Source organism: Hirundo rustica, chromosome 4 (assembly GCF_015227805.2).
Source record: "Hirundo rustica isolate bHirRus1 chromosome 4, bHirRus1.pri.v3, whole genome shotgun sequence".
Lineage (NCBI taxonomy): Eukaryota > Metazoa > Chordata > Aves > Passeriformes > Hirundinidae > Hirundo > Hirundo rustica.
This window is the reverse complement of record NC_053453.1, coordinates 65,621,693-65,693,781: the sequence shown is the minus strand read 5'-3', so window position 1 is coordinate 65,693,781 and position 72,089 is coordinate 65,621,693. Positions and strand designations below refer to the sequence as shown.

Sequence of the window (72,089 nt, the reverse complement as noted above, 5' to 3'; positions counted from 1 at the left end):
CCCCCTGGACTCTTTTCATGCTTGCTGGAGAGAATTCGACATTTTTAGTGGGCAGATTGTCTTGATCTCCTTAAATGTCCCCTTGAGTTTAAATGAGTTAGTCAGTGTCCTTTTCTCTCCCTTGACTTCTCAGGGTGGTTAGATAAAGAGCCCAGACATAAGTGTCTATGCTGTAAACAGCTTAAATGAGATCCCACAGAAGATGTCTGGACCTGACAGAACCATGATGCATCCATAAGCATCGCTCCTGCGGTCAGTGGTAGCCTTGTCTCCCCTGGTGAAATGGTTGCAAGAAGTATTTTTCAGGAAGACTTGGATCATGACAATAATACCTACCAAAAAAAGTGGGAGTTTAATGGGCAATCCTTTCTGATTACTAGATTAATGCTAATAATACTAATGCTAATAATAATGTGCCTTGGCTTGCTATCTTCTCAGTTTGGTGTTTTCCCTGCAACAAGCCTTTATTTAGATCTTCTGTCACTATAAAGTCAGAATGTGAACAATTTGTTTACAGAACTGAAGACACATGTTAAGGAGAAAAACAAACCAACTAACATTCAGAATACAGTTAAATCTCCTGGTTCAGCTTGGTTTTATATCTTATGTGGAAGGCAAATATGGAGAGAGCATCTGTGCTGGACTCACATACAACTTCACGCAAAAAATATTATTTCTCCAAGTTACCAACTAAAAGAGACATTCCAGTGTCTTCATTTCCATCTTTAAAGGGACATTTTGTTCCCTTTTGAGGGCAAATGTATTTCAGAGATGTTTCAGCTCTCTTTTCTGCCCTTGTTATTTCAATAATCACAAAGTTTCGTGGTCTTTTCGGCAGCTGGCAGACACACAGGGCAGGAGTAATGAGATATCTTCTTGCTTACTTCAGAACCAACCTCTTATGAATAACAGAGGATGTCAGAATTCCAGGGTTTATATTTTGTTCTAAATATCTTTTTCAGAAAGCAAGACTAATTGAAACTCTGTATCACAAGAGTTTTGTTCCATCACCAGCAGTTCCTTGTTGCAGATCAGAAAGGCTTTATGTGGCCAGTGTGTGACACGTTACTGTACGCTGCACTTCTGGATTCATCACATCACATCACACACAACAGGGCCAAGACCTGTATTAGTTAATTTGCAAAAAAGCACATATTCCATTTAGGCTGGAAAAAATACCTGACAAAATGAAGTCCCATAATGTTCAGAATGTAATTCCATTTTGTTTCCATCCACAAAGTTTTTCCCCTTTCCCCGAGGTGAAGGGAAAGATCTGCACAACTCTAACAATCACTTTATTTCTACTTCAGCATTTTGATTGCTGCGTTTTGTCCACCTCTCAAACGACGTCAATGGGGTCACCTGTGTTTGATCATTAGAGGGAATGCATGTCCTTATCTGCATCCCACACTTGACGAAGTGTAGGCCTCTTCATCAGGCTGGACGTGATTAATTCAGTAGGAGCATCCTCTTCTTGATGTCAAGGAAAGAAAGGTCAGTGCCAGCAATTGCTGATTAAGTTTAGCAAAGTGGGGAAAGAAGATTAGCAGGATTGAGCTTTGTCACCTCTTGCTTTTTTGGTTCAAGTCTTCAGTGAATGAAAAATCATCTGTGCCTGATTAGAATTCATGTCTGTTAGAACATATTTCAAAGAGACAGTAACTTCTTCATGGCCCAGGCTGAAGTAAGCCTGAAAAATTCACCTCTCTTTACAGGCAGTTCAACAAAGACAAATGAACATTGATGAGTCTGGAAGATTATTAGTTCAGGGGAAGTCAGTGAGAAACTTTTCCTGGAGTTTAACTGCAGTCAAGGATTCTTAAGGATGCTGTGGATTTTGACTGCCACTTCTCTACTACCTCCCATGAATAGCATATGAAAGTGGTGCAGGGAAAGCCTTCTTTAATGACAGCTAGAAGTCCAGGCTTCTTTTTGTTTAATTTGGTTTTTCCATTACCAGGGAGATAAGACCTGGTTATTTCATATTTCACATATTTTTTGAGGAGTGTGAAAAGTCAGCTAGATCCCTTCAAGAAATAAAGCTTATAAAGTAGGAAGAGAGAGAAACATCAACAATATTAAGCCTGCAAAAGTCAAGCTCATTTCTCACGATCAGTTGTATAAGTAAACTTCGGCACAATATTTTTAGGGAAAATATGATATACAGGAAGAGTGCTCATGGAAGCCGGCCTATCTAAGATAATCTGCCTGATACTCAAGAGATTTATTAGCAAATTGCACAGCACGAGAGATTGTTGCTGTAGTGTTACTGTACTTTACTTTTGTTAGATATTGACTGATTGCAGTGTTGGTTCATTGCCCCCAAAGAACAGAGAAATCGGAAAAGAGAGGCAGCATTCTGCTTTTCTTGAAAGAGACCTCATTTTCTCTCTGTAGGCTCTAGAAATGTGAACAACAAAAGAAAAAGAGAAAATTGAAAATAGGAAGACATCATAGTTCAAGTTCCATGTGTAAATTGTTAGTTATTTGTACAGTTTTACTTACAGCAACAGTAAAATGCTGAGAAAAAATCCCAGAGGACAAACTCCAAAGTTTTCCCTATGGAATTCTTAACCTGACATAGAAAGCCTGCAATATCTCACAAGCTGCACATGTGAGAGCGAATACCATGTATAAAATGTTAAATGGGAAATAGATATTTCAGTGACCTGTGGCAGTCACTTCTTCCAAGCAAGCCTACAGCTCCAGTGACACCATGGTGGCTACTCTAATGTAGCTACCCCATCTCTCATCTTAGGGGAACTGCTGATGTGATTCCCTTCCATCAGACAGGAAAACGTAGTCACGTGTCCTAAGGCAGAAGCAGCAGTGGTGAAGGAAGGAAAGATACTGAGCGCTACTCACATTCATGAAGTGCTGGTTCCCATAGAATCATCTGGAAGGCATGTGCTTGGACTACTGTTAGTGTTGTCATCATTTTAGAATGGAGCATTTCCCTGTGCTCCTTGGAACCTGCAAAAAGAGCAGAGGTGGGAGCATCTGGCTACTTCTGCTGACAGTCAAATCCTGTTTGACCAGCTCTAGACACAAGTGATGTGACCTAAGCAGGAATAACAGAACTACCTATGAGAAATTTGGAAATTGGACTCAGATAAAAGCTTCTGGGAGCTAAAACTCTGCAAAAATAATTCCTTTTGTTTTAGCAATTTCTTTACTCTTTTCCCCTATCTGGGACTGTAGTGTCACATTTTACATCAGTTTGTCTTCCTTGTGTGTATTATAATTCACAAACACATAACTCAAATAACCAGGTAGAATGAGTCACTTTTCACCATTGGCCATGTCCAAATGCCTGATTCCATCTCTCATTAAAGAACAGTTGTGAACAGGAGAGCTTATGAATATTACCATAAGGACTTAAAGGAATTTCTTTCTCTTGGCATCACAAAAAAAGAACTTCATACTGTATTGAAGAAATCTCTACATTTGGAAGCTCACAAAGTCAAGGATATGTGCAGATTACAGAAACAATGTGACAAATTCACAGAAAAATTCTCCCTTCAGTCTTTCCCCATTCCCTGTCTCTGCTCTCTACCATTGGGCTTCACTCTGAGAATTCAAAAAGACTTCCTTTCAGAGAACAGAAAAAGAGCAAGCAGTTCTTGTCCTGAATGGCTCTCTACACTCAGCTGTCTGTGAAAGGATGTGCAACCCTTCACAAGATTGGAATTACATTTCCTTAGAGTCCCTGCTTTGAAATAGGCACAGCACATTTAAGGCTAAACCCAAACTTTGGAGCAGTATCTTTTAAAGTAATCAGTAAATTAGCAGTGTAACACTGTGTTTCCTATACTGAAGTTTTGTAATTCTTCGAGTCCATTTTTCACAAATGGCTTGTTTATCTGCTTTGAGCTGAGAATGTGTACAAGACGTAGCAGGGTGGTGGCCTGATGGGAATGCTGATCTCTCAGAGAGCTACCAAGACTATTTGTACCTGCCTGTCTCCATGACTCATGCACTGCTATGACGTTATTCCCCTCCGAGGACCAGAGGCTGCCAGCTCCTGTGTTTTACTGCACATGGAATCTCACTTGCACCTTCTGGAAAGCTTTCTTACCTGGAGAGCTCTGTTGCCAAAGGTCCCGTTTTGGGATTCCACATTGTTTTCAAGGAGAAATTTCATATTTAAATTCAGTGTTTGCTAAAGCAGCTAGTAAAATGAGGTTTAAAGAGAGAAAGCCTATCCACTCCATCATGATTTTTTGTTGATTCCACTCCTCTACTTGTGCTCCTAGAGATGCTTTCTCAGCACTGCTATCAAGATAATGCCCTGCTTTCTTTGGCAGGACATACGGTCTCTCCAATGTGTGCAGTTACCAGCATGGCAAAGTGAAAGGGAAGCGGAGCAGAGAGAGACTTCAAACATAATTTCCTTGTTTTTCTAGTCTAGAAATGTCTGGTTTCAGAGACTGTTTCTGTAAGGCAGAAAAAGAAGCCAGCACAGAAGGTTGTGGTTGGTTCACCCACAGCAGCAGGAAATACACATCAGTCAACATACCATAATATCCTTTCTCTGACAGTCTGATAGCATTCTTTTACAGCAAATGCAAAACCAATGCTGAGGAATGTTTTGTCTCTGAGGTCTTCCCGTTCTTAAAAATAGGCCCACTGGGACTGGAAACTGTACCTGCAGTTGTCATAACCCTTAGGTGATCACTCCTGGAATTTGATCCCAGGACATACTTCCATAGATTCCTCACACTCATGATTTACCCCACCAAGACAAAGCCTGCCCAGCTCTGAATAAAAGTATAGAAATAGATAAATTTTATTTACCTGGGAGCTGGTCAGGATAGAGGTAATTTTTAGTAACTTTCAACTCTCAAAAATCTACGTGGTCTGGTCTCAGTTGTCCTAAGCAAACATTTCCATTGATAATTCCATATACCTATGAAGTTTTTCCTTTGCATTTCTAATCCTTTTCTGCAGTGGTAAAAAGCATCTTACCTGCTACTTATTTTAAGAGTTTAGTATATATGCAAAGAGAATAGGATTTAAATCAGCACAGGATGCTGTTTTCCCAGATGAATAGCCCTGTGTAAATGTAAGGAATCAATAAAATATTTGCTAATATTTATGTGGTAAATCATCTTGGACCCTAAAATGTTTTTTCAAAGACTAAGGAAAGCCACCACTTTTAAGCTGAATTTTCATTTGATTCCAATTCTTTCACAAATAAGTTCCATTTAAAAGAATCTCATGAAGAAGTTTCTACTTTGAGCCCATCCAGCTGTAGACTCCTTGTCATGCAAAGTTTTAGATAACAGTAAAACATAATTTTCCATTACTGCTACACTTTATACCTCGTTTGACTTCCAGTACAAGCTTTAAAGCAAGTGCCAAGCAATTCATTGGGATGACACAAACAATATAGATGAACCTTAAGTGAGATGTTCTTTATCAGCAGCTAACAGCATCTATCAATTTTTCATCTCAGAAATTATGTAGGTAAAACATTTCACATGTTTAAGAAGCTTTTAGTAGCCCTATCCAGCCTGTATAAAGAATTAAAAAAAAAAAAAAAAAAAACAAAAAACAGTAAATTTAAAATAGAAGAAAAAATAACATCCTATGAAAACATCCTATGAAAAAAAGGATTTTTTTTTTTTCCTTTCCAGTGGTTTTGCATTTCACAAACTATGGGGATTTAAACAGGAAAGGAACAGATTTTCTTGGACTTTCTGGCAACCCCCTTAAAGTGAATTCAGAACATAACTTAAATCTCTGAACACTTCAGTGTTGCCAGTCAGATAAATAAGCATTGCAGCAGGATGCAACACCTGCAGATGTATTCTGCCAAGTTTGTGGCTGCCTTCCACAGAACAAACACTGTGAAATTGCTTCTACAGGTATCCCACAGAATTCCTGCCATCCCAACTCCCTTGCCTGTGGAAAACACTCCACAGCCCAGGCTCAGACCACTGCTGTGGGCAGGATTGCAAAGGCTTTTTCAGGGTAAAACCGTGTCAGCCAGTACAACCAGCAAGGCAGAAGGAAAATTCACCTCTCCACTGTCCCACTCATTATCTGGGCACATAACAAAGCTCCAGACATCCAGGACAGCACCAAGGACCTTGACCATTCATAGCCTGGGGGAAAAGAGCAGCAACCTTTCCTTGGGATGGTGAGCAATCACCGAAAATTAGGGCTGTGAGGGATCTCAGTCTAATAACAGTTTATTCGTCTACCCTAAGGCAAGATCTAGTGGACTGCCTCAAAAATGACAGATATTTGTCTAACTAAAATTATTAAAAGCTATCAGTAGCAGGCACATCACAGCAATCAAAGTTAAATTTAAACAGTGTTGTTAAGAAATCCCACTCAGGGTCAGGAAACATAATTTCATTTCCCTTTTATCACTTCTGGAAAATCTTAACTCTATTTTAGCAGAGCATGGAGATACCAGGAGGTTCTGATGGGTTCCTCAGTGGTTCTTTTTTCATTTGTTTGGAACAATATTTTCCTTAAAAAGTACCAGAAGAATTAAGCTGCCACTCTAAGTTAATAGTCTCAGTTATGTGCTGATAAATGTAGGAACAATACTGGAGAATTAAGTCCTTGTTTTTTCCTGTTTTTTGTATCTCTTCCACCTGGAGTGCAAAGGGTAGCCACCCTTACTGGGGAGGATGTGTTTGTTCAATAGTACTTTTTTTTGTTTTACCTAAATAGTAGAACTGTATATAAAATTAAGGTGGTGTTTGGGTTAACCATGCAATGAAGGTGTATTTAGTGCAATCTCTGACATTACTGTACTTTATGAGAACCACTCGAAATGAACGCCTTAGAGTAATAGTCTTGGTTTATATCTCCTTTTATATCATACATATCTTCTATAATTCACTGATTTCTCCCCATAACAAACCTATAATATTTGGCTTTATAACTGTAAAACCCTATAAAATGTGGCTTTATAATAGGAGACAGAAGACAATAATCAAAACAAAACAGACAATTCCAGGGAGCAGAGTGATTCCCCCATGGCTGTGGTGCTTTGCAGAGGCAATGGATGAAGCAATGCCTCCCTGCAGGCTGTAATTCAAAAAGAAGTTCCAAAGCATGTCTGAGAACAGTGCACTTCATTTCCCTTCAAACACTCCTTTGCAATTAAATACATTATTATTTTAAGCATCTACCTCTTGCATTGTTGATTCCCAGTGCAGAGATAAGGAGGAACGTAAAGAAGAGATGGGAAATCAATCAAAAATGTTACCTCTTGGAATCTTCTATAGCCAATAATGTAATTAACAGCACAGCTGTTTGCAACCAGTTGGAACAAGTTTCCAGGGACGCCTGCAATCAGAAGTAGGGACAAGGAAGTCAAGAAAGGGAGAGAAACTAGAGGTTTTCAGCTGTCAGAGGAAAATAAATTGGCTGGCTCTACCCCTTTCCACTAAGATGTCGAGTAGGCACATCTTATATTTCCCAGCCAGCCATGCAGGCTGTAGGAAAAGAATGGTTTGGGGACTTTCCATTTTCCCCCATCAAAATCTTAATCTTCCGAATAACATGTTTTCTGCAGAAGCCATGAGAAGGGAACAGAGAAAACAGCTGGCTTGAGACCGGGGCTGTTGGAAACCACCGGCTTGTAAACGCGCATGCACACGCTTCCTCATTTTTTATTCATGTGAGAAAAACATTCATTGCCACTGGAACCTAGAGCTGACACAACGTGTGATTAGTCTCCCAGGCTAAAATGCTGAGGGAGTCAACATGTTGTTAAACACTGAACATGGTAATTAAATCTTGTATTCTGACCAGGGAAACTTGGTTGAAACAGTAAAGTTTTAGGGATACAATCTTAATTAAAGCAAGCAAGTGATGGCAACCAGTGAAAACCACAATTCTTTGCAGAAACCTGGTAAGAGCTTTGTTTGAGCTACAATCAAGCCAATACACCAAGCTAGTGTTTGCCATACTATGGGCTGCCTTCCAGGAGCTGCCTTACTCTGGAAGGCAATGAACTGATCTCTGGAATCATAGAATTAATGGAAAAGGACTTATTTAGTGGTATGAGAAACACAGAGCAAGTACAAAAGCAGCATCTTGTTCATTTAAGTAAACACTTACGAAGATCACTTTTCAGTATGAAAGCAAAACTTTCCACAGAACAGCAAGCGTTGAGTGGGTTGGGAGAGATCAAAGGTAAGGGTGACAACAGGTAATGTGAGGCAGTGTGTACATTTTCCTAGGAATTGAACTGGGACTAGCATTTCCTTCAGTACATCACAGAATGAGCAATAGATTAATTTGTAAAATTGTCTGAGCAGTTAAATTTGAGCATCTTTGGCTTCAACTGAAACAGACTTGAATAGGAAGAAAACTCCAACCGCAAAGATACTCAATCTGCTGGATGAGTTATTTCCAATTTGAAATTTATGCTAATTTTGTTTGCTTTGCTACCTTTTTCACCAATCCTGCTAGATATTAAAAATACCCAACACAGTAAAAATCCTGTCTTTTCCACTGTGGAATTTGGCATATGACAATTCCCTCTAGAGACATCTGTGAGATGTGGAATTTCTGAGCTCAGCACATGCCTAGGGAGAGGCAGAGGAATATGTCTGTCCCCAGTGGTGACCAAAAGGAGATGAAGAAAGGGATGCTGACTGTGACTTGAAGTGGATTTTTTCTGCCTTCAGAAATAAAAGCCCAAAACTTTTGTTTATTTATTTTATTACTATTCTAATGAAGATGTGAAGAAAGATGATAAAAATATAAACTGGTAAATAATTCAGAATTCTAGTCTAAGAGATAGAATTTATATTGTGTTAAGAAGAAGAAAAAAAACAAAATAAAACAAACAAACAAAAAACCTAGAGAAAAAACTGTCATTATATTATCTGATTCCTACCATCTCTCTCCTATAACAGTTCTTGTTGAGGCTGAAACTTTGATTTTAGTATTTCTGGTATACAGGGTATCCACTCCCATCAACAGATAAATCATTCCAGTGGCCAGTCATTCCCATGGTTAGAATGTTTTTCTCAACAAATTCTGGTTTCCACAATGAATTCTAATCTATGGTGTGGCAGTTTAGAGTTATCTGCAATACTGTCACTGTGACGTTGGCTGATATTCATTATGCTCCTGACTGGAAGAAATCTAAGAGAGAAACGAGTGAGTAAGCAGTTTCTATAAGTCAGCATGAGCCAAACCTCAAGGAAGTTCCAGGAAAAAAAAAAATTTAAAAAAAGTGAAATGCTGATGATTAACTAACAAATCAAAGTGACATTCCATTTTAGCTTTATCAGAACAAAGTAACTGATGCTGAGAGGCTGCCTGTGACTCTGGGTACCCGCCATCTGTCCAAGAAGAAAAGTGCCTACCAGCCTCAAGAACAGCAGCTCAAAGCCAAAGGGCACAAGTCTCCTTGCCCTGATGTTGGCTGTCCGGGGAACACACCCTACCTTCCTTAATATGCTGAGTATCCGGATAGCAGAGCACTCACAGAACCTGACCTAGGCTAGAGGAAGTAATGAAATAGTTCCTGTTGTGCTTTCAGAACTGGGTAATACAAAAGAGCATCTGTCTGTTAAAGTACAAGAAAAGGGCTTTGAGTTACAGCAAAAAGGCTGAAAGGCAACAGAAGTTGGTATATGTTCATCACTTTTCATGTCATGTAGCCTTGTTGTAAATCTACATAAGAATTTAGGGTCTGAATTTCAGAAGAATTTTAAAAAATGAATAAATTATTAAGTAGGTAATCTAATGGTCCTATTGTGAATTGTCTCATAACTATTCCATAAAGGGAAATATTAATAAAAAACCCAGGCCATTATATTAAACTTCTGTCTATATTGTGTTAGATTTTGCAGTTCAGGGAAAACAACCAACCAACCACCACCAACAACAAAAAAACCAACAAGCAACATGGTGAGAGGCTGGAACTAGATGATATTTAAGATTCCTTCCAACCTACTCCATTCTGTGATGATTCTATGAAAAACAACAGTTGAAAACACAATAAAAGTGTATATCAAGACTCAGAACATTAGAGGACAAAATAAAGCCTTTACTTATTGTTATAGAATATGTAAAAAAAAAAAGAAAAAAGCCACTGTGACCTGGCTCGTGCCCGTCGGGGGTGGGACAGAGCAAACAGCACCCCAGAGTGACTATGTATTTATTTAATGTGACAGGACATATTGCTAAGCTACAAAAGAACTTCAGAGATTTTCAGAAGCATCTAATGGCCCTAAAAGTATCCATGAATTTTCTACAATGGAGACATTCTTCACCAGGAAGAACTGCCTCAGCTTAATAAATCAACGCTGGATGACTTGGAGCAAATTGAGAAAGTGTACCAGTGAAAAACAACCCAGATCAGATGATATTTATTCAGGAGCTTAAAGCACTTCAACTGTGGAGCTGCCATGATGTGTGATCTATAGTTTAGCACCGACAAAGTGCCAGAGGAATGAAAGGTGGCAGTATGGCACCAACCTTAAACCAGGGCTCCCTGCCACCGCTGGAAATCACAGAAAAAAATCCCCACCAAAGAAGAGAATGAATAGTAAATATTATCATATCCCCATTCATTTTGTGCAGGGAAGAAAGACATCCATGTCATCCATCAGATGGGCAATCAATGCTCAAGTGATGAGTTTGCCATCTTCCAAAAAAAGTGGCAGCAGTGCTCCTTATTGGAAGCTCTCCAGCCCTCTCAGAGTGAAACAAAGGAGTCCCTCAAGGACTCATAATGGTTTAAGAAGTAGGAAAGAGAACACTAAACTAAACACAGTGGAAAGGCAGCTATGATGATGCTCCCAGGTTCAGTGCTGGGATCTTTATTCTTTAACGTATCAATTAGTTACATGAAACAGGCTAAAAAGTCACATAATGGAGTTTTTGGTTAAAAGAAGTATTTCTGGATACTGAGACCATGTGTGGTCTTCGGCTCTGGCTACTGTGAACTGCTGCAGAAAGATTGCGTAATGTCGAGTGACCAAGCAATAAAATGGGCAATGAAACTCAAGAACAATGACTGTAAAGTAAAGCACATGTGCAAAAACTAAAACAACCCCCCACAACCCTCATACAGATTTTTCATAAATTGTAAATGAGCTATTTTCATTCAGGACAGAGCTCTTCCACCCACAGTACATGCTGCTCCGGGAAGACCAGCTGGATTTTCCAGTAGGTGTCAAATAGGCAAAAATAGAAGGTTTAGCCAAATAAATGTCTCGTTGCTGACACGACTTGGAAGCCTTTCTCCCCCTTAGTCCCTCCTTCTTAGCTATTTCCTTCATTCCTATCCAGCCTTCCCTGCTCTTTCCTCCCACATCCACTGATCCCAAGTGCGTGACCCCTCCGTCTGGCGCTGCGACCTGATGGATCAGGAGGCAAGCCAGCTCCACTCACCACACACAAAAGCGCTTCTTTTTGTTATTATTTAAGTGACCTTTCTGCCACTGCAGTAAATTGCCTTACTGTGTGTCTGGAGGAGCACCAGCAGTGCACAGGCAGTCTGGGGTTTATGAAGCCAGGAGCTGGGGGTGCAGAAGCTGAAAAGAAGGGCAGGACCTTTCCCTCTTGGCAGCAGTGAGCTTTTATCTTGGCTTAAGCTGTATTATGAAATCATAAGCTGGTGCTCATTTCTAAGCATCTGCTCCAGGCCGTGGACAGCAAATTACCTAAATTAATCTTTATTCTAATCCTGCACTGAAATAATTACACTCAGTGAATCAGTCTTGGAAAGCAATATGGATAGTTACCTTCGAACAGTGTAGATAATTCTGTGAACAATGTCCCAGAAATTCGACAGCCTTCTCCCATTAAGTCACCATTAAGTTCTCCCAGCACTTCTACCTGTTTAACAAATCATGAGGAAATTTAACTACAGAAGACTATCATAAACTTTATATATGTGCACAGGTATTTTTGACTCTCGCAATTTGTTCCTTGCTTTAAGGTGGTGCTTTAAATCCATCTTTATTGGCTTTTTCTTTTTCTGAGCACAGAAATAAACATGTTGCTATATTCCCAGCAGAAATGTTATAGCTGAACTCAGACAGACATTTTGGAAATGATTTCACCATTATTGTGAAGTCCCATGTGTTGCAAAACTTGCCAAAGAATGAAATGCTTTAGGGATTAATTACAGGCTCTGAGTCACACTTTCATACAGCTACCACAAAATGGCAGCCAAGGAGCACTCAGAGACGAAACACTTTTAAGTTTTGAAATCTTACAGTCTGAGATGACTCTACCTGGAGACAGCCTTTATGCCTCTGCCGTCCAAATTTGGAAATATGGGGGCCAATCGGTCAAAAAGATCCTCAACTTGGGATGAAGACAAGGTCAGCAAAAGAACGTGTCGTTCACAGATGTTACCTGCTCTGTTTTCAGGATAGGCAAATGCAGCAAAAAACTGCATGAACTTGAATGTTTAAACTGAAGAAAGCCCAAGAAACAGAGTCTCTGTTTATTTTTCTAAGAATAAGGCATCTTGCGCTACTGTGACAGACAGTGAAACTCAGGGGGTCCATGCACAGGGCTACAGAAGCACAAGAAATGTGAATATATCCAGCACCAAGACTTTTGAGTGCTTGTTCTCTAAATAAAAATGAAACATTTAGCAGGTGTGCTAGCTCATCTGTTGCTAATCAACACATTTTAAAGACAATCAAGTTTGGCTCCCAATACAAATATGGGCTTTGGTATGTTTGTGCCTGTGTGGGATTTTTTGGTTTTGTACCCATTTTCTTTGCTCTGGAATTGCTATAACCATACTGATCAAAACACCTAGAAGCCTTATGTGTATTCTTGCTGGTATAGCCTGGCATAGAACGGGCCCAAACCATTTTAAGTTGTGCCACACCTCTTTTCCAGCAGCAGGTCTGTATCCAGGTCAAGTGCAAATATAGCCAGGCTTGTATACAGTGCTTGATTTTTGTGTGAAGGAGGAGGCCAGTGAAGCCAGGGTACCAGTTCATCCTGGATGGGGAGATGCTGGAATTTAAATGAGCATTACAATCCACTGTGGTAACCCTCAGGAAAATAGCCATAGGCAGCTAACAGATTGGTTAGAAATGCTTCACCTTCCTGGCCTAAGTGGAACTATGGGAGTGCATTAATATAAACACTTGCATTCAATGTATTACCTCATCCTGGAAAAATGGTCATGAATAAATACAAACCCAGGCACAAATTTTATCCATCTAGTTTATAGTGAGAAAAACCGCATGATCCTATCCTGTATTCTGCTTTTCAAAAATCCTCAGCCTGCAGGAGCCCAGGCAGCCAGCTTATGAAGCCATGACAAATTGCTGCTACAGAACATGAGGGAGGGAGGGAGGGAGCTCAGGAACAGCCCCTGGTGCACATCCTAGACCTGAGATGGTGCAGCTCTGCTCTGGCTCCCACCTTTCCTTTGACCTCGGACAAGATGCAGCCTCTCTCCAGCTTCTGTTTTCTCTCCTCATTTCTGTTTCCTTTCAGTATGTCAGGCATATGATCCAAGGTGCAGAAGTTTGGCTGAAAGATTCCCCTGAAAGTTCATTTGGGAATTGAACTAAATTCAATTTAACTAAATTGAATTTAGCAGTAACTAAAACCTAAATTTTAGGTCTGGGATTCACAACCAGGCACTACCTAGGGTAAATCCAGCTTTTAAAAGGTCTTGTCAAAGAAAAGAGTTTTCCTAGCCATATAGCACTGCTTAAGAGAGGCAACAGTTTGAAATCTCACTTTGCAGTTAATCCTCAATTTAATGAAACTTCACAAATTCAGACTTTAAAAAAGGGCATCTTTGTAATCTGGCAGTTCAGCATATGGGTGCTGGGTGAAGGAAGGCTATTTTGCATTTCTATAAAAGCCAGTACCAGAAGCTGGCAGTTATGAAATGTGTTTCTAAACAGAGTAGAAGCTGTTGGTCTGCTGGTAGCTTGTGTGGGGAGCAGGGGGAATATCCAGGAGTGAGTGGGAGGATTCAGCCTGGCTTCAACGGTGAGATAATCACAGCTGATGTGAAGCAGGAGTGACCAAAGGCCAACACCAGACAAGAGCTGGAGACAAAGTGTTGCCCATTGGTATAAAAAACATTTCTTCTTCACTCCCAACATCTGAAGGGCCATACAATAATAACTTTTTTCAATGGCCTACAGAAGGCTTGGGTGAAAGAATGATCCTCAGTGTGGTTTTTGACAGTAGCACTGTTGTAGCTTTGGTGGCCAGAGAAAGTGAAGCTTGGAGCAGAACTGCCATCATTCATCACAGCAGATATAAAACATTTTCAAAACACTGAATCACCTGCAGAGTCTCAGAACCTGACAGCACATCCGATTTTTCCAAATATATCAGCAAGGCTAGTATAAAATGTTGTTTCTCCTTAGAGATCTTGCTTTGCCAAAAATATTGGTCTATACTTTTCTACTATAACAAGTTACAACACAATTAAATTGTGCAAAAAATGAGGTCTAGGGAAGTCCTTTTACCAAGGCTGAAGAGAACAAGGGAAAAACTGTGGATGGACACATCAACTTTTCTCTTCTTAGCAATATTTAAAGGATTCATCTTTTAAAGTTTTGGTCCCTCATCTAATACTGGATTCAGTGGATGTGACCCAAATTAAACAAAAAGAATATTTAGGCTTAGTATGAAGCAGACATGAATTTCAGAGGGAAATGCACTCTGAAATTAAATGAGGGGCCCCTGTCAGTGCTAAGCGAAGTAACTGCTCTTTTTGGGTGTCAATGGAGTTATGGCAGTTTGTCATAGAGATGTGATTCTTCTCATTTCTCCAGACACTACCTTACAAAACTGATTCAGGAGTACAGTGATTAATACCAGCAGCAGTCATTTAAATTCCTCTATGACAGCAGCCACACAACATTTACCATGCTGGCTGAATGATTTCCCACTGGGGCAGGGAGCCTAATGACTGAGATCAGGAAATAAACCCAGGAGACTAGAAAGCCAACAAGGGAAACAAAAAATCTGAAGGAAAATAAAAAGTAAAAAAGTAAGTAATTAGTAAAAACAATCAAAATAATTTGCCTGTTTTATTACCTGCTGATCCCACCTCTTTCCAACGAGGCCACATGCCAAGCCAGTGTAGATGTATTGTACTCAGAGTATGTTTATTCCCTTGGTCACAGCCCTTTCTCACTGATGGAATGCATGCTATGAAGCTGGAGCTGACAAACCTCTGAAAAACACTTCCCTAGACAAGCACAATGTGACAAGAAACCAAAGTCAGTTCTCCTTTCTGACTGATTTTCCTTTAACCTTTGTCATCTTTGAAGGAAATATCAGAGTAGCAAAAGTCACTTGCAATGTCAAGCACCTTCTGAAAGCAGACTCTAAAACCTGGCTTTCCAAAACAGTCCTAATCTCTGAAAACTGCTTTCAGAAACTGCAGTACAACAGCCAGCCGTGCATTCTTAGCTCTTTTCACAGAAACTCAGAGAGATACACAGCCCTGCTGACGTGTTGAAAGCCAGTCAGATTCCAGAGAAGGCCATCAGCATGCAAAACTTGCTCTGTTTTTGCTGTCTCAAGTAAAGCCTCCTATTTTCCCAAGTGATTTTTGTGTGTGTGCCCACGTGTAGCTTGCAATAGCGCTTGCTTGAAACAGGCACAGAAGAAAAGAAGTCTCCAGCACAAGGCTGGAAAAATGCCCCTGAGTACACCCACCCTTCTTGCTCCAAAAGGCAAACTTCTTAACAGTGTGGTCATTGCCAGGAAAAGATCATATTTTAAGACTTTTTTTTTTTTTTTTTTTTTTTTTTTTTTTTTACCTTAAAATAGAGAGATTTATAAGCTTTTATATCCTGCTTTCATACAGTTTCTGTTCCCTCTCGCCTGGTTGTGCCTTTTCTCCTGTTCTTATGCCTACACCTCCTCCTTCTTTCCATTTTGTGACTATTTTCTCTGGATTTATTGAACTATATATATTCTTCTAAAATATTCTAAGAATAATTTATTCTGAGAATAATTTATCTAAAATGTTGCACTCTTTGCTTTAAATTAGTTCTTCTTGGTGGCACAGAAGATATCCAAATCCCTGGTTTAAAGGTATGGGGATAGGTGGAAGAGTTGTCAAAAATAATGGCAAAACTATTCCAGTGTTCTGTGTCAGGGAGGAGGCTGCTCCAGAGAAGCAGGACTTGCCATCATTTTAAGGGACAACTCCCATTGTATTTTTGGTTAGAGAAGGTTCCACAACTGCCATAGCACGACTGCTCTGATTTCAAAGCAAGCCAAAAGCTGAATCATTTTAATTTAGTAACACAAAAAATGCGTTTCAGGATCACCCTCACTGTGCACAACCCACACATACTATGCTCCTTCCCTGATAAAAAATACAAGTGCTCTGTTATTAGCAAAGGGCAGCAGCAGAGCTGGGAGAGGAGCACTGGCAGGACTGGAGAAGGCAGTGCCTGTAGCTGAACACATTTGCTTGCTCTTCAGCGAGCGCGGCACACAGCTTTTGGGACTAGCAGCCTGAAGGGACAGGCTCCACAAAGTTGCAACAGCAAAGCTGTTCTGCGCTTATTTAAGCAAAACTCCTCCTCTGGGACAGAGTGTGAGAGCTCCCCATGGGAAACTTATTTACATATTTGAGTGATACTTCACTCGGCTATGCAAACACTTCTCAGGACTGTGAATCCTGTAGCTAGTCTAAATCTGTGATCTTGCCGTGGTTTTTTAGCTTCTTCCCAGTTACAGGCAGATAAAAATTCCAACCGATAAACCCTTTTAAAAGCATCTTTTTTTTTTTTCTTTTTTTTTTTTTTACTGCTGAAGGAGAAAGAGGAGCAAGATGAGCCTTAAGTTTTCATCCATCTGGTGGTGAAGTTTCTGACTGTTTTTAGCTCTTGGACCACAGACCACAGGCTTTGAAGGCTTGCTGGCCCACACAACTCTCTCTTTGAAAATTGAAGGGGGGTAAAAAAGTTCTTTCTTCTAGCTAACAAGGCTGTTTTGGGTCATTGAAGCAGAGCAAATCTATAAGAGTAAAAATATAGTTGAGTTAAGGTTTGGGGAATCAAATGAGACACTTTTAATATCGAGTGGTATGGAATGGAAAGACAAAGCATCCTTTAAAGCACAGGACTCAGATGTTACAGGAAAGGGCACTGGACATCTGTGCCACACATACCTTATGGTGCATTGGGCTGGGGGACTGACACAGAAGTGTGGGATTTATAGGAGAGGAGAGGCATGGGGAAAGAGAACAGTCGTGGGAGTTTATCAGCAGCAGTATCCTGCAGAAATGCGCCTCTAGAAAAAGCACAGGACCAAGCTCTTCCCCCCACACCCTTTGCAGGAGCAAAGCTTTAACAAAATTCTGTTTGTCTTTTGTGACTAAAACTGAAACCTGGGCAGCTGTGATTGAGATGCTGGCTTGGAGATGTGGTTTACAGCCATGAGTGCTGTGGTGCCCAGTGCTGCAGCAGCACGGAGCTCTGGCCCCAGCAAGAGCAGACAATAGCCCTGCACCACACCAGGGGACCACAGCAGCTGCTGCTCTGCACACACACAACGTGTCCAGGGCGGAGTCCTGGTGCAAACCTTCAGTAGCTCTAAGCTGCTGCAGGAGATACAGACACCCCGTGGGGCTGTGCAAACACCTCTGTGGACCTTGCTGGAAGTGTTTTCCCGTGGAAGCAGATTTCCTCTTGTACTTCAGAGCACAGATGGAGGACAAGGAGCCCCAGAGGAAGCCATTAGCATGCAGAGCTGGCCCTACACCACTCTGGAGTTCAGAGGGGAAGGTCACACACCTCTCAGGTTGCTGATGACTTGTTTTCCACAGGGATGCTGTGGTTGATGAATTACTCAATTCCACTGCCCAAACTCCTAGGCTGTATCTCCCTAGTCTGGGGCTGTTTCTCTCTCCATAATTGTGCAGCCCCTGGGACCCAGGGCTGGGAAGCTGAGGGAATGATCAGATTATTGCCAGGCAAGGCAGGGGAGAGCAGGTGGAATTGTAAACAGGCACAGAGAGGAGGCAGAAAGACCTGAGCAAGTAGCTGTTGTTTCCAGCTACTAGCATGGCCAAGTTATCCCACTCAAGGCCAAAATTACAGCCAAAGCAGAGTGTGTCCCAGGGAATCCATTATTGCTGGAGAAAAGAGGAATTAGCACCACAACCTGCAAGCACTTCTGTGAGGGAAGTGAGGGCTGGCTGATGACAGACTTTACCTGATGACCTGGCTGGAGAGAGGGAGAGAGAATGCCAGGGACAGTGTGGAGAAGGGCTAGGGAAAAAAAAAAAAAAAAAACAAAAACCTAGAGAGAGAGAGAGAAAAGAATGAAGGAGTCAAAGAGACAAAAGGGAGGGGTGGGAGAATGAGTAAACCCACTTCAAAATCCAAAGTGCCTGCTCATCCAGAACAAGGGTACATTGCCTTCTGTCTGCACATACCCAGCTCTCACCCTGGAGGTACAGAAGATAAGGCCCAGCCCTGTCCTTGGGAATTCACTTTGTTTTGCTGTGTGTCCTCTGCTTGCTGGAGATGTCTTCTGGCTGTTCTTTTGTCATGGGTCTTGTTTGCCTGATTAAGCTGTAAATTTTGAAGTGCTCATGCACCATGTATTGGCAACAGCCATGGTCCCTCTGCCTCCAGATTTGCCCCCAGGAGCTGCTGTGACACATCAGTGCATGTGTTGCATTGGGTGTTCTGGTGCCCTTTAGCCAGTCCAGCAACATCCAGTGGGATGTGGCTGAGGCTGAGGTTTCCTCTGAAGCTGTTAATACCAAAGCAGAAGAGAAAACATGTTTAGGAAGAAGTGAACTTCATGAGTTCTTAGCAGGGAAGAAGGGAAGAAGAATGAACAAGCAGATAAACAGCAACTGAAGTGAACGAGGTACTGTGATCTACTGAGGACCTGCAGATCTAGGCCCAGAAAATGAGTAAAAACTCAACTTTCTGACCCTCCCAGAGCAGAGCTCTGGAGCAGGTGCCCACACTTCTTGCACAGGCTTTGGTGAGCTCAGTAGCTCTCTGTAATTTTTTTTTTTAGGGCACTGCAATGAGGTCAGCATGGTTACTCCCAGTTTACAGATGAAGAAACAGAGGCAGAACGAGGAGAGGTGAGTAAGCCAAATATGCAGCCTGATCCAGATAGGAGCTTGCTCAAGCTCCTTTTATCATCTCTTGCAAAGAAAGGAGAGCATCATGCCATCCAGGAGCACACACAACCCAAACTTATTAACTTGTTTCATCACCAACAAACACCACAATGTCATCATTTACTGCTAATCTTCTCTGAAAATTATGGTTTGAAGGGATGGGTAAAATGTTTTGCAAAACCAAGAGTGCACTAAGAAAAGAAGAAAGAAGATCTGCTACATACAAATTTCACATCAGAGACAGAGCTAATGTTTCCATATGAGCTGAGATGGGGCGTAGCACAGTCCTGCTAAGAAGAGGGTGGAGTACAACCCTGCTAAGAGAAAGCCTTGTTATGATATTTGGTTTAACGATTTCAAAGAGAAATGGGAGGTGAGGTGTTTTCATTAAATCTGTGGTTGTATTCTGAAGCAATGCTATGGATGTGGCAATTCCCAAGATTGTTCTGATCCCCCTGCAGAGCTGTGGTTTAGTGATGGAGGTCTGAGGGGTGAAGCACTGCTTTGTGCAAACTGCTCTTTCACCAGATTCTGGGTGTTGCTGTTCTCTGTCGTACTGGCTGTTTGGTTTCACCTGCCTCTTATCAGACGACCACAATCTACTCTGGCAGATTGCATAAACAGGATTAGAGCCCTCAAAATAGTCTTTTTGCTGTTTTTTTTTTTTTTTTTTTCTGGTATGCAAGCTGAAAAATACAGGCACATTTCTGACTTCTAGTGCAGGTCAGATGATTCAGAACTGGAGACAGACTTTAACTGGAACATATAACCTTCAAAACACCATCATATCATTGTCATATCTTTGTCCTAGGACATTTTTCAGAATGGCCTGTGGTTTTGAAGATGATATAGATAGATATAGATATAGATATAGATATAGATATAGATATAGATATAGATATAGATATAGATATAGATGATATAGATATAGATGTCTATAGATATAGATATAGATGTTTTAATGCCCATGACAGAGCCCGCAGCCAGGACAGGAATGAACAACTTACTCACTGTTCACATGCCCTGAAGGTGCCGGTGCAAACAGCTCATTTCGAAGCGGTTTGCACCTAAAATCATATAACCTTGAATCAGAGTGCTACAAACCCAACATGACTCCGCAGAGAGGTGTTGTGATATTGACATGCTAATTCTGGTGTCCCACCGGAGAGCTGCTGAATCCATTTTGTAGGAAAACAAAGGGAGAGGTAATTGCACAATATGCAAAGGCTTTTGTAATTTTCATTAAAGGCTGAAGAATCCCCAGGGTCTTATTTAAGCAGAGAAGCAGTGGTCAAAGCCATTTCAAATGCACAGAGGTACCAGTGCAGAATGGGAAATGAACTAACACTAGCTATAGGTCAGTGAAGGTTGCAACATTAAAAAACAAACAAACAAACAAACAAAACCCCACAAAACAAGGAAAACCAGATAATTATCCTTTCTTTCTTAATTAACCCTTGTTTTCAGTTTCTGCCTAGCTTTCTAGCCCTGAGGGAGAATGTGTTTGCAAGACAGATGCCAGGTGATCCAGTTCAAGGTGTCCCCATCACTTCTGAAGCAGAAGCAAATTACCTGAACTTGAGAATAAACTGGCAACTACAACGAAATCTGCTGTCACTTGTTATTTTTAGACCAAGAAAAGGAGATATGTGGCCACAAAGGAAACCCCACCTGCATGCTTCGATTCTAAGGCTGAGGACACACGGTTTTTTTCCTCTTAAAGGGCACCACTCCCCTACGTAAGGCAATTTTGACAGGCTTTCAGAAAGTCAAACTGCCCTCTGCAAGCCTCTGCAAACTCTAGTAATACTGAAACAAGTTTAGAAGCGGCTCTCTGTGGTCTTTATAAAAGAACCTGTAGAACTGTGCTTTTCTATGCTTTTTAACTGATCTGTATTTTTCCTCTTTCCTATAAATGATCATATCTAGTAAGATCATGGGGGGTTTTTTTTGTTGGTTTTTGTTTGTTTGTTGGTTGGTGTTTTTGTGTTTGTGGTTTTTTTTTTGGTGTGTGATTTTTTTGTTCGTTTGTTTGTTTGTTTTTTGATTTATATGGAAAAGAAATTCTTGCTAGGCATTACCTTAAAAAAAAAAAAAAAATCAAAAATTTCTGGAGAAAAAGTAACAAGTGAATGGTGAATGTGACACATAATCTTCCAAATCTGTATTAGGGAGAAACCACCTATCCTGCAAGAAAAGGGGTAGTCATAAATTGATCTAATCCCCACTAATTGCAGACAATGCATAAAATCTTCCAGCACCACCAGAGGTAGATTCTGAATCAGGAGAAAGAGGGGTTTACATGTTACATGCAGCCCCTGACTTCATAGCATGGAAATAATTCTTACATGTCACAGAAGATCATAAAGAATAAAGCAAGCTTGAACAGCACATGAAGCAATAACTGCTACGAGCGCGTTACAGCTCTCTACATCTCAATCACTCCTCCCAGCCACAGCCTCCTGGAAAAATTTACATTTCTTTCCCATAGCTCAGATATATGTTCTACAGAGCAGGAAGAAGGATGGGAAAATTAAATCCACACATTAGACTAAAGTGCTTCCCTGCTGGAGGAAGATGTGCTACATGCACAGGAGAAGAAGAACGAGCAATTGATCACCGTGTCACAGGATGGGATGGAGCTGCTGAATTAGTATTGAGCTGGAGTGTTCCTTCTCTTAGGAAGTCAAGCTGCATTTCACAAATGTCATTTATAATGAAAGATAAGGTTGGTATTCATCTGCAGGTTAGGTCTATAATGAGATTCACTTCCCTGGCCTCTGAGTCACAGTGAAGTGACTGGAGCTCTCCAGCCGGCAGTGTATTAGCCCCAGCCATGGACCTCCCAAACATCAAATACAAAATGCACAGCAAAGCACCCTCTTGCTGTCCCTTATCATCACATATTCACCTGGGGTGTCGCTCCTCCTGTCACCCACAGAGCCATGGAAAGTGTGACACTGGAGCGTGACCAAAAGGAGCTGCTGCCTGAGGCTCTGCGTCTTTGAATCCTTCACCTGAAACCTCCCCATGGGAAATAAATGGTGCTACTCAAAAGTACTGCCCAAGGAAAGGCCTTTACCCACACAAGGCCTTTCTTCTTTGCAAATAAGAGTTGGTTGCAAGATAAAAAGAGGGGCAAAAAACCCCAACCCTGAACTAGATCGTGTGTCTGTGGTTGTATGACCTAATATAGGACTTTGTGTTAGAGAGATGTTTGTGCATCTTCTAGTGCTCCAGATGCAGAATTTTAGGCAACACTTCAAATCAATGCAATAGGAAGCTTAATCTAAGTTGCACTTCTTTTTTCCTAATTTTTGAGCCATTTGACAATGTTCCTAAACACTGTGTTTAGGGCCTCTCATTGAGTATCTAAATGCCAAGCCTGTTTGATGAATCCACGTACTGTTTCTAACCCATACTTACCTTGGCACCGCTTTAATAACAGCACTTGAATAATTCATCGTGCACCTGCACAGAGGCTTCACATGATCTGCTTTGGAGGTGTCACCCAGAGTCACATAGCACAGCCCACTCCTTCGCAACAGCTCTGGTGCTGGCCATCAGGAGCCAGCAGAGCTTCTTGGCATCATCCTCAAAAAGTCAGCAGTTTTCACAGGCTGAGATGCTCAGCAGCTTTACAGACTTCTCCCCTGCCTGTCATACAAGCACCAAAGAAGGGAGTAGGACCGGACAGCCTGGGGCAGCTGGAGCCCTAAAGAAGATGATTTTGAGGTTTCATAGTCAAAATCTCTACCTCTTTTCATTTTGGTCTTTCGTGAGGTATCCCAAAGCTCCTAGGTGTGACTCACAGATAAGGACAGCCAGGTTACTCAGAATGGTTTGAAACTGACTTTTAAGTCATTCTCAAATATTTAATATTGCAGCTGATTACAATGGCTGGCCTCCAAGGGCATTTGATCCACTAATCCGAAATTCAAAGCATAGAGACAGCAAAATGAAACCAGTTACTTTTTAATTTTTTTTTTTTTTCTTGCCATAGCTGTTTGCTCCACTGCTGCTTATTGCTAGAATTGGCTGAAATAAGGAGTGCTGAAATACATACAAAATAAGATACACTATTTCTAGCCACGCCAAAAATACTTGGAAACCAAAGCTTAGCATGCAACGCTGTTCTCACTAAATTCAGATGAAGATTAAAGTCAGATTCAGCTTTTGAGAACACTTACTGGTTCACAAATGAAATTTCTAAACTTAATAAGGTTTGCTCATTGTCAGATACTCTACTCCAACCATGGCAGTGGTGAAACTTCATGAAAAGGAACCCAGGATTCACCTTGCACAGAGAACATGGCACCACAAATAATACAAAATCCTCTCCAGGTCAAAACATGAGTTGCTTTAAATGTGACATCACACGGTGTGATTCTTGTGGCTGTCCCAAGCAGGGCCAGAGTTGGACTTGGATGATCCTTGTGTGTCCCTTCCAACTCAGAGTACTCTGTGATTCTGTAATTCTGGAAGTTATTAACAGAGCCCACATGTTTTTTTTCATAAGTCTGTCATGTAACAGATTTATAAAGTAAGATCTCGAAGCCAGCTTTTGTTTTCCTTACTTTGCTAATGTTGGGTATAAGAACACTCAGACGTTTTGGGAAGTAACTAAGAATTTTTTCATCTACAGAACTTTTTAAAAAATAAACTAATAATTATTTCCCTAATAGTTAGGGAAATAAATAACAAAACCAACCTATTTTTTTCAATATTGCACCTTTCTAGAAAAGCAAGAAATCCTAAAGCTGCAAGGTTTTCTAAGATCTCCTCTAGTCTTCTCCTCCCTACTTATTTCTTTTTATCTTAGTTATATCAAAAATGTCCACTTTAGCAGGCAGGAAAGTTTTCCTTTCCCTAAAACCTATTAATCAAGTGAACTTTTTATTCTTGAGGTGTAGAAGGTCTCTTCTTCAGGTTCAGTGTATCTGACGTCCTCCCCTTAGATGCCTTCTGCAAAGGCAAACTAAAAGTGTCCAAGTCAACAGGAAGCAAAAAACCTGGGATAAAAAAAGTTCCTGCAGTACCTTTGAACTTTTCTCTGTGTATTTTTAAGAGAGCTCTCTAAAAATGAAAAGGGCGAATCTCATAATAGCTGAAACAGAGCTTCAGAGCCTGAAGACATTTAATATCTCAGCATTAACTATTCATTATGAGGCCATATGGATCAGTTCAATAAATGATGAAATAAGTTATTGAGAAGCCAAGCCAAGAATACTGGAAAGAAACACTCTCTTACCCAGATCAGCCACAGACTTACACATCTGTTGTTGAAAATGCTCTTAGCCCACTGAAGGCTCTATGTGTATATCTAGAGTCTCATAATCATTTTTCCCAGGTTGCGGGAAATGGCTTTCCCATTTTTCTCTTTTTCATTCCTATTTTTGGCCCTTTCTCTGGTGATTGAGCCTCATCTCCTTTGTCAGCCACAGAATGACAAAATCTGTACTAAAAATGACACTGAGAGCTAGATGATTGAGATTGTTCACTGATGATTCAGATCAAACCATGTGTGGCATGGAACGTGAACACAAAAAACCTGCATTTTATCACACCAAGAGATTACAGTTTTCACAGGTGAGTACAGCACAGCAGATCATTTTTCTAGAAGGAATATGTTATAGCAGTGATGCTGTTAGGTGTTGAAACAAGTGTTTTATGCATTATCAGCTGACAAGCAAGGTGAGAAGATCCTTAAAATTAGGTACAGTTAAAAGTCCTGCAGAGTAAAAGCTTTATCCCACTTCCAGACATTCTTAGAGATGTAATTATTTGTATTTATCTCTTGTAACTTAATAAAAGCCTCGTAAGTAGAGAAGAAAAAGCATGGAAATGTTTGCAGCAACATAAAATTTAGAATTAACTGATATTTCGTTGCAAGTACGGTTGAAATCACCTTTCTGATTATTTACAGCTCATTGTTTTCTCCCTAATAATGTAGGACTGGCTCAAGGAAGTCACATTTATGGTTGATATGCTTTTATGTCTTGGAGTCCTTTGAGTTTGTTATATTTATTTGTAAGCAAGGTTATGATATTTATTTGTAAGCAACTTGGATTAAGCTTCCTATTGCATTAATTTGAAGTGTTGCCTAAAATTCTGCGTCTGGAGCACTAGAAGAGCTAACATCTCTCTAACACAAAGTCCTAATTTAGGTCATACAACCACAGACACATGATCTAGTCCAGGGTTGGGGTTTTTTGCCCGTTTTTATTTTGCAACAAACTCTTATTTGCAAAGAAGAAAGGTCTTGTGTGAGGAAAGGCCTTTCCTTGGGCAGTACTTTTGAGCAGAACCATTTATTTCCCATGGGGAAAATGCTTCCCTTCAGGTGAAGGAAGCACTTTTCAAAGACACGGGTTTTTATATTGCCTCAAATGTGTTTCCTGTAGACCCTGGTGTTGTTGAAGCCTGCAGTGAGGACCAGGATTTCCATCACGAGGATTCCCCCAGTGACCTGAAGGAGGTCTCACCCACTCTGCCTGGGCAGAGAGGCTGCACAGACCCCACCACGACACTGCCCATGCTGGTCCCCAGTGCTGACCTGGAACAAGACCTTTGGGAAGAAGTGGTACAACCCCTGAGACAAATCTCTGCAGCTGCACCATGGCAGTTCTTATAACATGCAGCCTGTTTTTATAGCTCCAGCCTGACTGGCAGCAGCCCCCTGCCTCATCCTGCAGAGTGAGCAAAGTGCCGCTTCAAGCCATTGTTAGGGTTGCTTCACCTGTAAAATGGACAACCTAGATCAAAACTGGAACCATAGGTTTGACTGACTCACTGAGACTTGCAAGATGCCAGCCCATTTACAAGAGATTGCTTGTCAGCTCTAGCAAGACTGTTCTTTAAATATCTGATTTTAGCCTGCACTTGACTTGAAAACCTGAAAGCACACCATCCTACAGTTTCAGAAGAAAACAAGGATAATGAGGAACAACCTCAGGAAAAACTTCTGTTCCGAATTCAAACTATACCTGAATAAAATATTAACACTCATGCAAAATGCAACACAAACTCAGGAGATCTAGTCCAACCTCCAAGAGAAAGTTTAAACTACAGCCCATGTAGATACAGCTTTGCATCCAGGAGGGATATCAGTGGGCATATTTGGCCACTGAAGTTGATGAAGCAGATCTTGCCGTACCAGACCTTTTGCTGCTTTCCTGTGGCTTTTTTTTTTTGCTCAGGGTGATGTCTGGACTGATGGAAAGCATGATTTTCCTGCTGCAGCTGTGTTCACTCCAGAAGCATTTTTCTAGCACACTAGTGGTCCTGGAAGTGCAGACATGGCCTCCAGCTAAAACTATCATCTGGTCACACACTTGAGCTCAAAGTTTGCATGCAGACAATGGTGTTTTCCTTTTCTTTGCACATCATTTGCTACTAATAAAAAGACAATAACAACATCAGATTTGTACCTTAAGCACAAATGAATAATAGAAGATAAATTATCCTGAAATATTTTTCAAAACTCAGGGAATAGCAGCCTCATAGCAGAAAATAAAAAGGCTTTTACAACCCCAAATGTGTTTATTAAGGGGTAAAACCATACCCCAGGCCATGTTATTTCAAATTAATGGAGCTTTTTAACACACATTTCTTGATATATCTTACTTGTATCTGCTGAAGTAATATGGAGCTGTGAAGCATGGCCAGAAGTGGTACTCTGCAGAGAAATCTCTGCTGGAGAAGCTGCAGAATTTTTTATAATTTCAATTAACTAAAGTGAGTGGGGCAAATCTCCAAAGCTAGTTGGCAAATAGTTTGTTTTTTATAAATCCCATTTTCCTGGAAATAAAGATCCATTCATTAGGAATGCTACATCATGAAGGAAAACTAAAACCTGTTAAAAAAACAAAACAAACCAATAAAATCCTGTCTAGGCTTGTAGACCTGTATGACGAGAGAAGCACAACCTTAGCACTGTGGATGCAGCCAAGTACGGCATGAGTGAAGAGAGGCCAGTGATGGCAGACATCATATCCCAGTGGGAGAGGAAATAAACTTTACTGCTAGAAGCTGTTTTCACACTAGAGTACTAATGCAGCCAGTGTGAACACACACACACAAATGAAGTATTGCACTTTGAAATTAATTAATTACATCAGCATATAGCCTGTGCCTATGCAGGGCATCAGAACTGAACTTTGATCAATTGAACAGCTTTGTGTTTTTTAACACTGTTCAACATCCAACATGGCTCTCAGAGCCATTTTTGAAATATTTTTGAGGTGTTTTGCCACCTGTTTTTCATAGACTGAGCTGTCATGGTGACTCAGTAGGATTCTGCAGAGCAGCCAGTGTTAGAATCAATGCAAACAGCTGCAGGGGATGTATCCTTGGAAGAAAGAGGAAAAAAAAAAATCTCCAAGATTTTAAATTTTCTTTTTAAAATTCCAAGCCTTTGTCACTTTTCTTTTTCCATAAGGTCCACACAGACAGTGCCTTCAACAAGCACGGTATCTGAAAACATCTGGAAGTATCCATAAAGTACACTGAATTACTCTGTTTCAGAGGATATCAAATCCAATGTCAACCTTTAAAAGCCCAGAAAGGCAGCTGAACTTATCATGCTCAATATGACTTTAAATATGATAATCCATATAAATTGCATAAATATCCATCCCTTATATGCATTTTTTGTCAGGCATGTATTTGAATGCTTTTTTAAAAGGTATATTTAGCTGCATTTGTATACCTCTCAAGAAGATGAAATTTCACAAAATCGCTGGCCTAGGAAGAGTTTGGAAAAAGGACACTGTTGCATGAGTAACTCCTCAAAACAAAACAAAACAAAACAAAACAAAACAAAAAAAAAAACCAAAAAAACCCCCAACAAACAAACAAACAAAAAACCCCAAAACCCAAACAAACAACAACAACAAAAACAAACAAAACAAAACAAAAAACACCAACCCAACAAAACCATCATAGCTGTTTCTAAGAGCATTTAGTGATGGAGACTCCATAGGCTTTCTCAGAAATGTTTCAGAAATTCACTATTTCTTGATGCCAGTTTACTCACTGTAGTTTACACCATTTTTATCTCATCTGCCACGGTCATGGAGAAAGCTTCCCTTCCTCCTTGCTAGAGTGTTTTACATATCAGAAGGTCTGTAATTGCTTGTTTTCAGGACCTTTGATCATTCTCGATGCTTTCCACTGCGTGAAGAGTGTTCAGAGTTTATCCTACTGAAACTGAGGACTTTTGATCTCTCAGAACTATTTGAAGTGGCAGCTGATGTCAAATATTAGCTTACTGTAAGCTGTTTACCTGTGTGCATTGTAGCACAGAACAGACACCACTATTTGGCCAGGACTTCTGGACACCACTACAAGGCCCTAAAGAGATTTAGCAGCAGCAAGCCCCAGAGGAACTTGAATGAGAATTTGGAGACTGCGAATTTTCCTTCTATTTCTATCCTTGACCATGGTGCTTTCAGCTCCAAGTATCTGCTTCCTCTGTCAAACCTCCCACATGCAAATGGTCTGTAAGAACCAGGCATTACTAATTTTATTTTTCAGCTGTTTGCCCATGCTATCATTGTATTGGGGAACTCTAGCAAAGTTTATACATTTCCATTCAAAGTATTTCTTCAAATTCCCAAGGACTGTCTACTGTATTCACAGACTGATGACAAGCAATTGAAACACAAGACGGTCTGATGGCTTGTCACGGGCTGTTTGAAGTGTCAGCCTGCTGGAAACCTTGGATTTTCAGTTGCAAAGCATTTCTGGAGCATATTGCAGAGATACAAGTTCACTCCATTCCAGGGCCTGCAAAATTAATGATCTGTCCAAACTTAGTTTAGATGGAGATGAAGTCATGCATTGAAGTTGCCTTAACAGCCACTGGTAATTTGTTGTTCGCTACAAGAGGCAGGGGCAGGGAATCAATTCATTCATGCAGGAAAGGAATCGATTGCTCCCCCAAGCATATGTTTACCCTTGTAAAGAGCAGTTTATAGAGTAGGACACCTCACAAGGACTTTGGAGAAAATGAGAACTTTTAATTGCCTGACCATTTACTTGTTTGGGATGCTAGCATTCTCTTGGTTCCTTTGAAGTCAGAGTGCGGAGTCCCCAAGGACTGTAAAGTTAGAGGATAATTACTGATTGTTAAGGAAATATGCTTTGTAAAATTATTGTCCATATTGTTCCTTCTCTATTGCCCCTCACCCTTGTTAGCCAATTGATTTTAAACAGAGAAACTTCCAGACAGAAAATGTTTAAGCTTTCTAAAGACTTTTGACAACAAGCAATCTCCCTTCACAAGAAGCTATTGAAGAAATCTGGCAATCAGCAGGGATAAAAGTCGTGGCACAGTTTAAAACTGGAGACATAAAGAATTGGACATCAGTGGTCATTTCTCACTGTTGACAGAGGTTAATACTGGAGTGACCTAGAGACCAGCCTCAGGACAGGACTGATGACATTCAACCCACGAATTAATGAATTGGAAAGGAAGGTGAACAGCAAGGTGTCCCCTTGATTAGTCTAGATTCTTGTGGCCACTAAGGATCACAAGAAACTTTGGAAAGACCTAGCAAAGACCTGGGGAATATGATGAATCCACAGACAGCTACAATTTTTGTCAGTACTGTAAATTAAGAAAGAAAAAATTGCTTCCTCTTAACAGCAGTTAAAATATTGTCTCAGGGTTAGTTTTGCTGTTGCTGTTAGGCTGCATTTTCTGCTATTTCAGCTCTCTTTAGGACCAGGTGAGAAGTAGTGCTAACAGAGGAAAAGAGGTTGGGGCTCAAACCACTAAGAGGAGGGAGGGAGGGAAATTCTGCTTCTTCAGCAGCATTTGTTATTTTAACTGTTTCATCAAACTGCACCCCGAACGACTTGTCTGAAGATCAAACAAAATAACAAGGAAATCAGCTCTCCTGAATCCAGAGACAGCCACTTCATTATTTGGAACATCATTCTTCTCAGCAGGGGAAAGCACTGAACAGCAATATTCTCCTGGCTGCCCACTGTGCCTTCCTGTGGGTATCTGTAATTCTCCCACCACTGCTGCAATGACAGCAACACATTTGTAGAAGCCAGGACAGCTCATGCCACTGTACCTCACACCAGTTGCATAAGGATCCTTCACACCAGACCCCAAGATGTTACCCTTTAAATAGATTTTCCTCTCCCTCCAGTGTGGCTTGCAGAAGCTCATCAACTGATGCCTGCAAGACCATAGCCTAAAAAAGGTGTTCAGCAGAGCTTAAAGCCATCCTAGAGGTGACAGCTGTGAAAAATGAAGTCATTTGCAGCCACCCTACACTGGCACTGCGAGGCAGGGAGCTGCCTCAAGGACAGGAGAACCCACAGCTTTGTCACAGTGGATTAGCTCACCTTCAGCCAGATAGATTTGTACTTCCCAACCTCCACCAGGATTGCTCATTACAGAATGGAAAGAGTTTAGTGCTTGTTTATTTCATTGAAATACACATTTATCTTTGTTATTTCTGTATTAAGGATTACTGGCTTGGGTGAGTGGTTCTCAAACTCTTCTGTATAATCAAACCAGAAGGAAGTTTCACAACTTCAAGCCAGCTGTATATAAATCAACAGAATGTGGTCATTCTCAAAAAGAGTCTGAAAGTGTAGAAAGCCTGTGGAAAGTAGTGCTTGGTAATTATTGTTCCCTTGTATACTGACAATTTTAAATATGCTTTTGCATTTTTTAGAAGCGCTGCTGTGCTTGCCTGTTTCAGGAAGAAACATTACAACTGCTTTCCTGTGCATTTTGCAATACTACATTTCACAATGCTCTTTCAACTCAGCAGAATATAGTGGTTTTACAGTTCAAGATTAAATAATAGCACCATTTAGAAAGCAAATATTGAGCCAAAGAACTTCAAAGCTGCAACATTCATTAATTCAGCTTCCACGTATTTAAAACTGTAACTACAATAAAAGAAAAAAAGCTAAATGAAAAAGCAAAATTAATTTGAAAATATTATAACATCTCAAGTTTGTACTTACTTCTTTTTCTCTCTCCTGAATTGCAGCACAAAAAGTGCCCTGAACTTTATCAACTTTTGTTTTACTATACTGAGTAAAAGCCATCTGCAGCAGAAACTATTGCACTGTGTAAACCTGAAATTTATTAGTGAATGTATTTGCAACAGATACTCATTGCTTTCCTTTCCTTTCTTTTAGGGTTAAAACTCCTTCTCTTGCCCCAGATATATAGACAGCTTTGCTGCAAGAATAATTTTGCCTTTTTTTTTACCAAATTTTCACCATGAACACTCTATCTTATTTTCCTCTTTATTATATTACCTGATAATTTTCTGGTTGCCCTAACAACACTAAAAATATTCTACTTTGCCCCTCTTATGTACTACCTCAAGATATTTTCTGCAGCATCACCTTCCAGTGCAATTTCCTCCGAAAGTTATCAATTCATAATCAAAAAGAGAGCAATGATTTGGACCCAGCTGCTTTGACAGCACAGCCACATGAATTGCACATGATCCCCCACACATCAGCTTCTTGTTTATTAAAAAGTCCTCCCCACCACTTTTAAACCACATTTTATTTTCCAACCAAGTATTATTTCCTGACATGCAAGCAGGGCAAATTCAGAGTTCAACTTGGCAGTAATAACCTGGGCAACTGCACAGGTTAACAGTGCTTAAACTCATGAGCGTTTCTTCCTTTTGATCTTTCGAGAGGGAAATCATAACTGGCAAGGTCCAACCAAATCTTTTCAAGGAGGGACTTGCTAAATAACTGTGAAACTGAGGGAGGCACACATTTTCTGGGGCCTGAGTTTATTTATATGTTGGAGAACCAGAAATCAACAAAATTCTCTTTTTTCCCCTCTCTCTACATACTTCTTTTATGAGTCTGAATTCCTTTGCTGCAAAAATAACTTCTTGCAGGAACAACACTCAAAGTTCAACTTTATCTTTGCAAGAGCTAAACGCCACAGATTAAAAGCAGTGAAACTATTTAATGGCCTCCCTAATATTTTCCCCTAGTATTTCTCAAGTTAGGGAAGCACTAAATCTGACAGAAATAGAAAAGATCGAAGTTTTTGAGAGGAGCTGCCCTCCTGTAGACACTTGGCCTGGCTATCAATGAAAACAACACCACACAGAAACATTTGCTCCTGACATGGTGGTAAGTAGAGCAGATTGCTAACACATGAACCTTGGAGGCTGAGTACCTCATATTTCTCTGCTGTAGTCACACAACCTTGGGGAAACCAGTTAGAAGATGCTACCAGTACTGGCAATAGGTATCAAAACAATAAAAAATAAAAACTCGAGTTAAGTGGCAATTTCTCAGGCAGAAACACAAAGTAATTTTTTCTGTCATCTCCGTTCGTTGGTTGGTTGCTTTTCTTTTTTTCCCCCTCTTTTTTTTGGTAGCTCTTTTTCTTCGAGAGGGGAGGGTAGAAGGTTGTTTATTTTGCACTTGGAGAGGAAGTGGCAGAAAATCAAGGTTATTTTCATACCAGGTTTTCGTATTTCTTACCAGCTGCCTCTCAAACGCAAGTACAACCATTTAATTCCTCATTACAAAGGAAGTGTTTGGATTAAATAGCCCTAAATTCTTCAGTTCTCAAGAGGAAATTTTTATACGCTAGGTACCAATTGTGATAACGATGTCTGATGTGATCCATTTACGTAGCATTCAGATGTTACAAAAAAACTTCACCATTTTTTATTCTTATACTAACCCTGCCAAAGATACAAAGTATCAAATTTTAACCACAAAATTTTATAAAATTCCAGGAATCCAGGAAATTCCTGCCTTTTATTACCTGGTGATCAATGGTCCATGACTAAGATGAATTACCCTCTCTCTTTCTTCCTAAAATGAAAGAACAGTAATTAAAGGAAAAAAAAAAAAAATTTTTTCTGTGCTAGATGTTACTCTGCCTGTTTACACATACAGAAGTTTCCCTCAGGCAACAAGGGATTATTCTATTTTAATCAAAGAACATACACAACATAACTCTCAGCTTTAAAAGAACAAAAAGACATAGAATAATGAATTCATCTACCACTACAGGTGAATTTTGGAGTAGAAGGGAAAAACCTGACTGAATTCCTCATTATGACAAAAGAAACCCTGAAAAATAATCCCAACTGCTGATTTTGACATAAAAAATGACATTTCTTACTATTAACCTCTCAAAAAATAGATATAGCATAATTTCAAAGCCTCTGCAAGTATTTCCTCTTAGTCAAATATGTTACGAAGTTGAATCCCTGACTACGTATTTGCCTTTATCACTGCTGCACTTACACTAAATAAAACTTACAATGAAACTTGCTACCCTCTCAGTGTGCATCCACAGTGATTTTGTAACAGGACTGCTGGCAAGAGTGACAAAGCTTTACACTGGGGTTTTTGGCCATAGGCTTTTTTACAGTGGGACACAGAACCTTTGAACAAACATTCCAAATCCCCAGAAAATCACTGAGACGTGACCCATCCATAGGTGCATCCTAGCACATGTACCTACTACCTGGCAAAGGTTTGAACATTTCTTTGGGAGAGATTCCAGCAGGATAAACTTTTTTACCCACAGGAAGTTTTCACCAGACAGGTCACACTCACGTAAGCTCTTTCAAATCAGTGTTTCCTCACTTGGGTAGGTTGTCGCTAGATAAGAGCAACAACAATCTGGTTGAAACCTTTTTTTAAAAGGTAACAGCTTTCTGCCTAGATGGCCATGAAATTACTGATGGGTTTTCCCAGTCACCAGTGCATTTGGAGGTCCATGATGTGTCACAGCTGCTCTCCAGTGTGAAAAGGCTTGGAAAGGCTCTGCACTGACACGGGCCTCTGCTTCACAGCAGAACTCCAGTGAGATAAAACCAGCATTTTCCAGTCCAAACGGCTGAGGAGCAAGGGACACCTAACATCTTCTGAAAAAAAAAAAAAAAAACCCTAAAAAGTAATAAAACCCAATTCACAGAGAACATGTTTCATCTATCATTTTGAAGCAGGAAGGCAATTAAAAACATGTTCAGCATGAACACACACAAGTATTACCAAGCACTTAAACTCAAAACACTTACAACAAAAGCCAACAATTTTAATTAATTAGATTATATCTCACAGATGCACAAAAAAATCTTATTCATTAAATTACCAGGTGCTCAGGGAAACAGGCTGATTTGTTGAACACAAAATCTGAATACACCTTTCTTTGCCTTACCTCAGCCTTACTGCCTCCCAACCCCCTAGCCTGCAGCTCAGATTTTTATAAACTTGGCTTAAAATTGTTACTGAAAAGCACTTAGTCTCCAATAGAAACGGTAAAGAAATAGAAACTGGTCTATGGAAAAACTGCTCAGTCACTATTGGATCATTTTTATCCTTCACTTGCCTGCCTCGTTCACTGGTGCAAGATTTCAAAATCCTGCAAGGCCCAACTCAAGCTCCTCTTAGGCTCCTATGTTTTTCTTTTTACTCTTCCATGCTGCAGATGGTCTTTCAAATCCTGATCTTTAATCAGAAGTGTCTGTTTACGAGTCACCCTCCTAGCAAAAATGCCTGATCTTTGAGGCATGCACTTCCCCAGATGTATTCTGAGTTATGCTTTATCACAACTAACGCGAACATTAGGAATCATAAGGCCAACTACAGCATAAAGAGCTGCAGGATACTAACAAGTGACGTCTTCTATTTCTGCCAGCAGTATGATGTAATAGCCATCAGCAGTTCAGTGTCATAAATTCAGTACCTCACAGCTTTCAGAAAATTACCTTGCTGCAAAGGTTGAAACAAAATACACTCATTTAAATTATACCTAGCAACCTGCTGCAGTACCACAGAACAAGTTGGCTTGGAAGGGACCTTAAGGATCTTCCAGTCCCAGCTTTCTAGAAATCAGGAGTGAGGAATCAAAAGGGCCTCAAGAACTCCAACAACAGGCAAGTTAAACCACTTCTGTCACATCCCCATTACTTCAGGGTAGCACCAAGGATCTCTGTGGCAACCACTGACATTACTGTATTTTGCAACCACTTTATCTCCTAACAGATTTCAGGAAAAACAAACAAACAAACACCCCCCCCCCAAAAAAAAAAAAGAACAAAACCCAAACAAACAAAACAAACAAAATAAATCCAACAAAAAAACCCCAACAAACAAGTATTAAGTAAATCATGGCATTCTGAATCTGCATCTATTCTGAGCACCCCTGATGTGAAAAAAAGGAGATAAAACATCTGATCTTTTAAGAAAAGACACAAACTTCTAAAAGATTTAAAGAACATGCCTGTAGTATAAAGGAGGTTAAGATGGAGAAAGCCTTTCATTTTTTTTTATTTCTCCTCAATCCTTCCTCCTGTGGTTTTAATTCTTCCTTTCCCATTACAGATGACAGACTTAGATGAAGGGTTTTTTAATAACATCAACTAGAAGTGCTCTGCCTACTCAAGGCCCCATTAAAAAGGGAAAACTGGTGGAGGCAAAGCACAGCTTTTGGGAGCTGTGCATTCAGGAGGGGCAGGCACTGATGAGAGAATAGGAGCAGGTGTCACAGGCCAGCTCTGGCACACCGAGAACAAATGCTTTAGACAGAATGTGATCTTTTGAAACCACTCAGGGAGGCTTGGGCAGTTATTTACAGCAAAGTTCACTCTCTGTACATCTCTCTCAGCCTCACCTCCACCGATAAAAGCAACCGCAATCTCAGCCTCTGAGCTTTGTAAATTGGGAACAAGGGAATTCTTTTTTCCCCAAAGCCACTATCTGTTAAGTAACTGCCAGTTACTTTTTTTTTATTTATTTTTTTTTTTTAAAGCCTAAAGAAAGAATGGCCAATATATATTCAGCTTTTTATAGCGAGAACACAACATCAGAAGCAGATTATGCAGCCTCATTGCTACAGGCTGGATCTATTTTCTTTCAAGTTACTATTTAATATGGCTTTGTAAATATTTAAATGTATAGCTACTTTCAATAAATTAATCTATAATTTTAGGTCTTGTTCTTATGTTTAAAGCCTCCAACACAAGAAATGTGTGTGTGCTTACTCCACCTGTCTCATCTCTCTCTAAAAGTGCTCTTCTGTGCTTCCAGGAACATTAATGACAGCGACTGCAAATTGCACTAAAAAACTCTTTAAGGTATATCAAGACCTGAGAGATAATCCTCCCATCAGCTTACATTTTAATTGAACAAAAGAGAAGGAAAGAAGTTGATAAGTGAAACACAGAAGTTTGTGCAACATCACAAAAAAAACCCCCCAAAACCCCAAACCTGCTGCTGTTGTATTGATCCCACTTCAAGCAGCATCTCGCCAATATCCCAAAACCTGTTCCAGACTTATCTACATGTGGATATTGGTATGAGGTGCTACACAACCTTTCCGTAGCAATTTGTCAGAAGTATAGATGTGAGGTGTCCTTCAGCACAAATGTTCTTATATAACAGACACACAAATACAGGTTATTCCTTTTTTTTTTTTTTTTGCTAAAATATTGTAGAAGATATATTTTTATCATAAAACGTAAAATTATTGCTTTTTGCAAAAGAGCAATGAAAAAACCCTACAAAATTAGTGTTGCAAGACAAAGCTCACAAAAATATTTATAATTAACAAGAATGAACTTTGCAAAATACTTCTGGAATATAAAATCAAAATTTATTTGCCATAGATCTGGTTTGGTGGCTTTACTGAGAAATTTGCAATAACCAACCAACCAACAAGGCATTTTGTGTCAATCTAGCAGATCTGGTGGTTTTCCACTGAAAATAATACAAGAATAAATAAAAGGAATAAAATAAAAAAAGGTGGTCGGACACAGTCACAAGATGCTGCTACTCAAATAAAAGGCTACAAACCTTAATTAAAAGTGTATTTCAAAAGGAAAGAGGAAGTATAATTTAATTTCCATGATGAGTTACATACTTTTCAAGACTTCCCATCTCCAAATACTTTTCAGACAAAAGAGTTAAAACATTAATCCAAAAGAGATCTTGTTTATTTTACTTTGAGACAAAAGCTTTAGTTAAACAAACTGAATGTTCTTCCAAATGTAATGAGGAATTACTTTCATTTAGAGGAAAAATAGTAACACATAGAAAGAAATGTTTCAGAAGTGAATTATTTAATATATGCACCAAAATTGAGCTCACTGGCCAAGAAACTATTTTTGAGACTGAGTTTTGGACCCTTCAGATTTATGTTCAGCTTGAGACAACTGAAATAAATTTTCCTTTAATGAATTTTGATAAATGGATTGAGACATGCAGTCTGTTTTGGGTTTGGCACACTGTCCTACGTCTTAACTTGAATGGCCACGAGATGAACCTCAGTGCATGAAAGCCTCTATTCTTAACTTTTGAAATGTTGCAAAATGATGTAGTAAACAAGAACTGAGTGAAAAGCACACAAGAATCATGTCCCTGTGGCAGCCTGCAGTACACTCAACCCAGATATTTAGGATGTGGGAGAATGGAGAGATGCACTCAGGTGATCTCCAAACACCACTTGAAGAGTGAAGACTCCAGAGACTCCAGGATTTCTATCTGAAAGAAGGCTCTCCAAAACAGCATTAATCAAAATAGCAAACAATGGTATTTATGGCAACGCTTCCAGGTTTAAAATTGGAAAACCCTGTTTTGACTGCTAAGCTGGGGAGAGAGGAGCCCTGATCCTAGGAAAAAATATTCGTTCACTTCCCAAGCAGACAATAACTGCATTTTTATTTGAAGACTCTGAAGACACTGCATGAAACCAACTGCTTTTCAAACACTCATCTAGGAAGTTTATGGCATAGCTTAGAGTTGAAAGCTGTTCCCAGATTTCAGATCATGACAAACAAAAATATTTTGAGGAGAGCTCTGAGTATAGTTTTCTCCAATCTGAGAGAAACAATCAAGTGGTGCAATTGAAAAAATTCTATTCTTGGAACAACATCCTTTTGGAAGCTGGCTGGGAAACCATTCTCTTTCAAAAGATGAGCCATAGATACATAAATATTAGAGACTCTTTTACCTGCATAGATGAATTGTGTTTGCCAGTCACTGAGGAATGTGAGTGAAAGAAATCTGAATTTTGAACTGAGAATATTTCCTCCAGTAGAAAAACTGCCCATTAAAAAAACAAAACCCGTAAGTCACACCAAAACCACTCACAAAACAAAGAATCACTAATCCAAACACGAGAACTGAAGCCCACACACATCAGTTGCCACTGACCATTACATTTAAATGGCTTCAGCATTTATAGTGAACACACACTCATTCTCGCCAATATTTGACTGCAAGGTTGTGCATACAGCAAAAAAAGTTCTGAAAACTTTTCAAAGTTTAGCAGAGAAAAGGAGGAAAATTTAGTTTATTTTGAAATTTTTTTTTTTATATATTTATAGTTCTTCTACTTTGACACATCTTCCTGTACTTTTAAGTGTCTATTTTAAAATAAATCATAACACTTCAGGCAATTAGATTCAAATCTCTACTGACAAGCAAAGTTATAAAAGGAAATTCTGACAAAGTCACTGTAAAGATGTCACAAGAATAATGAATAACCATTTCTATACAATTTTATTTATACTTCAGCTGTGATTCCTGTTAATCACTGTTTTCAGTTTCTCTGATGAAGTAAAGGAGAAAGTAAATTGCTTCAGTCTTCAGAGGTAATAGGAGAAACATTCCTCTCTCTACAAATTGTCACTTAGAATTTGACATGAATAGAAGGATCTTCAACATCATGCATTACCATTTAAGCAGGAAGAACAGGCAACAAGACCACAAAAATAATCAAAACACCTTTTAAATGGATGTAATTTAAAACCCCTCAAAAAACCCACAAAGAACATTATATACTTAGTTTTCAAAGCAGCTTCCATTCCACATCTCAGTCTTCTAAGCAACTAAACAGTTTAATCACTGTACATGTGAGCTGGAACTTAGATGCCTTCCAGGCAAATAAAAAGTTGTAGCCTGAGGTTAAAAGAACATGGGAGCAGAGAGGGAAATGAAACCCAAATTCTTGTCTCGCACAATTCAAGTTTATTCCATTCATTCTTGCAACACAAACTTAAAAATACAGTATCATTTAGCATTCTGATGTCTATGAACCACGATAATGATGAACCCAACTGTGTCAAAACAGTCAACAATGGTGAAAAGAGAAAGTCAAATATCAAAATGCACAGAGCACTAGTTTTTCTTCTGTCACTGCGTAGAAAGATGATTGTTTATCCATTTACAAAATATAATTAAGACAAGTTCGTTTTGAAGTTTTGCATGCAACACTGCAATTGCTTGACCTAGAACACTCTATTCTTGCCAGCCTCTTCTACAAATAATCAATGTTATGTTCAGTTCCATTTGACTATTGTACTCCTTTTCTCATCTGCTCCCAGTAAGAAAAAGGGAGCAGAGGGTACAAAATCCAAAATATACTTAAGTTTATAACTTATTCAGCACAAATTTCAAAGGAAAAGGTTTAAAAACAGAGTGGATTTCCAAGTATCTGCAATTCCAGTCTGACAAAGTATTTAAATTCTGTTTATAGAATGAAAAATAATTTACAGTTTGGTATTTCCATCTAGTTAGGACCTACTCAAAGATAGAGGAAGCCACCCATCATTTTTTTCCACAAAATAGCTAACAAGAAAGAAACGAGTGAACAAGCCCAGTCTCCAGACAATTACAAATGCATATGCTTTTATTTTTACTTTTTTTCTTTTAAATCCTGGGCAAAATGATTAAACACCTGTTATGTAGTGCAAAAAGCAGAAAAGTATTTCTTCTTTATAAGCCAAACATTAAATGCCATCTTTTAAACGATCTCAAAAGGCAGCTTGGGTATATATTACAGCCAAATTAACACTTGACTCACTGAAATCTGTTTGCTTCTTTTTTTCCCCCACCAGGGTGAAGTAAGAAAAAAATAAGGTGTCCCCATAATTGTAGAAAAAGGGAGGCAAAATTGCCTCAGTGAATCTCCAGAAGAGTTAGTACAAAGATGATATTTCTTTGCTCACTTAAATGAGAGTTAAAGGGAAGGGCAGGAAAGAATACAGAAGAAAAAAAAAATAACCCAACAAAATTACAAAACCACTATGGCCAGACAACTTGACAGTAATCAACACAAAAAACTTGAATAATCAAGTTCTCAACATAAAAACAGATTGCAGTTTTCTAGACTAGTATTTGAAAAGCTAAGTACTTAATAGCATAATATGGAGGCAAAGTGATGCCAAAGATTTTTACTTTCATAGCTGAATAAAGAGCTAAACCTATAGTCTGTGTTCACACTATTACAATGACATGACAATCCAGCACTGAGCAGAGGTAAGATTAGAGTCCTCTTATAAATAGTTACTAAAAGCACTGTTCACCAAATATTCTTGTTCTTTTATAAGCAGTTTACCAATTGAGTTATCACTGATTTCCAACCCTTCTGTTCTTCCTTGCCACCCACCTCCAAGAAATAGAATAACTGCACTGTACAGTTTATGGCCAGAGTTGATTGTTTTCTCCACTGCTTTTCTTATGGTATGAGTAGATGTAGATCAGTTCCCGCTCTCATTTTACAGTCTAAATACAATGCTTTTCATATCCAAGACATTCAATCCTAATATGCAACATTCTTCAAGTAAAACTAAGTCTCCATTAAATACGAGTGGTAGTCACCAGTCTACTTCTATATATCCTCTCAATTTCAACAGTGATATCAAAATAATATCAGCTACTTTTGTTTAAGAATTCAGCATGAGACGTTATATACATTTGTTTTTCTGTACTGTGTTCGTTATCAGGCAGTTTGACATCTGTATTCCAAAAGAAAGGAAGATGTATAGTTTGTGGTATAGAACCTGTTACTCAGTTTTAGCTGAACCAGGAGTCTAATGAAAATTTTCAGGATGAAAGCCAGAAGCTCAAACATTCCTGAGGACCACAAGATGTGACGGGAGTGCCTACGACATCCTTAAATACCTCCCCATGAATGATCAAGACTGTCATACTTACTGGTACAGTAAATCTTATCTAAAAGTCAATGGTTAATGTGATATGGTCACACTGGGAACTTCCAGAACAAGCCTCATGCCTTAATGGAATTTAAGAGGTTCATCCATTCGACAATGAAACACTGATTTGAAGGTACACACAACGAAAAAAATTCTGTAATTGTTAGAGCAAGTTAAGACTTCTGCTTGTACATCTTCCTGCTTCTACGTCTGAAATTAGATAGGTTCCATGTTTACCAGAAAAATTTAGCAACAAAATTCATCTGATATGAATGTCTAAATAACTTCTGTTCCTTTTCCACATTTGCTTTGATTATCCTTGTGTACCAGACATCCTGGAGCTTTCACATGTGTCTAGGAATTTTATGCTGATGTGGCGAGTAAAGGAATTTCATCTTACATTCCTTTTGGAAAAAAACTACAGTGAAATTTTGACCTCTCTCTCAAAAGCAGTTACTTAAAATGTCTGTCCTGAACTAGAACAAATATGGGATAGAAAGACTTCAAATTCAAGCCTCCAAAAGTACCTTGGCAGATATTATGGAGTGTAACACCACCATGTCTTGGTTTGCTCAAGAGTCAGAAAACATTAGTGTGACATCCAATTAGTCAATATAAAGAACAGCTCCAATAACTAGTATCAAAAGTCCTCAAAACTGCAACAGAAGCTTTAGGCAGAAGAAGAATAAAGCTACCCACTGAGAGAGAAGAGCAACCCAGCCACCTACGTTACTACACTTCAGATTATGGCAGACACTAAGAGCATGGGACTATTGTCTCCTTCACAATTAGTTCCAGGTACATAGCACAGACTTCCATCTAAAGGAAGTACTTCCATCTATCTAGAAAATCTTAGTACTAATCTAGGAGGCTTACAAGCCAAAAATTTAGCATGGTCTGTCTTCCTTCTTCCATTTTCACTAGAAAGGGGAAGAGATTGTGCACTGGAAAGAAGTCCTACAGGGACACTGTTCATAATAGTTTTAAAACCTCTCCAACCAGATTATCTTCGATATAAGCCCCTAACTAGTCTGACTCATAAAGAATTTCCCTCCCCCCAAAGTGTTTAGCTGAAGAAGCTGGAAGATGCAAAGAGTGACAGACAGGCAGCAGTGTGAGGCCACAGGAGAGACATTTAAGATATCAGTCCATCCGTCACTGAAGAAGAGTCTTGATTGCCTGGTTGTCAGTGGCTTCAAAGGCAGTTAGTCCATCCGGGCCTTTCACAGTCTTATCAGCACCCTGGAAAGACAATGAGAAGGACTGTCAATTCAGAAAGCCATAAGTACAAAGTGTGCCAAAAGTTACATACCTTGCATAATTATACTGATTACATATAGCTTTTTACTGCAGTGCCTTGTTTTCATTCAGAAACCAACCAGGCAAGATTTATGTACAGATCTTTTCAGCATGCAGCTGATCTGAGTTTCCAACTTTGTAGTTTAAAAATAAGGAAAAAGGCCACATTATTTTTGTTACAAAGCAAGTTGCAAGTCCAATGAATTATCAGTGGATTTTTTGTTTCTAGCAACTACTACACCTACAAAAGTAAAAACTCAGGGTTACACACTTCTACAAAATCTACAGTGCAAGAAGCTCTCACATGCTAAATTGGACAGGTAATATCTGGAAGAGCTGATTTACTAGCAAATCTATTCCTTCTACATCATAAAATGGCCACACTCATCAAGGATTGTGTTTCTCTTCCATTCTGGGAAAAAAAGTCCCTACTGATACATCAGAAAAACAACACCATAAAATCATTCCAAGTCCAAAACTGTTCAGGTTTGTTTTGAAAGATACGTGTACACCTAGAAGACAACAAAACACAACAGGCAGACAACAGGAAAATGAAGGGCAATGCACCAACTGGATAAATTAGAGGATAATGCACCAACTGGATAAATCAACTGCTGCAATAAACTGCTGCAAGTAAGCACAAGCACGGTGCCAGATTTATGGGAGGAGAACAAAAGGGAAACAGTGATTAACTAGTTATGTTTGCTTTGAGCACTGTGTAATCATACTCATGAAAGGGAAAACACAGACTACATTGTAAATGGGACAGTTAAATAAGGGGACAAAAGTCATTAGAGATCACAGGACTGATTTCAGAACAACTTGGCAAGACGATATGCAAATCTTGCTTGAAAATATGTGTATTCACTCTATCAAATGACAGTAAAAACACTTTGGGTACAAATACATTTTGTCAAAAGTGTGTACAGCAGAGGGTTGTCTTCAGTTTATGCATAAGCTCTCCACAGAGTAAGTACAAATCCCTTCTCAATTACAAGGAAGATTGTTAGTTACTATTAAGGACACTGAACAGTTTAAGAACATAATGGACCTAGAATTTCCATAGCTTCTTTACCGATTAAACAGACAGCCTCACTGAACTTCCATACATTATACCATGCCTGTTCTCACAGCAATTCTCACTTCCCTGAACTTTTTTACAGTCTAATAAACTGGGTATGATACCACTGATGTGCTACCAATATTACTTTTCACAACGCATGATATTTCCCTCTGAAATTTGTACGCCCTTTACTTGCATGTACTCAACCTGTCATTCAAAAAAGATGGTTTGGCAGTGGTTTTTAAGCCAGCACTGCCAGTCTTGTGGTCCAGTGGCTAAACTGATCCTCTTGGAGCTGCTCAACCACCTTGTAGCACCTAGAGACTCTCAGTGCAAGAGATGCACTGAGTTCACTCATGACAGGAGCAATTGCAGTGTTTCCTCTCTCCTATCACTGTGTAACAACCTTGGTCCCAAACAGTACAAGGACATTGCAATTCTTTGGGATATGAACATGAGCTGAATTACCCTGTTCCCAACAAGTGACAATTTGGTTACTGCAAACACACACTTGGGCTGAAACCATGGGAACATTGCTTGCAAAGCATTTATTTTTCCCCTAAAAAAACCCTCGAGAGATTTAGCAGGTATTCAACACCTGTAATCTTAGTTGTCCAGGGAAAAGAAAGGCAACTAAAAGTACTATTTGTACTTTTGTACTTATTTTGTAGGTGCTGGTTATTTCTACTGCTTAGAAAGCACTCAGATTAGAATCTGTGTGGAAATCAAGAAGGCTTCATAGCTGTTCCTTGATGTTAAGCTCAGAAAATCTTGAAGAAAAATGGAACTGTGCAGTAACTGACCTGACAGAATTTAAAGAACTTTAATTCATAAAACTCTCCACCAATGTACCAGCATTCAGGGTACCAAAGATAAGAGTTAACTGAGGTAACTTTGAAGTATAAAGAGAGGTTTTAATTTTAACTCCTCCCTCAGAAAAAGACTTCAGAAAAGTTACTGACATGCAAGATCTGGGTTTCTAAAACAGCTTTACTAAATGTAGGATAACAAGGTCATGACTACCTAAAGAGGACACCATTTATTAAACTCAGTACTAATAAATTTAGAAAATGGCCCATTAGCTAGACAGAAAGATTCCTGCCAACATTCAATAAAAAGAGAAGGAAACAATAAAGGTCAGGTCAAGAGGACTTTAATTTGCAGAAGTACAACACTGCCTGGAAGCAACTTTAATAAAAAACTCATAAAAGTACCATGATTCCATAGTATTCTCTACTTCCCCAAAGTAAAAACCTACTAATATTTGTGTTATGTTCCACTCTGAAAATACACATAAATAAATATAAACTCTCTCTCCTTGGCAGGGTAATAACAAACAAGAACGTTTGCCCACTTAAGCCATCAGGCAAACCACAAATGTTAAACAAGCTCCAAGAGCCACACAGGAGCTACTTGGCTCCAGCTGCAGTTCTGAAAAAAAACCCAAAGCAACAAACACAGAACCCATGACGGCAACTGAGCTCCCACCAAACTGTGAAAGCAGAACTGGGGGCACTTAACAAAGCTGGGAGAAGATTGGTTTACATAGCAAGTAGCAAACTGCTAAAAAGAGTCGCAAGATGACACAACACAGGCAGATGTCTTCTTGTTCAAAAAGTACATGGATGAATTCATGGACAACAGATCTGCCAACACTTCTGAACAGGGGACAGATGCGTGCGCCTCTGAAATCCCCAGTGCAGCAGCCGTGAAAGAAGGGAATGAGTGAGATGTGGTCACACTCACAGCTCTTCCTTTTGCCACTGTCAGAGAAGAAAAAGGGTGCTAAACTGCCCAACTTAACAGGATATTTCTTGTAAAGCAAAAGCACAACTATTTTGGAAGTTGAAAAAATGGATGAAGTTTTTTGCATCCTAAGCAACAACTCTCATCCTCTATTCAAAGCTTTCACACTGTTGTCTATTTTAACATACTGGTTTCTCTGACACGAAAAAACCACAACTTTTTACATGACAAATCAACCACCAGATTACTAAAGAAAAACATGGATCAATGTTTGAAACATTTCTTGAAATACTCCTCCTTCTCTCTTCCCTCTCAATTGCTCGAGAGTCTCATGTAAAAGGTTTACAAACATCCCCACAGTCCATCCACTGTAGAAAGCAATGGAGAATGTTGGCTAAGTAACTGGGAAGAACATTAAACAGTCAGGAATTTTCAGACCTTTCAGTAAGGGCTGAATCCTGATTCCCAGGTATCTAGTACCAAAGAACATATCACTATATGTACAAAAAACAAGCATCACTAACTAACTGTGTTAAGAGACAACAACCTCTACATATAAGCCCTGCCTCAAACAGACAGAGCTGATAAGCCAACTTCCAGTTTATAAATATTTCATCAGCTGGCCCATGTAAATGGAAGCAATCAGCTTTTAACTCTACATGAAGAAATCTGAAAGCAATTTATTATTTGAGCAACTTACCTAGGATGGAAAACCCTCCAAACCAGAAATAGAAATAAATCAACATGGGATAAAAGATACCTCATTTTTTGATAATCCTAAATGAAGGATCAATCCTCACAATAAATTTAAGCAAGTTGGATACACCATTTGAATCCAAAATTAACAGTTGCTGCATTTGTTTACAAAAAAAAAGCATGAGTAATATCAGAGAAGATCAAAGAAGTTAAGTGAAATTCAAGCAGCATTAAGACAGTTAAGGAAAACTTTACCCTGGAAATGGCATATGAAAATATTACACAGCAAGAAATCCTTTGGCCAAATGATGTAAGTGTAACCAAGAAGGAGTGCAAATGAATGCACATGAAAGATTGCTTGAATTAACTACTGGCTTTGTAAAATTGATAACTTTTGTAATATAAATCAAAAGTGCAAATATAGACAGATTAAGCTTATTCTCCCCAGGACAAAATTTACAAGCTGTAGGACAGAGAAAGCTTGGCTTCCTACTGTTATTTCCCCTCCCTCTGCCAACCCAGATGGGTTCTCAGTCATCCGGCAAAAGCTGAGGGAAACCACACCTCTGAGCAACTTCAGAGCAGAGAGTCCATCACATGAAACACTTAAAACAGCTGCCAAAGCCAAATCTACTGAAGAAATGCTTGTTTTCTCCCCTTACTGATTTGCAGTTCTGCTCTCTAGCTAGAGCCCACAATACTCTTATGGTCATTGCTGCTTTTGCTACACCACAGAAGTCCTGCCAGCTTTGTCCTTCAGCTCTCTTTCACCATGATCAGCATACCCTTCTCTGTTTTAGCAACACAAATGGCATTTGTTTGATGTTCTGAACATATCATCTGGAGCATCATAATCTTATTGAAAAAAATCACAGTAATATGTTTTGCTAATGGATAACTTGTTCAAAACATTTGTATCTCACCTTTGACAGAAGCAATTTCACACAGGAAACGTGGCCCTCATAGACTGCTGATAGCAGTGGCGTGATATTGTGTTTGTCTGGAGCCTGTAAATTGAGATACAACTACTTGAAGGACAATTTCACAGAGCATTATAAGGTTTCACAGAACTTTTTAATTTTAATCAACAGTAGAGGAAGTAAAATTTTAAGGGTATTAGCCAGAAATATATTCCACTGGATTTTTTATCTCTCTTTTTTAAAAAAGAAAAGTTATCATTTAATAAAAAGATAATAGCAAGATATTTCTTCCACAAGACTTCTAGGTATCTCAAAGCTTGTCCATAATTTTAGGCCAATGAGGGAAATAATGCAGTTTCAGCTGACAAATTACACCCAATTTAAAAAAACTACTCCTAATTCTCCCATTTCACAGCCAGCATCACTTCAGAAAACAGTTTAGGCTGAAACATTGTTTTGGCTGTCTTCTCTCTAAACTACAGTCCTGAAAAGAATAAGAAATGGAATAACTGAAATGCTATTTTTAACTCTTCCTCAGCTAGGAAAATTCCTAAGGAAGAGATAACTTTTCCAGACATCCAGGAAAATAATCCAAGCATTTTTGTTATGAACTAAAGCGAAGATGTCTTACATGTTAACTTTTGGGCAAGCATTCTACGGCACAACATTTGAGGTGTAGGGTTAAAGTATTTAGGAACTTAACTTCCAGAGAGCTGATGTAGCTTAGTTAAATCTTTTCAAAACAAGAAGCCATGCATGTCAAACTAAAGCAAAATGACTTAAACAAGAAAGAATGTCTCCAAAGAAGAAAAAAAGCACACTAATTTAAACAGCTGATCCTGCCCTGGCTCAGGATGTCTTCTGAAACCCCTTCCAACAAATCAAATATGCATTGCAAACGTTATTCTGATGCAATTACTGGAATAATTTTTTTGATTGTGGTCAAATTAAATATTAACTTTTTATAGCTACAACTTTTTCCAGTGTGTCCAAAGAGAATTAAAACATTTAATAAACATAACTGCAAGCTTCTAACCTCTAGAATCCCACCTCTCAAATATTTTTAAATGCATCAGATTGTTTAGTTTTATTTATATCTTTCAGCGACATTTAGGCACTTACACCAATCCCCTCGGTGTCTGTGGGAAGACTTTAAGAACTGTTTGCAAATACATTAATACATACATTAATGTCAGCTCCTTTCAAGAGCAGAAATTCCAGAATCTCAAGCTGTCCACAGTCTGCTGCATAGTGAAGAGGCTTCCTCCCACCTTCAAGTGTCCGGTTGACATCTTCACCCTTCAATGTAAACATAATCTAATCAGCAAAATTTTAGAGTTAACACAAAAGCGAGAGCTTAAAAGAAATCCAACGCCTTCAGACATGCTGAAGAATGTTCCACCCAAATATTTCAGCCACTGCCCAAGAAAAATGAAAGTTAAGTTGCTCAATTTCTGTTCCCTCACATCAGCATTTATGACTGCAAGACAGCCTTGATCCCTTGTACTGTACTGCATCTCAGGTGTAACAAGTACCAATGCACTATGTAACTCATTATTTTAAAAAAAGCCAAACCAAACCAATAAAAAAAATCATTAGGGCTTGTACAAAATGCTCTCCTTGGCTCATTTTGCTTCTCTTGCCCCAGAACTAGGACCATAATTATCTGGCTACGTTCCTTTGTCTACTTCTATGAATACTGAAGTTTTGCACGATGACAAACCAGCTGCATAGAAGTCAGTCAGCATCATAACTACCAGCAAGTGAGTCCAGGCCATCTATAATTTACAACCCGTCTATGAAACTATCCACCCTGTTTTATAAATAGCACTTGCCAATTCTACATGATATAAACAAGTCAGAAGAGTCAACCAAATCAGGCCACAGGAAGTTGTACTCTAATGCCTCTCATACAAGTGGATTGAGACCTCTCTTAAGGCGTAAACAAAATTTAATTTACTGAGTACCTAATCAGCTTTGTTTCCTCACCTTGGGTTGTGCAACTAAGGATAAACTGATTTACTGCCCTTCATTAGTGACAAGAAGTTACTGGAAACCAACTAGAGACAAGCTGTGTGGTAAGTGGCTTCTTGTTCCTATGTGCAAGGGATCCTAGTATTTTAGGAAGTGGCTAAATTTGGCATCATACCCCAAGCCCTTCATCTCCACAGAAAAACAGAAGAATTTTAGCTGCAGCACCAACTCACACTTCTCTGTAGAGCCACTGCAGTCCCCTCACTCCTGTCCCAGATCTCTAGAAAGCACACAGAATAGTGGGATTGACATACACCTTCCAGACATTATTTCCCTTCTAAGAAAGGAAGAGAAGATTGCCAGAAGGAAATCTTATTCTGCTTTTGATGTTCTATATAATCAGAGTTTTACACTACTAGTCAAATAACAAGATGACCTCATTATTCTCCTCTTTTCTCAATAGGATATTCAATTATTCATCATATACCCTTGTAGCAGATAGTATTGTGATGTAGTTTCCCATCTGCTGAATTTCATTGACAATTAAGTTCCAATTAAAAAAAAAAAAAGTCACCCAGATCAAAGTATGCTAATAGAACATAAGTAGTCTGGGAAAGCATATAAAGCAGCAGTATATAGTTATGTTGAACATTAAACTCTACCCATACTTTCATTTGCACATGGACTCTTCCCATCAATTTTAAAACAACTGGCATTTACATAACCCATCATGTTTGCTCATACATTAGGGATTGGGGGCACAAGTTTGAGAAGTTAACCACATGAAAGCCACATAATAACCAACCCAAAACAGTCTCCAACAACCCTTGTAAAGTCTGACACATGCTAGGACATGGTAAGTCAAGGAGCATGGGAGAAAGGCAGGCAAGCTGAGTCCTGGGACAGCACACAGTGAAGCCATGAAGTTCACAGTCCAAAGGAAAGTCAGTCATCACTTCTCAAGATTATCACAGTCCAGCAAAGCTCTCACTTCCTTAAGCTTATAAATATTGGCTCAGTGGCTTATACTATAGTAATTTTTCTTTGTTTTGAAAAAATAAAACAAAGGTCCTCTGTTCTCTCCTAAGCTGGCTGTGGAATAAATTCCTGCTGGACCATGAGCTTTTAAGATCCCTGTAAAGATGATGAAAACCTATTTACAGGGGAGTACCTAGAAAAATGTCTGCAAATAAAGACATCCAAAACACAGATTACATGGTATTGAATACTGGCACTGAGAACATGTATCATTAACATGCAAAGGTAAACATCAGAACATTTTAGTCTGAATTAACAGAACAAAGGCATCATATAAGTTATAAAAAATTTTAAAAAAAGGCAAAAAACAAGCACTCCTATATTCTGCAATAAACCAAGTCAAATATCCAGTTGTTTCATATGTGTGAAAAGGCACTGTAAAACAGACCACTGAATGTTATAAAGCTTTACCTGGCCCTTCATATTGCCAGTCCAAGAAATATAGAAGTAGGAAGGGAAGATAAACCGATGTATTTAAAATACAGGGATGCAACTCTGGCAAAACCACTTGTTTCAAATTGCAGTCACACATATACATTAAACTTTCAGGACTCTTCACAGATAATTTCTCTCTGGGCTTTACATCTCCTATATATATTGCCTAGGGCATCTCTCCATAGGACAAGCAGTTGTTTCCAAAATGAGGTGTCAAAATCCAGAGAGGTGTGCACGACAAACCACTGGGGTTCGAAAAGAAAATGTATCTTGTACTAATAATAAGATATGAAAATAGCATTTATTTCATATTTAGTTCATCTTTAATTTTCATTTTTTTGGGCTTTATTTTATAATGTGCACATTACACGGTACAGGAGTACATACTGAAGTTGCCTTAAATATCAAGTCCCAATACCCCTGCTCAGGGCCAGGCTGGATGGGGCTTTGTGCAGCCTGCTCTAGTGGAAGGTGCCCCTGCCCAAGCAGGGGGGTTGGAACTAAATCTTTAGGCATAAGATAACGACTTGAGCCCCTGCCTCATAAATGGGACAGCTCTGGCAAAGGTGAGGCTAATTATGCCAACACCGTGAGACAAAGTGATGTCTCAAGCCCTGCCATAGGTTGGTGCAGGAAACAGCACACAAGTAAAGAGTGAAAGAAAAGTGTTATCTCTGAATGAAGTTTTCCAAATTTACTGTGGTTTGGAATAATACTGGCTGAACAGTGTTATGGCTGAACATGCCATAACAAATGTTATGAACTTGGGTTTCGGCAATCTTGCGAGGTGATGATCCTCAATACAGAACTCTGAGACAGCAAAGTAACTAATATATTGGTGGGCTGAAACTAAGCTGCTAAAGGTCTGCATTAAAAATCACCATCCCCTGCAGAGGCACATGGTCAGAATCCACATGAACTGACAAAATGGAGCATCATTTTTCCTTCACACCCATAGGAGTAAAATCTTCCATGCACTACACCAAAGGTGACAGAATGATTCTTCAAGGAAGTTTTATGGGACTTCTGCCATGTTCTAGAGTCTAACAGAGCAGGAAGGAGGTTAACCCGTGTATTTGGAGAAGATACAATTAAGCCAGGATCAAGGAATCCTATCACCCTCAAAATAAAATGTAGCTTCACTCAAAGGTCATGCTTCTCCTAAAAGAAGATTATTTATTTTCACTTTCTAGAGTAGACCCACAAATTTACTAAAAATGGTGAAAATATTTGTGCACAGCTTCAAAAAGTAATTTACCCATGCAAAAGAAAAGGCATGATCACCTCTTTAACGACCTTCCAGAATACATTAAGTTTACTCAGTCAGCCATTTAAGGCTAAGTCTGGCATAAACCACATTAAGTAATATTTTTCTTTTCAGATCAAAGACCCAGGGCACCAGCTATGCAATAACATTAAAAACACATTCAACCCATGAAACACCAGTTCCCAGGTATCTGCATTAATCCCCTCTATTAAAATCTGATTATTGCTAAAGAAAAGCCTCCGTGAATCTCCAATTACTAAACAAGATGACACAAAAGAAGACTTTTATACCCTACTTCAAAAAGTCACACAAAATGTCTAACAGAGTAACATTTAATTAGAAGTTCTTTAAGTATCAGTTGAAACATGCCTATCAACTTTGCACTGAAGGATAGAAAAATAAAAACTGGAAACTCACTTCCAAATACTTTTAAAAACTTTGCTTTTTAAGTAGCTAAGAGTAGGATTCATTATAGTATACTATGAATGCAACTATCACCCACTTTCTGTACCGGAACAATTTAATCCATAAAAAGATCTGTTCTAACTAATTTCTTAAGTGAATTCTGTCAAAAGTAGTTACTCTTGAACTTAATTCTTTCATTACCCTCTGTCTCACAGATTTTCCTTGCTTCACCTTCTCTTGCAAATGTACGTACACAAAATCCCTCATTATAGCTCATGTCCTTTTCCAGTTTAGCTCTAGTCAAGGCTTTGGCTTTCTCAGTTCCATCCCTGCACACCCAGGGAAAGCGCCTATGTTCTTCCTGGGTACCCAATTCCAATTTTTATGCTTCCCCTCTTTCTTCCTGAGCTTAGAGAGGAAATCATGAGAGCCAAGCTGCCCTCCTGTACACCTGATGGATGTCCCAGAGTAATCTAAAAGGATCTGCACTTTGACAGCTGCTCTGAATAAGTTATGCCAAATTTAATTCCTTTTTCTTTTGCAGTCCTTGTTAAAAGAATGAACCAGAGTTTGCTGACTTTATCCCTAATGCATGTTATCACATCAGCTCCACGAAAATGTTGGATGAACATGTTTAGTCATAAAGTACAAGTTCTAAAGCTCATTATTTTCCAGGGTGATTATTTAACCACACCAAACTGATTCCATCCCTCAACAGCCCCTACCTTTCTGTAGCCTCTATTACACAAGGCTGTATTTCATGCCTGCCTTGGTTCTCCCTTTATCCACCAACTCAGTCTTTTCCCAGCTACTGCCAGCTTCGGAAGCATCAACACTTACAGCCAAATGAGCTAAACTCAAGTTTCACCTCATCTAGTGCCCCTCTAGCACCCCTGCAGCACACTCCAGGTGCTTCAAGCACAGGCTTATTTTGCAGTGGCACAGAAACTGAAACCAAACCTGAGCCAGGTGTTCACGTAAGCACTGTGGTTTGTCAGAAGTGTTCTTCTAGAACATTACTGCCAGGCTACAAATGTCACCGCTCACCCTTCAATTTCCCACCAACTTTGCTCCTGTGTGGCAGCAACAGCTTTGCTTCTTCCAGCCAAGTTTGACTCTTCCCACCCCTGCACCAGAATTAGTGGCTGAATGATGAATCCAATGAGGGAACTAAGCAGTGTGAGAATTTATTTGATCATTTCCTTCATCTGTTCCATGACTTGGCACCTGAACACACCAGCAGTTAGTAGCTGGGATTTACACTGCGGTTCTACCACAGGAATAGAATTGTGGCCTCATTAAATCCTATTGCATAGGTTAACTGTATTAGTAGAGCAGTGCCTGTAATACTTGTGGCATTAAAATGCTCTTTCAGATTTAGAAACAACTCCATATCCCCATCTGTACTTATCCTGTCATGCAAAAATAACGGCATCTTCCCTTTTCATGCATTCCTTTCATTGCAGTTTTAATGAAGAAAATCAGATTCCATTCAGTCAGATGTCCTTAGAGTGCAGGGAAGCATCTTACAGGAGCTACTGTGTAATTCCTGTCTTCATTATTCTAGGAAAGGAAATAACTCACTGAACAGTCTGTTCCATTACTTTCATCTCTTTGCATACAAGGGATGGCCACCCCTACAGTATATTAGATAACTTTGTCATTTTAAATACAGCAACAGCTTAATCATTGCTGTCTAAGTGGGAAAGAGGAAGAATAAAAAATCCTCTTTCTATAAAGAAAAGTTTAAGTCCTGTGGATGAGATATTTTGAGTATTTTGCTGCATATTGAAAGTATTACTGTTTTCCCCAAAGTTTTGTTTATGGTGGTTGAATTATTTGTTTTTAAAAATTCAAATATATTAAGTGAGATGTCAGAAATAAACTGTAATTTATGGTGTGGGATACAATCTCAAGACATGTTTTGCTATAACAGAAATTATACTGCTATCCACTGAATGAAATCTTTCCTTCCAATGTAACTGAGTTTTAGTTTTTAAACCAAACTAAGAGCCTGAAATATTAAGTTGTATGTTTTGAAGTAGAACATATATAAACTGAGCTTTGCAATCACTTAAGAGCAATGTATTTTTTAGTCTTCTGGAGGAAGAGCAAGCTTGGATAAATCACACCTGCAGAAAAAATTATCAGCCATATATGCAAACACTTTAGAAAACAATCTTGCATTTCTACCGTGGGTATGTTTGGGGCATGGAAGAACTGATTATGTCTTAATCTCCCCCAAACACTCTATTCCATTTTCTCAGAGTTTGAGTCTGCTCACACTCCTTCAATCATTCTCCACTGTAACTTTCTCTGGATTCATTCACCACTGGAAAGACTTAAAAAAACCCTCATAAGCCCACTCCCCCATGCCTCAAAAATCCACAAAAAAAAGGTAAGTACTCTGAAGATGAAAATACATTAAGTTATTTTTGCCATTCTACTTAAATTCTCAAAATGGTTGTATTTTAAGTACTTGAGCCAAAGTACTTTACTGCTTAATCTGTGTTTGTTTCAGTTGTACGTTCAGAGTTTTCAAGTGTTTACTGCTGCCACATATCAGCTCGGGGGCTCATCTAACCAAAAGTTACCTCCCTAGTGCTGAAGATGTAAACACCTTTACTGAGAATCCCTAAAAACAGTGCAGCAGAAACAACTGAGAAAACCACCCATTTTCTACACAGAAAGTCAATCATTCTACAATGTCTAAAATAACTGTGAGCTTAAAAAATATTGTAAGCCAAGCCCAAACTTCAATCCTTACTCAAACAGTAAAAACAAGGTGGTATTTTTTATATAGCTAATCCATGGGTCATAAACACTCATGGTAATGAGGGAAAACTCAAATACCACACTTCCTGAAATCTGACTAATAATCTAAAAATGTAAGGAGAGTTTAATTCTACAAGCTTGTCAGTCTAGTGACTCATGCCATTACACACTATTTAAGGCTGAAAGGGAACTCTGGAGGTTATGCAGTCTAACCTTTGCTCAAAGTAGGTACAATCAGGCTGCCCAGCTGAGTCCCACAGACCTCCAAGGACTGAGGATTACAAAAATTCTCCAGGCATAAGGAATTCCCAGGGTCTGATCATCCTCACAGGGAAGTATCTTTTCTCTTACACCTAATCAGAATTTCTTGCATTTCCACTGGAACTGTCATCTCTTACACTTTCACTGTGGACAACTAAGCAAAATTCTCTATATCCTGCCCTTTGTACAGAAAGTTAATTACAAGATCTTCCCTTTATCTTCCTAAAAGGAAAAAAACCAAAAAACTAACAACAAAAGCCAAAAAAACAAACTACCACAATTCAAACAGCATCAACTTGAACATCCTTCACCTACCAATAAAAAGGAGATAAAAAAAGCTTTTTTAATTTTTTCAATAGGTCTTTTGCTCCATAAAGCAGTTTGGACAGTTCTTCCTATGCCTTCCAGATTCCTAACTAACTTCTACTGAACTTCAGGTGTCATAACTCCTCCATCTCTGCACTTCTGAACAACGTTTCTAGATTCCTTCCAGTGGACCATTTTGCTTTCCCCTTCTCAGTAACTCTGAGTATTCGTTACAGATTCCTCAAACTCTGTGACCCGAGATGCAAGCTGCAGCATTGAAAAGCACTCAGCATTTCTCCTGCTCTCATATAAGAAAGTTCCAAGTCCTAAAGAAAGGCTCCTGAAGGATCTTGAGCTTCTTCACTTTAGAAAGGCTGCAGTATCATCTTATTTCTATTCAAGCAGGACAAGTACACCAAGCACAGGTACAGTCTGGGCAGAGAACAGGTCAAGAGCTGCTCTGGGGAGAAGGACTTGGGGGCGCTGATGGATGAGAAACTTTGACACATCTCAGCAAAGGGTGCTTGCAGCCCTGAGAGCAAAGTGTACCATGGACTGGACCCAAAGCCATGGGGCCAGCAGGTCAATTCTACCCCTCTTCACTGACCTGGCATGCTGTGTTCAGCTCTGGGACACATTTAGATAGGATATGTGGATGAGATGGTGGTTAGGCACCAGAACAGGTCGCCCAGAAGGGCTGTGGATGCCCCATCCCTTACAGTTTTCAGGGCCAGGGAGGATCGAGCTCTGAGCAACCTGCTCTAGTGGAAGGTGTCTGTGTCCAAGGCAGTGAGGTTGGAGCTAGATGATGTTTTAAGTTCTCTCCAACTCAAACCATTTTATGATTTTATGAAGTAACACAAAAAAGGGCAATCTGATCTTTCATCACAGAAGCAGAACTTTATATAGCTGTCCTCCTCTGAATTCTTCTTCCACAAATCAGTTGCTCAAGCACAGAACTGGAATCTCAAATACTCTGTTTTTCAATTAACTTTGAAGACTTGAGAAGAACTAAAGTTGAATATTCTGAGTTCAAACACAAAAAACCAACACAGTAGGCTGAGCTTTACCAACAAAAACTCAACTGCTACTACCCCCATTTTCTTACTATTAGAATTTTATCATTATTGAAACAATCCTTATGGGCAGAAGTACTAGATTTCCCATATGACCTGAACAAGAATGCTTTCCTACTCCCCAGTCTGCCTCTGGAGTGATTCTGCATGGATTCCATTCTGTAAACCTTGTTCTCCCCTAGAGCATTGATTCACACGCTGCCAACCCTAACTGCAAACTGGAATAAAAGAAACCTACAAAGCCAAGAGATGTATTTTTATAAAATATGTTGAAGAAATCTGACAACGTTGTAGAATACCAACAATGCACCCTGATGCACAAAAACAGTCACCCAATCTGCCCTTTAGGCCTTCACTTCAGCGATCCCACAACATTCCACCCAGTTCTTTGGGTAGTGCTGTAGTTCAGCTTTTGCTCCCACCTCACAGAACAATCTGAGTGTCTAAAAAGCAGCATTGACTTTGATGAAGCAGTTTTCGTTCCTGCCAAGACAAACTGATTTAGCCAACCAAAATCCATGCTAGCACTTTCACAGGTCCCTGGAGATTACCAATAGGAAAAGACACTAGATATGAATTACCGAATCCATTTTACAGTGTTTCTAGAAAATTTATTTATTGTTTTCAAGTGTGAAATTAACACTAGTCTGAACGCCCTTGGCTAGCAGAGAAAATGAATTAATTTCTTCTTCCAAGCTGGTTATAAAATTTCCTTTTAATACATGATAACCGAAATGAGCACCTGCCTGAAGCAGTTTTTGCTGGGTAGAGAGGTTAAATACTTGCATGTGTGCCAGGAACTGACACAGCTTTACATTGATACAGCAGACAGACCCTCACATCACCTGCCTTAACATAAATCTGAAGGTAACTGAACCAGCAGTCCAGTACTTTAGGCAACAAAATAATTTATGTAAGCTTTTGTGTATTTCATCACAACACTAGTTCAATGTGCTGTTTTCACATTCCCATCTGTTTTAACTAAGAGCAAGAACAATTCAAACGACCAGCTCAAAACAAGTCAGTGCAATGTACCATTTAAACTTCTGTACTTTTTTTTTTCCCTATAAAAGGAAAAAAAAACTCTTGACACATGATGTGTCAGGGATTGTCGACCTAAGAACTGGGTAGAGCAGACGGGAAAAATAAAATTCACATTTCCACTCAACCTGTTTTATTGAAAAAACTACTAAAACAATGCAGGAGGCCTAAGAAGAAACAACAGTATTTTATCATTTCTGCTCAGCAAGTTTATTGAGTCTCAAGTTTTCTTGTCTCTGTCTTCTCATTCACAAGAAAAATGAGCATGTTTCACTAATAGAAAACTCCTGGAATGCTTGGAATATCCTGAACCACTGAGCAGTAAAAGCAGTTGTCTCTGCAGGCTCAGTGAGGCCGGGTTAACACTGATTTCTTTGGGTGACTGAAACAAAGTAATGTTTGAAAATATAGGGGATTCACGTGAGAATTTTGATCTAGCACAAAATTTTTGCAGTTGCCACTGGAAGCTGCCTACTTGCATTTACAATGAGTTTATTTCCTTAGCTCTGGCTGGATCTTATTGCAAGTTTTTAATTGAAGAAATCAGCTTTAAAATCATAAACGATTCACAGCTTACAGCATTAATCTTGGCTTCCCTTTCTGTTCTTTGGGCTTAACCCAGACTTTGAGTCAATAGTTATTTCACCGGGTTCCACTCTTGGTTTGAATATTAGTTACTAACTGAAGCCTGAGTGGACTATATTTGCCTGCAGACAACTGAACTGAAGCAAATGACCTAGATTTATTGTGTGGGATAACCACTTTCCACTTGGAGAATTTCAGAAAACCTAGAAGTTTGTTGGTTTTTGTTTAACAGCTGAGAGTGACTGCATTAGCTAAGCCTTCCTAATGATTATTTCTGTGTTTACCTTCAGAGATATTAAATAACACCTTTTCAGCTCTTCTGGGTATTTTATTCCTTGTCCTCTTTCATAACTTGAAGCAAAAAGGAATTTTCTCCCAGATGTCTTCTTTCTACCCTGTATGCTTTGGGAAATATATGGGACAAGCTGATTTTACACCTCCCCCTCATCACATCTTACTGAAACAAACAGAAATAGCAAAAACATCCACAAGAAATCCTGTAGAGATAGTGATCAAAAACCAAATCCAAGTTAACAGATGTTGAAAAGGGAACTTGAATACAGAAAGTTAAACCCCTGCGGAAGAGGCTGCAGATATTATCAAATTTTCATTATTTTCCTGGATTCACTTTTAGTAGTTGCTATTAGTTTAGCCTACAATATCCAACTGAGCTTCTGTTTTTAAAAACATGAAAAAAAGGCTACTCAAAGAATTTCAGCACAACATTCCCCCTGAAAGACCCTCATCAGTTTATCAAAAAGGAATTTCTGTTCTGAGGACAGCGTGTGTCTCTCCAGGCGGTATTTTGCAGCAAGTTCTACAATCAGAGCAGACAGATGTAGGTATCCATGTAAAAAATGGATATCTACTTTGACATTCTCTACTTCAGGAGAAGCCTTAATTGCTAATAATAACATAATAATTAACAATAATAATTGCTCATAACACCAATACTTGGTCTATAGAAGTTAAGAAAATGAATTATGAACCTGATGATGAATTTTGCCTATATTGGTATGGCATCTAAAGTACTCTGAAAAGCTTTTAAAGCACTGCTACACTTACTCTGGCTTAAGCCGACAAAAAGGTGCTTAACAAACATACTTTTCAGGTTTTGTTGGTGGTAAACAAGTATCTCGCTTATCCACCATAATCAAATGCAATCTGAAGTCCTTTGTCTCAGTCAAACGAATACAATTCCAGAAACAACTGCTAAATAAACTGAATTACTGAGCCATCTGTGCTTCAGTTGTATCAGCATTTTGGGAGACAAACAAACCTGATACAGGAGTTGTTCTGTAGAACAGTAATGAAGCAACAGTTTCCTAGCTACAGCTTCTAGAAGTTTGTGCTACAATCCCAGCTCCAAAGATGTACCAAACACATGTGTTACTGAAAACAGCTGTTCTCCCCTCCCCAAAATCCTTCATCTGTGCAAGACCTGAGTGAGACACAGTGTAACCCAGTCACTACTTGCACAAGCAAGGGATGAAACAGGAATGAAGGGCCCAGTTGTGCAGCATCTCGTAGCTCTTACGAACTTCCATTTTAAAGTTTGGTTCTTAGGCAACAGCTCGGAGTAAAGGCAGCAGCTAGTTCTGACAGAATAAGCTGTTGCAGACAAAGATATCATTACTCTCTGTTCAGATTATCTCTTTAACTGATGAATGCCAGTGCATGAAATATTCTGGATCACAAGCTGAAACAGCCAATGATCAGACATTTTCCAAACTGTCTCTGCTTAGAAAGATTGTTAGAATTCAGAATTAAAGGTAAAACGCTTTAGTTATAGCATCAGGACTCACCTGTCAGCCCTCATATGGGGGGCACAAACATCATTAAAAGCCTTTAACCAATAATTCTAAAGAATTGCAGATCAATCTAACAAGTTTATACCTCAAGCTGACATAAACCTAAAGTTCACTCTAAAGAGAGGTGTTAAGGAATGCATCTATTGAACACAGTGCAGTGCCCATTTTCATAGGCAACACTGAGCTGGCCTGAAAGGGTTGGATTTTTTATTCTGGAAGTGATTGGCCAGTCTCTGTTCTCCCACTGCATTCTGGATGATGTGATTTAGATGATACCTACTCAAAGGGTATACTTTGCAGAAGATATTCCAGCTCACATGGGTGCCAGATTGCTAAACAGGAGCCATCAACCATACATAAACCAGGAATCAGAGCCATTCTGTTTCAGTAGTTCAGTACTATACCATCAGCAAACTGACAACAGAAGACACGATGAAGACAGAAAAAATCTACAAAACAACATCTGTTCCTGCAAAAAGGAATATTTCTTCCTCAAGCCTAATGTGTCAGGCATTGCTCCAAATGTTAAGCAGCTGAGCAAAGGATCCCAGCCATTACCAAGCATTCTGCATTGAGTTGTTAACTCCCAATTAAAACACTTTCAGTTTCTGGAAGAAGCCCACATCAAGTTCTGTATTAAACTGCTCAGTACATGTTTGTCCAAGGAATGAACAGGAAGTGGATGTTTTCCTTTGAGACAAACACAAGGCGCCAGCTACTGGGTTTCAGTTTCAATAGATGCCAGTTGGATATTTTGAATTCTCTGCACGACCAAAAGACACAATAATTAAAAAACCCCCACAACAACAATAAATGTGAATTCTCAAAGCTCAGGTTGTACTGTATCAGGAAGATATGAGAGAATAAACAGGAAGATGAGTGTATCTCCCAAAGATTGTTGCTATGATTAAAAAAAAACCCCTGAATTTAAGTGCTTTAATTGGGGCTTAGCACCATAAGTAGGAATTACTTTTCCAGAAACTGAATAAAAGATATGTCCAAATGTTCTATGAAATCCAAAGCAACAAAGCTTAGCTTCTATACAGGTTTTCCTATAAGATTAACAGTATTATTTTCATGTGCACATTGAATTTACATTTTCTTCATTCAGCAATACATAAGAAGATATGAAATTTCAAAAGCAGCATTAATGAGTTCTAGAAGTTTTGTGCCTTAGCACAGAATTTTGTTGACATAATGAAGCAGTTGGTGATTGGAATCATGCAAAAACAAAACATGGAAGCAAAAAGAACTCGATCAGAAAAGCTATTTTTATATCCATCAAATAAATGTTACTTTCTGAGCAGTATATACTTAAAAACATATGCATTAACAACTACAGAATGGCTCCCTAAACCAATTATACACACTTGAAATATTCAGCTTCATTGTAATACTTTCATTAAAACTTATAAATATTGGTATTGCATTTATAAGTTTGAAATAATCCACCTACAAAAGTTAAGATATTTTCTCTGGATTTAGAGGAATTACTGTTCAAAATTCTTTAGTAAATACAGTCTACTAACTTGTCACAGAAATGGAACTAAAGACTATATTTCATGTTATACTCTAATTAGAAGACCCTGTTTTAAAAGTAATTATATGTACTGTCATTATGCCCAAGATAAATTTAAATAACACACAATTGGCTGTTTTGATCACAAGCCAAATTCAAGTTTTTTAAATCATGCTAAATATCTATGACTTTAGCCAAGAAAGGGTTAACTGCATTTTTGAACTTATTGAGAAGTAAGCAATCCAAGAAATAAAGATTCTCACATATGCCTCACTTGAGTAAAAAGGATTCTGTGGTTTTTTGTGGGTTTGTTTGGTTTTTCTTAATACAGGACATACACAGAAATGCAGATCTCACCTTACAGGAACTCTCCTGACCTCCTTCTTATTTGACTTGAAATCTACTTTCAACTGCATTACCAGAATCAAGTGCTGCAAGTATTTTTGAACAAACAGAAAAATACTTTTAAAACATTTATTGCCTATGGTATTTGCTTTCATTGTGTCATTAACAAATCAGTTTAAATGAGAGATGCTGATGGTAACTGTTCTATGGACAGCTCTCTCTATTGTCTCAAATAGCCTAACAGCTCATCTTTCCTGCTTGAAGTCAATCACTAATTTATAGGTCACAAGTGTGTTAAAAAGCAAGTTCATAAACGACCAGAGTTTGGGAAACAAAAGTATCGGTTATTCAACAATAATTACCACAACTTGATCTTGGCTCATCAGAAACTTTGCGCACACAATTTTGTTGAATAAACTGAGTCAGGACATTCTCTGAACTTTGGCTGCAAGTGTGACAGGGCAGTCTCCAGAACACCTATCTGCTGATGTTTTGGTCTGCTCAGCTTATTAGCCACAGCATGCAATTACTCTCTTTGATTTCTAAAGTGTACCTGAAGGGTAAGTAAAAGGATTTCACCATTTCCCCTCTGGCCTGTAACCACTGAGGAAGGCAGCAATGTCTGTAAGCAAAGATGAAACTGCAGACCATATTTTAATTCTTAGTCTAGCAAGAAAGACAGAAAAATCCTTTATTTGAAGAAATGCAACGCCCTTGGCAGATGATGTATCTGAACTGAGCTACAGAATTATCCTGCATAAGAAATACTAATAAAGACTGTAAAAATGGGCAAAGTGGTAAAAACACCAAATCCCTAGTCCCCCAAGCTACTTCAAAACCATATTCATGTGCATTATGAGTTTTCAACACCGTATTTTTCTTTCCCTTCCTATTCTCCCTCATCATGACTTCAGTTACTTTTGGGAAAACAAATTATTTGCTACCCTAGATTTTATTAAAAAGAGAAAAAAAAGTTCCTTAAAACCCAAAAAACTCCCACACAAAACACAAGTACATTCCAATCAAACAAAGAATTAAGACGAGAACTGTAGCTTGTTCAATAGGACTTATTAGTACCGATTGCATTCCAAGTCAAAAAGACAACAGTACAGGTAGCAGTTCCTTAACCATTTAAATGAAAGCATTGTTTCCACCCCATCCGTGGCCTGTGATTGTAGAATGTGCCATCGCTGGTCACAATCAACATAGGCTTTAACACCAGTATACTATAAAAAGAAGTTAATCTCACACCCAGCATCCAATAAAGGTTTTAAACTCACTTTAATGTGAGCTGCGCTGATTTGTACCTACCCCTCCTCATAACGAGCTAAAGCAGAAAAACATCTAATTGTTCAAAACTGCTGAAACTGCAACTTGTAAGAAAAACAACTGTTGTATAACCAACTGGCCAGTTATCGGCACTTATTAACTCCAACTCACGCTTTTGTCCTAGCAATAGATCTGTCTATGGAAACGACTACTGCTTCTTTCCACAGAACTGTACTGGGAAATTCAACATTCATTTTGCTACAGAGGAGATGAAAAATTTGGAGTAATTTAACACAAACCTTCAACTTCAGAAGCGGGCAAATTAGGTAGAAAGAAGTAACTTTGCTCACACTTCTGTGTGGACACATTCAGAAGCTCAAAGAAGCATAAACATAAAGCCATAAAAAACATGCTAAACTCAACTGATGCTTCAAACAAAACTGTATCCATGACTTCAGCAACACAATCATATACATGCCCTAGTTTTCTGTATCTTTCCTAAATTTTCTCTTCTGACCTTTGATCAGACATAAAAATTCTTGGACATGAGAACCCTGAGTGCACAATGCTCTCCTTGAACTTAAGTAGAATAGATGACGTTCAAGGTCTGATATCTTACCAGCTAAGCCTATGGTCCTTCAGAAAAAGCACATGGAAGTTGTTTGATCTGCTGAGAACTACTCAAAGGAATCCTTATTTATGCATTTTGACACTGCTGCAAGATCCACTCATCCAGTATTTTTTACTTGTGTGGCCTGCATGAGTCACCAATGCCATGGTACCCAAGTCAACATTCACTGCACGATCTCCACATCTAACACGCTTTCCACATATTATTCCAAATTGGTACAGATCCATACCACTGCAGAACTGTTCTCTCGGACTTTTAGAGAGCTTAGCCCATCTCCTGTAAGCCTTCTTGAAGTCAAAATTAACAAAGCTAGGCTTGTAAAACAAGGATTTATTAAAGATAAAACTGATACAAAAGGGAAAACTGTGGTAAGAATAAGGGAGAGCAGAAAGAAGAGCAGTAGCAGAAGTAAATATTTTCCTCACACCACTGAATTCTCTGCTTGTTATTCATAACCTATTCCCAACTTTGACTGTCATACTTAGGAATGCATATGCTGTATACCACAAACTTGGACAAAACAGGATATATTTCAGAGATAAAATTTGCTTTTAATTTAGGAAATTGAATACATTAACATATCAGCAAAAAAAACAAAACAAAACAAAAACCCCAGTGTTTTATTAGTCTTAATAACTCTCTCTACTTTTTGCAGCAAACACCCATCAGGCACGGGACGAGTTGGCACGGTAAGAACAACCCAGACAGAATCAAGTAAGGAAGTACTTAACTTGGAGGTTTTAAGCATAGAAAGGTCATTTATGAATCGCTTAGGCAATATATTAAAGCCACCAAGATTTTCAGAGCACAAAAGCAAACTCAATGAACAAAATCACCACAGACTGATATCAACATCTCAAATAAAATACTACATTTAGCAGTTTCAGATTCACAATCATGCAGATGATCACAGCTGGAATGAGCTCTATTTACATTTCAAATTGAAATGGCTGAAGAATCACTTCTATCTGTACCTTCACAAAAAAAAAGATTTGAGAATCCTGGGATGTTCATTCAGTCAGTGAGTCACACCTACTACTGCAGTGCCAGGTTTGCAGGCAAGTTTGTTACTCCATGCTGCTCCTATAAACTACTTAAGAATTGATGCACAAACTATTATTATCTGTGAATAATTCTTTGCCACATGTCCTCAGACTTGCTGGGATCAGACTGGGGAAATTAATTAGCCATCCTGGAGAGGTGGTTTTTAACAACCTAATTCATTTTATTGTACACACTACTAAGTGGCAGTCATGCTGTGTTTTTCTGAAAGTTTTTCAAGTACATTCCTCGGATTTTGGTTAAGAGTAACTCCACCACAAATATGGAATCTGCTAATGGCAGGTTACAGTAGCGAACAATCCTCCTGTTCCATAAAAGAAGGATTTAGGTCATCATGTTCAAATTTGCAAAGTGTAAATTGAACACCAAGTTTAATTAGAACTACGCAGTACAACAAAATTATCTTTAGCACTCACACTTCTGCAGACTCAACAGTAATCAAGTGGAAAATAATAGAACTCCTAGAATCTGCAGATAAAGACAAACCCACAAAGTGAAAATGCTGGCCTAACACTGGGGAGTTACAATACAGAGATATCCACAGGGAACAAACTCAGACTAGCAGTTCCCAGGTCAGGGCTAGCTCTGATATGCTCTCAGACAAACCAGTGAGGTATAGCTACCCTGCACTGTAACCCAGACAGGCTTCCAGGCTGTCACTCAAGAGCAGGAAACCTGTTACCTGACTAGAGGCAGTTCAGGTATCAATGTAGCTATAAAATAATGTGCACTTCAGCATCCAGCATGATGAGACAAGGGGAATTTCAATGTATCCATGGTACATTTTATCAGTAAATCAAGTGATCTACTCATATATAGCAACCACTTAAATACTCCTTTACATTTAGCTTGTAACTGAAGGTGTAGAAATTATTGGAATGGACAATGAAAAGAGGTTACCCCCAAGAATTAAAAGCTATTTATTACTCCACATTGATCTTTCTTCTTGCAGATATATTTAAGTCTCTTTTCTTTTACACAACACTTAACTATACCCCTGACTGCTGCTTCTATTTCAAAAAGGTACTTCTAAACATTTTTTTTTTTAATTTTAGCCTCTGTAGTTAGTTTAGCAGTAGTCAAGTTTTATGCATTTCTCAAGACATGTATTCAAACTTCACAATATCCCAAAGAATTGCAAGACTGCAGCAGCACAGTTTTGTCAAGAACACACAGGTGGTCGCTGTTGTCTAGCTGAGTTATTGAGGTCCTCCAGGAATTTGGTTTTGTTTGTTTCGTTATTTAAAAAAAACAAGACTCCACACCAGAAATGCCTACTAGGCCACTTTCTACAAACATCCATTTCACAGCCTACCATCACACTTCAACTTCCCAGTCCTCTGTGCAGTAAAAATCTGGTGCTTCCAGTTTGGTTGCCTGTCCTATCTTCTTATGGTATTATGTTAGTTGACTTATCAAACTTAACTGTAAGCAGTGGTAGGTTTAGGAAACGATGTAAGGGATTAAAGCAGCTCATGAAAAGTGGGGAATTCTCAGTTAAGCTATGGGAGATGAAATTACTTCAGAACAAATATTTCTTGAAGCCTCTCCTACAAATCTAAGTTTATCTTGCCCAAAACTTGATGCCTAGTGAATAAAAGAAATTGCACTCTGCCTCAGAAACCTACTGCTGACTGGAAATGCTATGAGCACATGCTGATAGAGAAGTCCTTTCTAACCAACTGCCCATCTTATCTAATTCCACTGGGGAAGAAGGGTAAAGAAAAGGAAAGAGCAAACACCATTCATATTAAGAATTTCTGTAGGCTTAATATAACCTGCTCTTCTCCTTACTAGTACTTTTTAACCCACTCCCTACCTTGAGAGAGGTAAACTTCTTTCAGCTGTGTGGGTTCTCCTCACCCCATTAAACTGCACATTTGATTCAGCTGTTCCCATGGAAGTTTCTGTTCTCTTGAGGAATTTTAAAAATTTGAGTGGATGTACGTGGGAAGACTGCGGAATTCCTTCAATCCCTTAGATTCTTGCAGGCATCTCTGAAGCCAACATATGCTGGCTATGTTAAAAAGGAAGATATCAATGAAAGCAAACAGTAAAAACTACTTTTTAATCTAGTCATCATAAAAATAACTGACACTGTACTTAAATGCTGACATGACACACTAGATACAGTATTTCGGGAAAAATTTACATTTGCCATAAAGAAAAAGTTGACACTGTTGCAAGTTGAGAAATGTAGATGCTAATATGATGTCTCTTACAAAAACAGAAAGAAGTCTTACAAGACTACTCCAACTACAAAAATAATATTTCATATTTTCATAAAATAGAAGCCACCAGTATCTTCCAAGTGCAGACTGGCAACCCTGAGATCTCTTTTGCTAAACAATAAAGTAGTATCATGTGGCACTGCCTGTTCGATTGCTACCCCTCAGAACTACTCCTTCTGTGAAAAGTCTTTTTTCCTGAAGAAAGTACCTTCAGGAGAATGCAAGATCCCTATGTAGAAAAACATGTAATGCAAATGGGGACCCTTGCTTCTGTTTCTGCATCGTTTCTTTGTCCAGGAACTGCTGAAGTAGCAGAAACACTCTTTCTTTTTGGTACTTACTAGCCAAGACTCAGATTTAAAAAAAAAAAAAAAAAAAAAAAAAAAAAAAAAAAAAAAGTATGATTCCAAAGACAGAACCACAACTTATTACACACAAGTGAAGAGAGTCCTGTCTGATTAAGAGAGTTCAACTCTTACAGTTCCAATGATAATATCCATTTACATTATTATTTTTTAAAGCACCCAGGGTCACCTAATTAGCATTTCAAGCACTGCCATTCAGATATGAAACAAACTCAGAGGTCAAACCATTCATGTGGTAATTGGTGGCAAAACTGCAAGACCATAGTTAAAGGCTGTATTATTTCCAAACAAATAATGAGGAAACAAGACTAGAACAAGAAACAAAACAAACGAGAAGTTGGGAAACAAAAGTTTCAGGAAGACAGACAAGGAAGAATTCTCTGAAGATGCAGACCATGAGATATATGACTGCCTCCCCCATTACAGGGAGAGGAAATTTCTGCCACTGCAGAGTTTATATAAGTAAAATTCCTGAACATTAAATCATACTTAGAGCAGGAAAGCAGCAGGGAGCAGAAGCCATATAACTGATAAGGAAGAAAGTCAGAAAGAATATACAGCACAGAACAGATACTTTCCTGAGAACTCTAACTACCAAAGCATGACTTGCCTTCACATATTTCATTAATCTAAGAACTGAGAATGTGAAGTTCCAGCTGAGGCTTCTCCTAGATTCAGATGATTCATGGAGTTCTCTTGCCCTTTCTCAACGTACATTTCCTGTTGTACAGTAAAACAAACTGATTCTTTTACTCTTCTTCCCTGAAAGCACCCCCTCTACTTCATTTAACTTCCCAAAACCCACCTACCTGCACCTCTGTAAAACTTACAAAAAATTAGACCAAAAAAATTTACAAACCACTAGGAAGGATGAGGATCAGTCAAAAGTTGCTTATATAAGATTTGTTTCCACAGGAAACCAGCCTAAGAGTTTACTAGCCACAGTCTGCCAAGGAAACAAAAAGGACTGAAAACATTTGACTTCTTGTACGTTGTTTAACAATTGAAGACACAACACATACTTCCAAGTGGGAGAAAAGTATGAGTAAGATTAGGTTACAAATCAACAGAAAACACCCAGAGTTTATTCAACTACATTAGGAGCAGTTCTACAATATAAGAGTGCTCGAGGATTTCATGCTCCTTTTACACTAACCATTTAACCCCTTGGAGGGTCTCTCTCTTAAGGACTTCTGCCTCATTAGTGCAGCTAGGCGATAGCCTTCAGCCTCTACTACAGCAGCATCCAGGCTGGCTCAAGCCTCTTCCAATAGCAGACGGAACCAAGTATTTGACTCGGCACTGAAGCAGCTGAAGAGTGATCACATAAATCCACTGGCTACATGAGTTGCAGTGCCACTCAGGAAGAGCAAGAATACGAAAAAAAGCTTTCTAATTAGCACTGAAGTGAACTTGTAGATATAAACCAAACAGAGACAGTTTTTGCCAAAGCTTTAAAGCTTTTGCCACAGATTCAATAACTACTAGCGTGCACTGAAGTTTCTAGACACGGAAATCCTTTAAAACCTGTAGGAAAAATCCAAATATACTGCTGAGACAGTCTGCAAGTCCCCAAATTTAAGAAGATATTAGACATACCAATGTATTGCCCAACATTAATACACAGACACAGGTACACAGCCTTTAGCAAACAGCTGAAGTGGGATAATTACATTATTCCCAGATATTTCCTCTTGAACTTTATAGGCAGAGCATGTGAGTGCACAGCCACTTTGATGCAAAGTCCAAAAGCTTAGTTGGAACTGTCACAGAAGACTATTCAGGCTAAGCTGTTGGACTTTGTACTAAAGCAGCTGGAAGTACTTGCACACTTTTCTTATTGCCACGAGTGCTACAAGTTTGAAAGTTGACAACTGGAGTAGAAAGAACTTAAATCATCACATTAAAGTTGTGTCAGCACGTGTCAAGCTCCCGAAGACAATCATTACCTTGTTCGGAGATCTAAATAATTACAGGTAAATTAGCTGTACACCTCTGCTCTGATGTAACAATATTCCTCAACAGTAAGGGTTCACTGAAGCAGAATGTTGCTCTTACGTACTTTTCCCACAAACTTCAGCGACAACAGAAGGCAAATGAGGACAGAATGCTGCTCTCGAATACTGCCATGTACCTGAGGACTGTTCAGCCATCGCACAGGTGTCTGCTGTTCCTTCAGCCCTCGCCCGAACTAGGTATCAACACACTTCCCAGAAGGTTAATGAATTAAGCCTCAGCACACCCGGTAGCTTAGCATCACCCTATTAAGGATGAGCCCTGAGGCACAGGGTGGAAGGATAACCAGACCGAAGCCACAAATCCACACAAGATCAGCGGGGCAGGACCGAGATCCTGGCTGTCAATCCATAAGTTTCACGTACTGACACGGAATAACTCCACCGGCATGCGCGAGGGGCGGCCGGGGGCAGCAGAGAAGGAGGAAGCCGAGGAACCGAGAGGCCCCGAGGAGGGGGAGGGGCCCTCAGCTCCGCACGGAGCTCAGCCGGTGCCCACGGAGCGCCCGCGCAGGCCGCGGCTCCCGCCGCCCCGGCCCCATCCCGGGGGCTGCGCGCACATCCCGCCCTCCCTCCTTCCTTCCTTCCTCCGCCCGCGCCGCCGCCTCCTCCTACCTTGGCCACGTAGTCCTTCACCTCATCCAAGTCTCCGTTTTTGAGGGCCCACATGAACTCCTTGTCGGACATCGCGGCCGCCGGGCGGGGGGACGCGGGCGGGCGAGGCGGCGAGGGGCCGGCGGCAGCTGCCGGGAGCGCGGGCGGCGGCGCGGGCGGCGGGAGCCCCTCCCCGGCTGCCGGGCGGGGCGGGGCGGGGCCGGGCTCGGGGCAGCGCGGGAAGGCGCGCGGGCAGCGCGGGGCGGGGCCGGGCCGGGCCGGGCACGAGGCAGCGCGGGCGGTCCCGCCGGGGCGAGGAGCGGCTTCGCTCGCGCGCGGCCGCGCTTCCGCTTCCGGTTCCCGCGTCCGGCCTCCGCTCCCCCTCGACGCCCACGCGGGACGGCGGCACGCGGGGCGCAGGGCGCATGCGCGCGCCGGCGGCGTGCCCGCGTTCCCGCAGATACCGCGGGGGGAAAGCGGAGGGGGAAGAGGGAGGGCTGCGCATGCGCCCTGAGCCCCGCGGCCCCGCCCCGGCTCCGCCGTTGCCGTGGAGACGCGGCCTATGGCGGACCCGGCGCGAGTGAGCCGTGCCGAGCTCAGCCGGACACGGTCGGGACGCGGGATCCGGCCTCAGAGCGTGTTCCTGCTGAGCGAACCACGTGTTTGAATAGCTGTTCTGCAAAGCCCGAGGCTCTGAGCTGCGGATAATTATCGTAATGCTTCCAAAGCAGCGGCGGGGAGACATGAAAGGAAAGATGTGGTGGTTAATTAACGTGTTGGCACTCGGCGATTGCATCTGTTTTCCGAAGCCACATGTTTTGCGTGTGGAGCATGCAGCCTGTTGTGTGACTCAGGCTTGTCTGCCAACAGGCAGCCGCTCTTCCTACTCCCCCCTGGCAAACAGTGTCCCGTTGGAGCTGGAGCTGCTCTGCAGTGTCTGTAGTCAGTCTGAATCACAGAATCACTGAATAATTTGGTTGAAAAGACCTCTGAGATCATCCAGTCGGACCTGTGACCCAGCACCACCTTATCTGCCAGACCATGGCACTGAGTGCCACATCCGGTCTTTCCTTGAACACCTTTTCCAGGTGACAGGAGACAGTATTAAAATGCACAGATTAGGAGGAATTTCCTTCCTCTGAGGGTTGTGAGGCATTGGAACAGGTTGCCCAAGGAAGTTAACAGATGCCCCATCCCTGGAAGTGTCAAGACCAAACTGGATGGGGCTTGGATCAATGTGGTCCAATATAAGCTGTCCCTGTTTATGGCACAGGGCTTGGAGCTAGATATACCTTTAAGGTCCTTCCAACCAAAACCATTCTATGATTCTGTGAACTTATCATTCTATGAAAATGAGTCAAAGTGTAGGAAGACTGCTAGATCAATGAACTGTGCCTTTTCTAGCCCAGTTATTACCTTTGAGATAAAATGCAACTTTCTGCCTACTGGTTAAGCTCTGTTTTGAAGTCCTCCATTACTGCTAACATGTCCCAATCTGTTTCAATAAATAAATTGGAATTAATTGTTGCAGTCACTTATACACTGTTGGTATTCTATAATGTATCCACTTGTATGAATCATAAATACAGTACACAGTCTAGAATAAAAGATAATCTAATTAATTCAGCTATCCAAATAAAAAACCAAACCAACAAAGCCCAAAGAACAAACACTGCATAAAAATCCAAGAAAGACTTGAATACATATTGGTCCCATTGCAGGTTTATTTAAAAACACGATTCTGATCTCATACTTGCTATATTCCCTTTGTGTAATCCTGAACAATTCATGCACAACAGCTGTTAGCTCAGCAACAACAGCCGAGCAGTAATATAAAATACTGTCATATAGAACTCAGTCTATTGAGGAGAAAATAATAAAAGTGACAGATTGCAGCCTAGATAAAGTTATGAAACTGACACGAGATCTGGGAGTTACAGGTGAAAATTGGACAATTGATTTTCTTTCTGTGTATTAGTTTGTTGTATTTATACTGAAGGAAGAGGGAGTGGAAAACAAAACGTAAGAAGTGTCATTTCTTTTCTTTCCCAAGGTCAAGCGAGGCTTGCAGACAGGGGAACCCAACAATCATTGACTGTATTCATTGTTGGACTTGAAGCAGGAGGGGAAGCAGACAAAGTCAGACACTCACCGCCAGTTCTCTGGTGCATGTCCATGAATCCCAATGAGGCTGGACCTCAGAAAGTCACTCGGGGGCCAGCCTTTGGTGGGGAGGAAGGGTGTAATTCTGTGGAAATGCATCTTCCCACGGGGTGGAAATGCC

General features: G+C 39.6%; 1 protein-coding gene across 1 annotated transcript; it reads right to left on the bottom strand.

Annotated features, from left to right (window-relative positions):
• Window positions 1–39,086: 39,086 nt before the first annotated feature.
• MTPN (myotrophin) lies at window positions 39,087–70,024 on the bottom strand. The gene is made up of 4 exons (XM_040062602.2): window positions 69,827–70,024; window positions 47,986–48,099; window positions 46,804–46,887; window positions 39,087–42,318 (listed from the first exon to the last, which is right to left on the bottom strand). Exons 1-4 carry the CDS (start codon window positions 69,896–69,898, stop codon window positions 42,232–42,234), a joined length of 357 nt encoding a protein of 118 aa, XP_039918536.1. The 5' UTR covers window positions 69,899–70,024; the 3' UTR covers window positions 39,087–42,231.
• Window positions 70,025–72,089: the final 2,065 nt, after the last annotated feature.

Coding starts and splice junctions, on each gene's coding strand:
- MTPN (XM_040062602.2), bottom strand. CDS start 69,898: ATGTCCGACAAGGAGTTCATGTGGGCCCTCAAAAACGGAGACTTGGAT. Junction 48,100..69,826: donor TGAAGGACTACGTGGCCAAG/GTAGGAGGAGGC, acceptor TTTACATTGAAG/GGTGAAGATGTCAACCGGAC. Junction 46,888..47,985: donor TGAAAGGAGCTGACATTAAT/GTATGTATTAAT, acceptor CTCAATTTACAG/GCTCCAGACAAACACAATAT.